We start from the raw sequence: 72089 nt of genomic DNA on the forward strand, positions 1-72089 counted from the left end.
AACACGTATTCAAATAAGATATTGAAATGGCAATGCAATTTGAATGATGCGCCGAGCCTCGGTGCATGCAAGACAAGATGAGTGGATGCAAGCATAAGGTATGCTAATTGAAACGTGCCCCTAAAATAACCATCAAAAGTGATTAAATAAAAGGGAGAAAGACGTGGGGTTGGAAAACATACACACACGCACGCACGCGCACTTATTACAACATTACACCCTCGCGAAGGAGGGTCCGAATGAATAAGAACTAACTAGCTATGCTAATTAAGCTAACTAATTATTACAAAACTCGAAACTAATTAACTATTCTAGTTAACTAATTATTACAAACTGAAATCGAATAACTAGTTAAACTAACTAATTATTTACAACTCTTAATTAGCTACAACTAATTAATTGCAACATATATTTGATCTATTGCTAACTTAAATTAATTAGCTAATCTCGGGAAGCGAGGGATGCATGCATGCTCGATTTTTCACCCGAAAAGCCACTACCTTGCTACTGAAAGCCTCTGTTTGCACATATGAACACCAACAAAGCCGCCCACTTCTAGAACACCTCTGCTTCACTTACCAATACACTGTGCAAATTTCATTGGTGGCCGACAGGAGGCCGGTCGGCTACCAATGGTCGCTGGTCGGCTACCATTGATGGCCGGTCGGCCACTGGTGATGGCTGTCGGCCACTGCTGGTTTGAACTTCCTTGCTGCAACAGAGAGCAAAACAGTGTATTTCTCAAGGGTTGTTTGCACACTTTGCCTCTCCTTTTCATGGGAAAATCAAAGGAGGGACAAGCTTTGGTTCACAAATCATCAATCAAGCAATTTCATTGCATGATGGCTTGTGAAACCAATTGTGCAATTCAATAAAAGCGCAACAAGACCAAAATGTCCATCACCCCATCATGCATGATCAAGGGCAGTGGAGACCAAGGAAAATGGCACATTTCATCACTTTTGATGAAATGTTCCATTTTTCTTGTGTTCAAATTAATGTCCGATTTGAACACATGCAATGCAACACAAAGAGATGCTTATCTTGCCTCTTTTACTTACCAATTTTATTTGCTCATTTTAATTACCAAATCATTCATTAATCCATTAAGTCCAGTGGTGAGTGTCTTCTAATGGAATAAGGGCTCAAACCACAAGTTGCTTTGGGCATGAAAGAGGCATTACACTATTGGTAATGAACCCCCTAAGGGATTAAACTATTAGGTGTATCACCTCCATTTCACACTTAGGCAAACAAGTGGTTTGAAACCACTTTCAAAGCAAAACCAAAAAGTGAAGAAATGAGAGAGATTGCAGAGATTATGAAGTGCTGGAAATGAATGATAAAAGCACTAAAACATGCAACCAACTCAAGCCAATGATAGTTAAAGCCTTAAAACACTAAGCTAGTGAAGGAATTAACACTACAACCATGCCATACGAGGCTCAAATGAAACAAATAACCAAAAATAGAGGCAAAATAACCCTAAATATAGTCTAAAACATGCTGGACTTAAGCTAAGTTAAGCTAGAAAAACATGCTAACATATGAAGCTAACTAGGCATGCAAACAAGACACAAGGAGGGAAGGTTAACCCCTCCAATTTTAGACCTCAAAACAAGTTTTTTGCCATTAAAAAACCTTTGAAATTCAGTGGTTAAAAGGCCCAAAAGAGTTGATTTGAAAGTGATGAAAAAAGGCACAAAAGCTTTACAAACTAATAAGCAAGAAGGGTGAACCACTCCCTAACCAAAAAAGAGGCCCAAACCAACACTTTTAGGTCACAAAAATAGAGTTTTTTTTCAGTTCAAAACCATACCCAAAACAGTAAGAAAAGATGGTAAACAAGGCAAGTAAACTACCTCTTGAAGCAAAGGGCAATTCTAGGCACAAAACCAAGCTAAAACCACCTTCAAGAGCTCCAAGAAGACCCCAAGTAACCTCAACTCAGAGGTAAGAGGATTTGATTTAGGATGTGTATGCAAATGTGTAGAGAAAACAAGCACTTAGGCACAAAATTGTAAGAGAGAGAGAGAGAAATCTAGAGAGAAAGAGAGATTTTTGCTCTGAATTTTCTAACCCTCAAAAATGGGGGAGGAACCCCCCTATATATAGAACAATATGCCTTGAGCTTAGAAACATCCCACCATACACAGGTAGGGAGATGCAGCTCAATGTGCTAACAGTTAGCATAGTTGTCAACAAATATCTCGAAATATGTAGAAAAAGAGACTGGTGGCCGACCGGCCACACCAATGGCCGACAAGCACAAGCCATGGCCGACAGCCTCTAGTGGTGGCCGATAGGTCACCATAAGTTCCAGGCACCAAGTTTTGTTCCAAAACAAGGCACAGAAAGAACAAGGTCCAAAGGCTCAAAGATAGGGCGTTCCGCCGAGGACTTCGAGCACTCAAAACAAACACATGCAACCACAATCATCAAATGCACAAGCGATGACGTCCACGTCTTGAGAACGGTCAAAAATAAGGTGTCTACAATTATGGAATGTATTGATTTTTTTTTAACATATAGCCCAATAGGTAAATTTTGGATTTATAATTATTTTTGGGGCTGGACTTGGGCAGATGTAGAGGCCTGATGTTAGAGCTGGGCCGAGTTTGGACAAACACAAAATCTTTTATTATGTAGTGCCGACCTAGTCTGTACTTGACCTGGTCCGACGAATGCCTGCCAGTATTTAATTATGATTTATTGTAGTGTTAGTTATGACTTGATTATACACATTGTGATCTTATTTATTATAATGTTTGTTATGATATTATTTTGATAATGATTCAAAACATCTTTAATTACACTTATGGGTTATGACTATATTTTTTAGTTACTCGAGACGATTGAGTTATGACATTTATGACTATTAACCCCACAAATGTCATAACTTGCATATGGTACATACTGGTGTACCATAGCATAAGCCCTTTAATTAGGGTATTATTATGGTACAAACCCTCAAATGTATGTACCATATGTGAGAGAATAATTTGCGAGGCCAAATTGGGCCGAGCTAGGTAGAAGTGGCTTCAAGGCTTAGGCCGTGTGATAGGCCAAGCTATGACTTGTGAGAGAGCTTATTTGAACTGTACATAGGCCAAACTGGTCAAAAAGGTTTGACTGGACTACCAAATGCCCATATTCTTGGACCTAGGTACTTCATAATGGCAGTCAACGCCTTGACCAAGCTACATGGAAGGCGGTCGAATGGAATTGATGAACAAACTTTGACCAAGCTAGGGGAGAGCCGTGCAATGTCATCATGGCGGCACGCCACGTTGACCGTGCACAGTGCTGTGCGTTGCACGGCTAAGTCAGTGGCGAACAGAGTAAAGCTAGCTCGGCTGATCGGCGGGAAGCCAAGCAAAGAGTTATGCCATTTCACTTTGCTTGTAGTGAGGAGAGTGTTAAAGGATAAGCATTATCCATTAGGAATGTGATTCCTAAGAGGACTCTATAAATGAGAGTTAGAGTCCTATTAAGATTGTGCCATGCGAAACTTACAAAACCTCAAACCAAATCCTAAATGCAATTCTTACTCTTGAATTCACAAAGCTTTTGCTTCTTTAGTCTACTTGCTAACTTAGGCATCGGAGGGGTTTCTTGCCAACCACAGAGATCATAGCTTGTTGTGATTGATTTTGGCCAACTAATCTGCTTATCAGTTCATATTTGGGTGATTCAATGCCAACAACTTTGTCATCCCCTATGAAAAGGGAAGCCAGTTAAGGGTCACGCCACATGTCGTCCTTTCTGCAGTTGCTGCTACTATGTTCTGAGTAAGTATTAGTACTGAATCCATATCGACTAGTTCCTTCCTGGATCTCACTGATTGTGGTCTTGATGTCTTGGATTTGAGAAGTTATCTCATGTCTTGACTTCAGCTTAGTGATCGTTCGAGTGACTTTACGCAAGCAACTGAATCGTGGAGATTGTTTTGGTGAGATCAAGAGAATGTGTTCACCGATAACGTCTTGCATCCGACGAGCAACTTGCCTTACTTGTTTCACCCATATTTTCACACCTTCATCTCTGGTTTCTGCTCTTGATTCTGTATCTTTTAAGAAAGGCTGTATGCGCTCCAATTCAGCTTTGATACTGACAACTTGCTTGCTGACACCACTCAACAACTCTACTTCTTCGGCTACAAATGGTCCCAAATATTGAATAACAGACCTCATTGCTATTTCTGCCATTACTTATCCCTGCATTGAACACACCATCACGACTAGTTCCAATTATGTGTAGTGTGTGATTGGGTCCACATAGAAAGGAAACTAGATGGAGTCTGGGTCCTCTAAAGTAAATGGTGAAGTCATTTATAAAGTAAAAAAATTGATTAGTCGACATTTTTATCGCCATTGATGTAGACACACCTATGATCAATGATAACATGTATATATATTTTGGTGTAAATGAGATACAAGCAAAAGAATCTGCTAATCATATTACAACATTTTCTCCTTCTTCACATGATGGTTTATTCAGGTTTTGATGATTTTATTAAGCAAATTTAGGAATCATTATTTTTTTGTGACGATGGTCGTTATGGCTAACAAGGAACAAGATTGTTTTCAAGGATCATGAGGTTTATTGGACAAGGTTTTGGAGCTGATCAAAGTAAGGACAGCTTTGTGGGTGAAATCGAAAATCAAGAGTGATTGTTTTTTCATCGACAATTTCTTATGTGACATTGAAATAGTGCAAACTCTTAAATTGAAGGATATTAGAAGCATGGATTAACCATTTTCTTGGATTGCATTCATGAGCAATTCAAAGGATATTCCAAGGTCTTTTGGTGCAGTGCAAGCTCCGTGTCGACAGTACATTACAGGGAAGAGAACAATCCTGCTTTACCTTCACATTCAACATATGTGGTGAAGAGTGTACAACAGAGACATACTAAGAAGAGGAAAAAGAAATCACAGGACTGCTAAGAGAGGACAATTTGTAGAGCTAAAGGTAGAGGGTTTAGTATGTTACTCTGCTTTTTGGGGTGTTTGAGAGCTGGTCTTTTTTTGCAGATTGCGTGTTTAGAGGTTTTAGTATTCATTTGGATTGGCAGTTTTAATTACTTTGATTTAGGAGTTCATCTTTTTTAAGTAGAAGTTTCGGTGGCATCTTGCCATTTTTTTAGTGTTTTTATGGTGTTTGGATATGCACTAGATTAGAGCATTTAGTATATGCCAACTTATATACTTTTTTGCAATGATGAATTTTTCCTTGGCCCTGTTATTGATATATATATATATATATATATATATATCTGATAAATAATCAAACTTTATTAAGAAAGTATCAAGGCGATGCAAATAATACAAATGGAAAACCAACACCCCACCCTGAGCGCAAAACTAACTAAACAAATCTTCCACAAAATCAACAAAAGTCAAAACATCAGGATCCATCATATCCTTCACCCAACTATACAAAACCAAAAGTAACCTACTTTCTAACCAAAGAGCCGAATGACTCAAATCTTGAAAAACCTGCCTATTACGCTTCAACCAGATCAACCAAAACGAACAATGAGGAGCAAGTGCCCAAGCTTTCTGACGCCTCTTACCTACCCTGGCCCCACCCCAACTTTGTAGAAAACCCAACACAGACCCCGGCTACACCCAAACCAGACCAAATAAGGCAACAATCAAATTCCAAAGCCGAAACACAACCGGGCAATGGACAAGCAAATGATCCACTGTCTCCTCATCCCTACAACACATACTACAACAATTTACCAGCACATGCCGCCGCCGAATCAAGTTATCAATAGTCAAAATGCGTCCCAAAGCAGCTGTCCACACAAAGAAGGCAAACTTGGACGGTGATCCCACCGCCCGAATGCTCTCTTTGTATTCATTTGTTATACATTATTGTATGTCCTTTTTGCCTATTAAAAAAAAAAAAACTAGGTTGGCACTTGTTCCAAAGCCTAATCACATGCTAAGCCAAAACCCAACCAAAAACAGAAGATGAAAAACAAGACACCAAAACCTTCACTAACCATCAGCACAACTTAAAAAGGCATCCACAGCAGCAAAACAAAGACAAAAAATAGAACAACAGTCTTGAAGTAAAAGCTGCATCACAGTGTCTTACCCTCGTTGATCCTTTAATGCAAGCTCATAATCCCCTCCAGCAATTAGATAGTTGACTCATATTATATTCTAATTCAATCAGTTATTCATTTCTTGTCTCTATCCTTACTTGTACTATAAATATTCTAAGGAATTCAGGGAAACCCTAATGAATTCTAAGGAATCCTAATGAATTTAGCACATACCTAGGTGAAGATTTCGGGGGATTTTTTACCCACTTCCCCTTTTACATCATAGCTCAATGCCATGGTTTGTAATTCATGTATTGTACCTCGATCCAATAGGGGTATGCCATATGTTTAAGTAGAATATTCATGTTTGTGTGTGATTGTATAGTGGATTTAAAAAAAGCTATTCAAGATGTGAGACCCTAATCATGGAATTATTGTTGTCAATATCTAGAATTCTCAATTATATTTATAGCAAAAAGTGACGACAAAAATGTGTGTTTTGTAGAAACATTACCTGATTCCTGTACAACTCCAAAAAATGATATGAAGTTCCAAATCCTTCAGAGCAGCTTTGTCCCTTTGTCAGATTCCAGCAAATGCTTGACTATGGAGAAGGCTTTTAGATTTAGAATTGGGGTTTCAACTGAAGGTAATGCATTGTTTCAATCAGTCCAAAGAGAGAGGTAAGTGTTGTCTAACAAAGAAAATAAAATTTTAAAAAATTGCTCAAACGCATGAACTGTTTTGTTGCTTTGGCAGATTTCCCATTCTTGTACTTGTGGTATTATTATTCTTTACTTAGCTTGCTTCTTAAGTTTATACTTCAATTTGTTCCTTGTTTACTTTACTGGATTGCCATTTATTCTTGTGTTGTTCCTCTTTAGATTTCTTGAAGATCAAAGTGTAAATAGAGAAACCTTCTTTTATAATTTATTCTTGGGATAATTATACGACGTATGTAAGTTACGTACTAGAAAATTTGAAGTAAACTAGTAAGAAGAATGCAGAAAAAGAAATCAAAATTTGTTAACATGTCTTTGTCTCAATGAAATAATTAGTTTCTCTATGCCATCTGGTGTTTAAAATCAAACCTCAATTTGTCTTGGAAGAAACTTTGCCCAAGTCATCCAATAGATTCCAAGTTGGACCAGAAAACAAAAAACTAAAGATTATGAGTCAGATTGAGAAGTCACAAGGGATTTAGGCCATTCCAACTGCTTGATGATGTAGATGCATACGTGCAAAACTATCTACCAAAAAAAAGTGCCAAGGCCAAAACCATCAAGCAATTAACCCCATTGGAGGAATGATGCACCATATCATGTCCAAAGCCCTCAAAGAAACTAGAGGGTTACATACGAAAATCAATCTGCCCCCACCACTAAAAAAAAAAAAAAAACAATGATAGATAAATAAATTAAGTGGCTTGAATCATACACTTCTCATCCATTTCTCCTAGAAATATAGTTTTCCATTAACAAACAACATAAAGGACAAAAATGCTTTTCTTTCTAACTGATTGATTTAAAAATGGCATTCATGACCGAATAAATGCTGGATAATCTTTGTAAATGAACACTTCCATTAATCAAGAACTTGAATAAGGAAAGATCAGACTCAACTCCAAGTTAAGTAATATTCAATCCTATTATCACTTACATACAGTTTAGATCCAATTATGCACAAGCGTGTCATATAGGAGTGCAAGAAGGGAAAGTCTCTAACAATCTATAAAATAGAGTCAAGTATTCATATGCACGCCTTAGAAAAAGCTATAGCACACATTTCATACTCAACCAAGCTATCTCAAAATAAAAGAAAGGTTTTTTTCTCCGATTCAAGTAATACCAGTAATATAACATAGCCAAAGATATTGACAATAATAAATCCTTGCTGCAGAATGGTGAGGCCTATGAGCTCTCATATCAGGAGACTAGAATTGCAATTTCAGAAGAAGAAAAAAAAAACTATCATATAGTATACAAGTTTCTTGCAGCTAAAGCACTCTGTGACTTCATCAAAACCTAACTAAGGCATGTTTTCAATATTTCAAAATTAAAACAATCGTATAGCATACAAGTTTCTTGCCGCTAAAGCACTCTGACTTCATCAAACCTAACTAAGGCACATTTTCAACATTTCAAAATTAAAACAAACAACCATATAATGATTTTAATTTATGCATATCGAGTTGGGATTTTCGTAGTAGGGGTGAAAGATTTGGAGCTGTTGTGGGCTTGATTCAGTACATGTTTGAGCACTAATTACAATGCCAATAAGTTAGGCTAGTGGCTTAGAATTTTGAGAAGCCTAAGAGACATTTTATCAAACAGTTTGAAGGCAATAAAAAAAAACAACAACAACAACAATAACAAAACAAAACAAAAAAAAAAAACAAATTCTTTGTTATAAGAATCCAAATCCAAAACAACAACAAACTATTTTGACATCATAAGAATCCATGGCACTCTCCTTCATCTTCTCTTTTTGTTCACAGATTCAAACGTTTGCACCCAAAAAAATTTTAGAGAGAGAGAGAGAGGAAGAGGAAGAGGAAAAAGAAATACCAACTGTCCGCGATGTGCGATGTGGTACTGTAGCTGGTCAGAGATGGGTGCTCGTGTGCGACAGTGGCTGGTTGAAGATGGGTGCTCCTTGCGACAGTGGCTAGCAGCTCTCCATGGAATGAGAGAAAGAGAGATGAGAGAGAAGAGTGAGAGCGTGAGATATTTTATATAGATGGTTATTGGCGACTAAAATTTTTTAGTCATTGAAAGTATTTTATAAATCCCTCCAAAATATTCGAAATGTCTCCCTCCAAAAATTTTAGTTCTTTGGCGACTAAAATTTTTTTTTGTCGCTGAAAATAAACTTTTGGCAACTAAAATTTTGGTTGCCAAAGGTAAAAAATAATTTTTTATTTTCTATTCATCGACTAAATGGTTTTAGTAGCCAAAACTCAATATACGGCGACTAAAATTCTTTTTTGTCACTGAAAATAAACTTTTGGCGACCAAAAGTAAAAAATAATTTTTTATTTTCCATTCAGTGACTAAATGGTTTTAGTAGCCAAAACTAAATATACGGCGACTAAAATTCTTTTTTGTCACCAAGTTTGGCATTTTTAGCGACTAATTTTTTTTAGTCGCCAATAACCAATATACCCCGACTAAAAAAAATTAGTAGCTAAATATTTTACTTTTGCCAACTAAAAATATTTTTGGTCGCCAATTCTACAACTTTTGGGGACTAAATTTTTTTTTTAGTTGCCAATTTTGGTCGCCGAAAATGCATTTTGTTGCAGTGGTCTGGCCCCAAAGGTATATGTTCATTACATTGTAGTCCCTAATTTTTTTTATTGTTCCAGTTTAGTCCTCAAAGCATGCAGTTTGTTATACTTTAAGACCTGATATCATCGCCATGCAAAATCAGTAATGGGATGAAGGGTATTTTTTAAATTTTACATGAAGCCATAACAAAATCACAATAACCAAATACAAATATGGTCTCAAAGTAAGCACTTTATAACATTTTGGTTCCTAAACTATGTATTTTGTTTTATTTTAGCTTCCAAATATATACTTTCTTACATTTTCGTCATTGAACTTTTATTTTTGTTGATTTTTTAAATTACAAATCTGAATACTAAAATATAAAATAATGCATATTTTAAAGACCACTTGTATAATTAACCTTTATTCTTTGTATTGTTATCCCGCTTCCTTTGTGTCTAATCATCAACAAACACAAATAGAGAAACCTTCCTTGTACTTGTGGCTAGCAAACTTCTTATATTCTTATGGGAATCCATATATTTCTTTTGCGTGTTCATGGAGAGGACATTATAACCAAGGTTCTAAATATCGGCCGGTACGTGCCGTACCGGCCGGTTCCCGAAAAATTGCAGTGTCGAGTCGGATACTCACCGGTATACCGAAGAGAATGAATTTCGCGTCCGTAACGTCCGAGTCCTGGTACGTACCGGCTTGAATCCGATACATGGGCCGATACGGGCTGATACAATCGGATACAGATTCGCTTTTGTTGTTGTGCTCTGTTTTTTGTATTGCTCTGTTTCTGTTTCTATTTCTGGTTTTTTTTTTTTTTTTTTTTTTTTTGTCGTCGATCTAAGTCTGAATTTGTTTTTTTTGTTGATCAATTTGTATTTCAAATTCAGAAGAATTTGTTGATCAAGTTGATCGAATTCAGAATTCAAAAAGTTGATCGACAACATTTATATCCATTTCTTACGCATTCCATTGTCAATCAATTTGTTGCTGTGCTCTGTTTTTTTTTTTTTTTTTCTATTTCTGGGTTTGACGGGATTCTACAACTTCCGATCAACATTTTGAGAGAGAGAGAGAGAGAGAGAGAGAGAGAGAGAGAGAGATAGAGGATTGTTTGTGGTTGTATTATGTATGCAAGTCTGAGATTGAAATGGATATACATGGAGGTGCATTACCAGTCTGAGATTGAAATGGGTAAGAAGAGAGGCACTTAGGTACATGGAGGTGCATGGGTTTATGGTGGATTTGTAGATTGTAAATGTTTAAGTTTTTTTTTTTTTTTTTTTTTTTTTTACACCTACACCTCTATTTATATTAATATATATATATATATATATTTCTCAATACAAGAAAAATAAATATTCAAATCAATTTTTTTATTAAAAGTTCAACATATGCCAAAAATAAATACATATCATTTAGTTGAAAATGAGTAAAAAATGATCCTACATATCAAAATTTTGATTAAAATGTAACAAATTAAGGTTAAAAGAGTAAAAAAAATGCATAAAATTTAGTTTTAGAGGGATTGTTAATGATTTTTAAAATTTCACGGTCGCGACACCCGATTCCTGATATGTACCGGCCGATACTACCATACCGATACTCCGCGATCGATACCGTTACATTACCCGATACTACGATTTAGAACTATGATTATAACATTCTTCTGCGAACACAAAGAAGCAAGCATTTATTCTTGTACTGTTCCTCTTCAGTGTTCTTGAAGATCAAATAGTAAAATAGAGAAAGCTTCCTTCATAATGATTTATTCTTTGTATTGTTTCTAAGTTGTTTTCTACTTCCCAGCATCGTCTTAATTTATCAACAAACGCTAATGCTTTGTTTGGTTCACTAAAATAAAATGCAATGATCATTCCATTATAATGTTTATTCTGACGTTTGATTCACAATTAAAAAAATATCACAAATGAAATCATCATTAATTACTACAACAGAATACTCATCCCACTACATTTCTATTTCATTCTAATTAACCAAACACTCATAATAGTAATAGAGAAACTTTCCTTTTGCTTGTGAGTTGTGGCTAACAAAAAACTTCTTCTTTTTTTTTTTTTTTGATAACTCAGGGTGTCTAGGCCAGCTTGCGCGCACCTCGACTAATCCCTGGGGGACCAATCCCACCGTCCACTAGCGGGGGGCCCATTTAAAGCCAGAGCAAAACTCTGTATGGACTGGCCCAACACAAGAATTGATAGCACCTAAGAGATTTTGAACTTAAGACCTAAATATGAGCAACAAAAAACCTTCTTATGTTCTTTTCTTGAAACCATGTTTTGAGTTTGATGGAGGGGACAGTAACCATTCTTCAATGGAGGGTATTATATAGGTGGATGGAGACAGAATTTTAGTTCAGCAACCAAAAGTTTAGATTGCATTGTTTTTTCCCCTTAGATTGGGTCGTTGGGTTGAGAAGTAGATTAGTTTATGATTTAAGGTCCCAAAATATTTAATTTCAACTTAGGGATTTTCCCAATATAAAATCCTTAGAGAGATGACCAATTTGGGATTGATATAGGTTTAGTTAGAAGCAAAAATCTAGTGATATTATTTGTTCTGCATTTTGTTGAGGTCCCGTCTCACCTAAATCATGATGTACCAAAAATCAAACACTAAAGAAGCCTGTTCACTTTTATTTTTAAAATATTCTTTACTGTTCTAAATTGTTGAACAAATCAGTGAGGAGAAATGAATGACGCCGAACCTACAATAGAAGTTGCTGACACCAGTTTCTGAGAGGGACAGTGGACACTGATAAACGTTGTAACAAAAATATAGAGCTTTGTTAAAGCAGAGTAGGATGTTATCTGAAGAAATGTTTTCTTTCTTTTTGATCAATAATACTAAGATCATTGCAAATTTCAAACCGAAAAAACCGTGCTTAAGATTTTTGCTCCGAAAATTAATTAAAAGTTACTAAATAATGTTCATCTATGACATTAAAAATATTCTAGGAGAAGTCTTTCATCAAGTGAGCAGTTGAGTAGCACGAAAATTAATTTTAAAGCTAGTACTTTTATGTAAATGAACTCTGAAATATACACCTTGATATTTGGTTAGAATCAACACTGAGATTCACTTTCAAATGTATTTTATTATTATCATTCCATTAAATTTGAAACTGAAATTTTTTTACTCAAATTGAATACTTTAGGAATGACATTGCCAAAATAAAATTTTTAAAGACAAAGTGATACAGAATACATACTTTAACTTCCTTTGTGTCTTATTATCAACAAACACTAATGGAGCAACCTTGCTTGTGCTTGTGGCTAACAAACTTTTTATATCCTTAAGGGAATCCATATATATCTTTTGAGTTTTCATGGAGGGGACATTATGTCATTCTTCTATGAATGCATAGAAGCAAGCATTTATTCTTTGTATTGTTTCTAAGTTGTATTCGGCTTCCTTGCGTCATTTCGATTATCAACAAATACTAATACTCTGTTTGGTTCATTAAAACATAATACAATGATTATTTCATTATAATGTTTATTTTCACATTTGATTCATTAAAAAATGATGAAAAATAAATGTATAAAAAATAGAATCATCATTCATCATTATAAGGAAGTACTCATTCCACTAAATTTCTATTTCATTCTAATTAACCTAACACTCCATAATAGTTTTTTCTTGTCTAACAAACTTCTTATATTCTTTTTATTGAAACCATGTCTTTGAGTTTGATGGAGGGGCAAGTAACCATTCTTCTGAAGGAATGGATTATATATATGGGTGGATGGAGACAGAATTTTGATGTTACCTAGAAATTTAGAACTATATATGAATGTAAAGGTACTTGAAAATTGAACGAAACAGAGTGATAATTTAAACGAAAATATAGTTCCACATAACATAAACAGAAAAACTGGAAAGAAAAAAAGAAATAATGTATAGAGGATGTAACGCCCTCAAAATAATAACATTAAACCCCTCAAATAAGACATTCATTGACATATGAGATAACCACATTCTTCTATTCATCAGAGTTTCATTACAAAAGTATTACATGTTAACAACAAAAACAAAATGCCCTATGGGCATATAGCTTTCCAAGTTAACACTTGGTTACAACAAAAGAGTACTAACTCATTTACACATTAAGCCCTTGGCTTGAATTTACATGTAATACATCAAAAATAAAACGACAAAAGTATGTCCGCCTCTAGCCTCCCAAGCTATGTCCTTGGAGGTGGCATGCTACCTGTACCTGAAAATGATATTCCCATATAGGGTGAGCCACAGCCCAGTAGAAATACACTAAACCAACCATGAACAATGACTAAAAGATTAGCAATTGATAGTTGGTCAACACTGATACACCCACATAAATCACATATTTATGTCATACGACTTATGAGTCCAAGTTACTTTCCATTTTCCCTTTTTCAACAGATAAGCATGTTAGCTCTATCATCATTTCAACAGATATGTATAAGAACTATATCCCACATTCACAGATAAGCATATAAGCTGTATCCACATTCCCAACCTGTCACGCCCTCAAAAAAAAATAATATTAAACCCAACAATATAAACATACATTTATATACAAAAGATCCACATTCCCTCAAATAATCAGAGTACTTCATTACAAAAGTATTACACGTTAACAACAAAAGAAAATGCCCTACGGGCTTACAGCTTTCCAAGTTATCACTTGGTTACAAAAAAGAGTATTAACTCGGTTACACATTAAGCCCTTGGCTTGAGTTTATATGTAATACATCAAAAGGAAAAATAAGGTAACAAAAGTATGTCTTGCCCCTAGCCTCCCAAGCTATGTCCTTAGAGGCGGCATGCTACCTGTACCTGAAAATGATGTTCCCATAAAGGGTGAGCCACAGCCCAGCAGAGATATACTAAACCAACTATGAACAATGATTAAAAGATTAGCAACTGATAGATGGTCGATACTTACACTTCCATTTACATCCTATTTCAATTCCATGACAACCTAACCTATGTTACAATTCATCTTTCATTTCTTATTCAACTTTGAGTTTGAAAACGGGGTTCAGTACTCTGGCCAAAACATTTTGATGAGATTATAGTTCATCACTAGAACATTTTCAAAATTCACGGTGGATACGCATTTTGGGTGTTGTATCAATAACACATAAACTACTTCCATACTTCGCAAACGATGATGATATACATTTTAATGCTATATCAAATCAAACAGACTTTTCAATAGATAAGCATATGAGCTATATCACTACTACAACAAATAAGCATATGAGCTATATCAACATTCCAATAGATAAGCATGTTACACATCAACAGATAAGCATATTAGCTGTATCCACACGTCACTGGACAAGCCTATGAGCTATATCTACACTTCACTAGACAAGCATATGAGCTGTATCTACACTTCACTAGACAAGCATATGAGCTGTATCTACACTTCACTAGACAAGCATATGAGCTGTATCTACACTTCACAAAGATAAGCATATGAGCTGTATCTTCACTTCTCTAGACAAGCATATGAGCTGTATCTACGGAGTTCATCCCCCATCTCCTCCCAATCCTATCTGGTTTAGAGGTACATCCCCCATCTTCCCCTAAACCGCGGAGTACATCCCCCATCTCCTCCTCTATACACAGTGCATATAAACACAAGGGTTCTATACACAATCAATCAATACATAAAATTAATGTATTCTACCAACCGTCTACACGTAATGCATATAAACACATTGGTCATATACACAATCACTCAATACATAAAATTAATGTATTCTATCAACCGTCATACTCTATGACACATCCGATTGATTAGTTTTAGTTTGCCTAATCATCATGCATTGTCTACAACAATCAACACTACCCTCCACCGGTAGCCCTAAGCAATTATTTCTAAGCAGGAAATAAATGCACAAATGGATATTCAATCAACATTTCAATTCGGTGAGTGATAAATAATTCAACTACACCCTTTTTTCCCCATACGTTCCCAATCTCAACAATTCCATTTCATTTCCTCATTTCTCACAATTAATTATCTCAATTAATCAAACAATGTAATTAGGTCATTTTCCATAATTACCATCCCAACCCTTAGGTCCCATTTTCATCAATGATTCAACATTTATTCCATTTCTCTATACCAAACATACTTCTAGGTTTATTATAAATAAAACCCCAACTTTTGTAAAATTACACAAAGGCCCAAACTTTCTCAAAATTACCCAACAACCCCCCGACATATCAAAATGCTAAAATTCAAAGACAAAGCTCATAAAGAGGAGTAGGATATCCCTACCTCGAATGATGGGGCTCAACGAAGGAGATGAAGAAACGGAAATGCTCCAAATCCCGAAATTTTCAGATTAAAAGATAACCCTCTACGATCAACACAACTTTTGTAAAGGCCCAAGGTGAGAAAACAACTCCTACTAGATCAATCCTAAGAGAGAAGTTAGGGTTTTAGAGTGAGGTGCTCTTCAATGGAGGTTTTGAAAAAAGTAAGAGAGAGAAAGGAAATCAAAAAGTGATCAAAAAAGTGATTTCACGGACTGATATAAAAACAGGTCCGCTCGAGCGTACAACACCCCGCTCGAGCGTCAGACACAGGTTCACGCTCGAGCGTCCCAAGATCCGCTCGAGCGCCGGATGCACTCTCCCAGAATTTTCTGCAGATGTCCAAAATGCTGAGAGAAGGAAATTCACGCTCGAGCGTCCAAACTGCCGCTCGAGCGGAAAGGCAGCAACAAAACCCCGCTCGAGCGTCAAATCTCCGCTCGAGCAGAGAGACCAAAACCTGGGCAAAATTTCTAAGTTTTAAAACACGACCAACTTATTCCCAACTTGCCCAACACAACCCAAAACTCTAATTAAAAGAGTAAGGGATAGAAATGAGGATAAGACAACAACGAATCTACGGAACCGAGTCCGGCTTATAGTTAAACAACAACAGGAAATACCAGGACCGCTATACAACCGATATGTATAACAACAATATCCCACATTCACAGATAAGCATATAAGCTATATCCACACTTCACAAAGATAAGCATATGAGCTCTATCTTCACTTCTCTAGACAAACATATGAGCTGTATCTACGGAGTTCATCCCCTATCTTCTCCCAACACTATCCGGTTTAGAGGTACATCCCCTATCTTCCCCTAAACCGCGGAGTACATCCCCCATCTCCTCCTTTACACATAACGTATACAAACACATTGGTTCTATATACAATCACTCAATACATACAGTTAATGTATTCTATCAACCGTCAATTTCCATGACATATTCCATTGATTAGTTTTCGTTTGCCTAATCATCATGCATTGTCTACAACAATCACGACTATCCTCCACCGATAGTCCAAAGCAATTATTTCTAAACAGAAAATAAATGCACAAATGGATATTCAATCAACATTTCATTTCGGTGTGTGATAAACATTTCAACTACACCCTTTTATCCCATATATTCCCAATCTCGACAATTCCATTTCATTTCCCCATTTCTCACAATTAATCAAATAATGTAATTAGGTCATTTTCCATAATTACCATCTCAACCCTTAGGTCCTATTTTCATCAATGATTCTACATTTATTCCATTTCTCTATACCAAACATGCATCTAGGTTTATTATAAATAAAACCCCAACTTTTGTAAAATAACACAAAAGCCCCAAACCTTCACAAAATTACCAAACCAACCCCAACATCTCAAAATACCAAAATTTAAAGACAAAATCCATAGAGAGGAGTAGGATATCCCTACCTCAAATTCGGAGCTCCAAGGGAGAAGATGACAAAACCCAATGTGCTCCAAATCCCGAAATTTTCGGATTAAAATGTAGCCCTCGACGATCAACAACTTTTTTATAAAGGCCAAAGATGAGCAAATCACTCCTACTAGATCAAAACCTAGAGAGAAGGTAGAGTTCTAGAGTGAGAGGCTCAACAATGGTGTTTTTGGAAAAGTAGGAGAGAGAAGAGAAAGTGAAAAAGTGATTTGAAAAGTCAAAACACGGAACTTAAACCCAGTCAACCCGCTCGAGCGTCAAACACCCCGCTCGAGCGTCACTCACAGACTCCCGCTCGAGCGTCAACAATCCCGCTCGAGCGGCGGATACACACTCCCAGAACTTTTACAGAACCAGGTCTCCGCTCGAGCTTCCAACTACCCGCTCGAGCGGCACTCACACAACCCCGCTCGAGCGGCCAACTCCACGCTCGAGCGTCCAACCCTGCACAGAAAATACTGGATGGGTGCAATTCCCGCTCGAGCGCCAAAACCCCCACTCGAGCGGACAGGTCAAAATTTAGGCAACTAGTTTTGGTTTCTAAACTCAACCAACCTGTAACAAACCTGCCCAACACATCCTATAACTCAAATATGAAGTAAAAAGGATGCAAACAAGATAATAATCAACTACCAACATCCACGGACACATGTCCGGATCACTGTACAACAAGGGTAAATCCGGGATCGCTATAACCTCCCCCCCTTAAAGAATTTCGTCCCCGAAATTAAGCACAAGTTTTCAAAAACAGGTTTTCCGCCATTTTAAACAATGTTACATTTTAACATTCAACAATTCGACCCATTACCGGTCACCCCCTCCCTTTAACAAGAGGCATTTCACAATATGTAAACAACATATGTACTTTCAACATGCATCAACCTTACGCATTTCCTTTCCAATTTCAACATATATAATGTTACATTCAACTTCCATATGAGGCAAGTTCCAAAACATACTTCCAATAAACCAAACATTTTCAATGTTTCACAACTTAAGACATATATAAAAGCCCTTAAGTTCAACTATAGTTCAAAATCTAAATACAAGATTACATATCAACAAACAAGTCCGGATATTTCTCGCGGACTTCTAACTCACGTTCCCAAGTGGCTTCCTCCACTCCGTGATGTTTCCACAAGACTTTCACCAAAGGAATGGTCTTGCCACGCAAGACCTGATCCCGCCTATCCAAGACCCGAACCGGTCTCTCCTCATACGAGGCATCCTCATCTACCTCTAAATCGGTCCAATCCAACACATGTGATGGATCTGGCTCATACTTCCGAAGCATACTCACATGAAACACGTCATGCACTCCGGACAACTGCGGCGGTAAGGCTAACCGATAAGCAACCTCGCCAATCCTTTCAAGAATCTCAAAAGGACCAATAAACCGAGGGGATAACTTCCCACTCTTCCCAAATCTCATCAAGCCTCGCCTAGGTGATATCTTCAGAAAGACATGATCACCTACCTCAAACGCCAAAGGCCTCCTCCTACGGTCGGCATAACTCTTTTGGCGACTCTGAGCTGTAACAAGCCTCCCACGGATAAGCTCAACTTTCTCCGTCATCTCCCTAACCAACTCCGGACCCAACAAAGGTGCATCACCCACCTCGGCCCAACAAACTGGAGACCTACACGATCGGCCATACAAGGCCTCAAACGGTGCCATACCGATGCTCGACTGAAAGCTGTTGTTGTAGGCAAACTCTACCAAGGGTAAGTGCCTCTCCCACGTCCCACTGAAGTCCAGGACACAACCCCGAAGCATATCCTCGAGGATCTGAATAGTACGCTCGGCCTGCCCGTCAGTCTGCGGATGGTAAGCCGTACTAAAGGTCAACTTAGTGCCCAAGGCACTCTGCAAACTCTGCCACAACCTGGCAGTAAAACGAGGATCTCTATCTGAGACGATCGTCACTGGGACCCCGTGCAACCTCACTATGTCCCGAATATACAAGTCGGCAAGATGATCTACCGAATCTCTCACACGCATAGGAATAAAGTGCGCCAACTTAGTCAACCGGTCTACAACCACCCAAATAGCATCACTACCCCGCTGAGTCCTCGAAAGACCTACAACAAAGTCCATAGTGACATGCTCCCACTTCCACTCGGCAATAGGCAAGGGTTGCAACAAACCCGCTGGCCTCTGATGCTCGGCCTTCACTTGCTGGCAAGTAAGGCACTTCGATACGAAAACAGCCACATCTCTCTTCATACCCCGCCACCAAAACTGGCGACCCAAATCCCGATACATCTTAGTACCTCCCGGATGCACCGCAAGGCGCGAATGATAAAACTCTCGGAGTACTTCCTCTCGGCAAGACTCCGGCACAAACAAACGGTCTCGGTATCTCACACTCAGGTCGGGATACACCATCAAACCCTTCTCAACATTCCCACTGGAGATCTTCTCTCGGAGGGATTCTACCTCAAGGTCACTTCTCTGTGCCTCTAACACTCGTGTCACAAGTGTAGGCTGCGCAACAACAGAAAACAAGGCCGCAGCCTCAACGGATTCGCCCAGTAGCAAATCAAACTCGCCAAGTGCTCCCAACATCTCCCATTCTCGGATGGCTATACTAGCTACATCACTAATGGATTTCCTACTAAGGGCATCGGCCACAACATTGGCCTTCCCCGGATGATAATACAACTCAAAATCATAATCCTCAATGAACTCCATCCACCTTCTCTGCCTCAAATTCAAGTCTCTCTATGTAAACAGATACTTCAAACACTTGTGGTCCGAGAACACCTCGCACTTCTCACCATAAAGGTAGTGCCTCCAGATTTTCAAGGCAAAGATCATAGCCGCTAACTCTAGGTTGTGTGTAGGGTAATTCTTCTCGTGTATTTTCAACTGACGTGAGCCATAAGCTACCACGCTCCCCTCTTGCATCAACACACAACCCAAACCCTCTCGTGAGGCATCACAATAAACCGCATAACCCAACCCTCTCTCCGGGATAATCAACACCGGAGCGGTGGTCAATCTAACTTTCAGCTCTTGGAATGACTTTTCACAAGTCTCACTCCACACAAATTTGACTCCCTTCCGAGTTAGTCTAGTCAACGATGACGCTAACCTGGAGAAACCTTTCACAAACCGGCGGTAATACCCAGCTAATCCCAGAAAACTGCGGATCTCAAACACACTCTTAGGCTGTGCCCAATCTTGCACTGCCTCAACCTTGGATGCATCAACAGACACCCCTTCCCCAGATACTACGTGGCCTAAGAATTTCACCTCTCTTAGCCAGAACTCACACTTCCCAAACTTGGCATACAGCCTATGGGCTCTAAGCAACTCAAGCACCACTCTCAAGTGTTCCTCGTGCTCCTCCTCCGAAGGTGAATAGATAAGAATGTCGTCCACGAAAACGACTACGAATCGATCCAAGAATTCTCGGAAGATCCGGTTCATCAAGTCCATAAAGACTGCCGGTGCATTGGTAAGCCCAAATGGCATCACCAAAAACTCATAATGGCCATACCGCGTACGGAATGCCGTCTTAGGAACATCCTCCTCCCTGACCCTCAACTGGTGGTAACCCGATCTCAAGTCAATCTTAGAGAAACAACGGGAACCCTTCAACTGGTTAAACAAATCATCTATACGGGGCATAGGGTACTTATTCTTAACCGTAGCCCGATTCAACGTCCGGTAGTCTATACACAATCTCAAGGCACCGTCTTTCTTCTTAGCAAAAAGGGCCGGTGCTCCCCACGGCGAAACACTAGGGCGAATAAAACCCTTATCTAGCAATTCCTGGAGCTGAACTTTCAACTCAACCAACTCTGCTGGAGCAAAACGGTAAGGTACCATAGAAATCGGCGCCGTGCCGGGCACCAAATCAATAGAGAACTCTATCTCTCGGTGAGGCGGCAAACTAACAAGGTCTTCGGAAAGACATCCGAATACTCACAAACCACCCTCGGCAATACAATCTGGGTCTCATCACACTCACCACTCTCAAAGCTAGCAAGTAGACCACTAAGCTCACTTCGCCCTCGCGAATCATACCCCGGTGGTAAAACACAACCAACCCGGTCTCCCAAGAAATGGAACCACTCCCCGCTCAAGGTACATAACGTGACCCTCTGGCGGTAGCAATCGATAACAGCTCGGTATGACGATAGCCAGTCCATACCCAAAATAACATCAAAACCCTTCATGGGCATGACAACAAACGGAAAAGGAAGCCTATGGTCGGCGACCTCTATATCACAACCTCTAACACCCTGTTTCAGGATCAACTCACCACCAAGAGGTGACACTACACAAATAGGAGATGCTAACTGTGCTAACTCCAATTCCAAAACAGATGCAAATGTAGCAGATACAAAAGAATGAGATGCACCCGTGTCTATCAACACATTAGCAACCGAGTTGCAAAACAGAAAAGTACCTCTCACTACCAATGGAGCTGGTACTAAATCCTGCGCGGTAACAGCATACACGCGCCCCGTAGGCCCTTGGTCTACCTGCTCACCTCTAGGAGCAAAAGACTGCTGCACAGACTGGGACGACGAAGCCCCCGGATTGGCCCTCGAGGCCTGCACAGACTGAGCTGGCTGAAAACTCTGCGTTTGCTTGGAACCAGACGCTCCCGATGTGGCACTCAACTGCGGGCAAAACCTCTTCAGGTGCCCAGGCTGTCCACACTGATAGCAAGACAAGGGCTGCCCCCTGCCCAAACTCTGACTCTGCGGTCTAGCTGAAGAAGAAGCAGCTCTCTGACCCCCACCCTTCTGCGGGCAAACTGAAACCTTGTGACCCAGCTGGCCACACTTGTAACAAGCAAACTCCCCCTGATTGCCTCTCCCCGAGCCTGCACTCGGCACTGGAAAGGTCGACCTAGAAACTGCTCCCTGAGACTGCTGAGGGTTATAACCCCTCTGCCTCCTGCCATCATCCTGGCCATCTTGGCCCCTCTTGGAGCCCCTCTGCTCTTCCTCCTCTTCCTGCATCATAATTTCCATATGAGCAGCAGCATCTACCAGGTGTCTATACTCTCGGATGTAAGACCCACCAACTCTCAACTTGAGGCCCCGCCTCAACTTCCGCTCAAACTCATAGCAACGGCGTTCCTCAGACGCCACCAGCTCAGGTGCAAACCTGGACAGACTGGTAAAAGTAGCCTCAAACTCGGCCACTGACAAGCCCTGCTGTTTAAGCCGGCTAAACTGATCCCTCAGCTTCTCCCTAGCTGCTGCAGACAAAAACCTCTCCTGAAAAGCATTCACAAACGCCTCCCATGTACCACCAACACGAGCCTTCTCGTACTTCCACCATTGACCCGCATCTCCCTTCAGTTGGAAGGATGCCAAGGTCACTTTCAGTGCTCCGTCCTCGATGCCAAGCATCTCGAACGTCTTACTCATTTGCTCTAGCCACTCATCAGCCTTCAGTGGCTCCTTTGGATCCCCGATAAACTCATCCGGATTAGACCGGAAAAACTCCCTCTTCAAAAAGGAAGGCCCTGCCTCAGCTGCCTGATTCCCAGCTCTAAGAATACCCAAAGCTCCTTCTATCTCTCTGGCCAAGGCATCCATGGCCTGATGACCCACTGGCTCAGCCACGTTGGCCTGACCAACACCCTCCTGTACTGCCGAAACCTCCTCCGGTAACGGTACTTCCTGCCTCGCAGGTCTACCACGCCTAGCACCTCTTCCTCGTCCTGACATCCTAATAAAGGTAACACAGAACGTTAGCACATTCACAAATGTGCCAAAACTAAACACTCACGTCCTAGTGCATGGACAACTGTAATTCACTCCACATAAGCACATAAACACATAAACACTTACGAATTTCATTTCCGGATAACGATAGTCCCGAGGCGTTACTAGAGTTCCAGTTAGAAATAGCATTGATCAAGTGCTTTTCCAACAAGACTCCCAGAAACCCAAGGATCCAATCAACATCCTAGAAATCAAATCCCATACCCACATAGTCACATAAGCATGTTATCAGTTAAGCACATACCATATGACACTACATCTAAGTCTCTATCAAGCGAGACAAACCCATTGTGATCCTAATCACTTCCCACGTACCCAAAGTATTCGAACCCGGTACGCTCTGATGCCAAGTTGTAACGCCCTCAAAATAATAACATTAAACCCCTCAAATAAGACATTCATTGACATATGAGAGAACCACATTCTTCTATTCATCAGAGTTTCATTACAAAAGTATTACATGTTAACAACAAAAGCAAAATGCCCTATGGGCTTACAGCTTTCCAAGTTAACACTTGGTTACAACAAAAGAGTACTAACTCATTTACACATTAAGCCCTTGGCTTGAATTTACATGTAATACATCAAAAATAAAACGACAAAAGTATGTCCGCCTCTAGCCTCCCAAGCTATGTCCTTGGAGGTGGCATGCTACCTGTACCTAAAAATGATATTCCCATCTAGGGTGAGCCACAGCCCAGTAGAAATACACTAAACCAACCATGAACAATGACTAAAAGATTAGCAATTGATAGTTGGTCAACACTGATACACCCACATAAATCACATATTTATGTCATACGACTTATGAGTCCAAGTTACTTTCTATTTTCCCTTTTTCAACAGATAAGCATGTTAGCTCTATCATCATTTCAATAGAAATGTATAAAAACTATATCCCACATTCACAGATAAGCATATAAGCTGTATCCACATTCCCAACCGATATGTATAACAACAATATCCCACATTCACAGATAAGCATATAAGCTATATCCACACTTCACAAAGATAAGCATATGAGCTCTATCTTCACTTCTCTAGACAAGCATATGAGCTGTATCTACGGAGTTCATCCCCTATCTTCTCCCAACACTATCCTGTTTAGAGGTACATCCCCTATCTTCCCCTAAACCGTGGAGTACATCCCCCATCTTCTCCTCTACACATAACATATACAAACACATTGGTTCTATATACAATCACTCAATACATACAGTTAATGTATTCTATCAACCGTCAATTTCCATGACATATTCCATTGATTAGTTTTCGTTTGCCTAATCATTATGCATTGTCTACAACAATCACGACTATCCTCCACCGATAGTCCAAAGCAATTATTTCTAAATAGAAAATAAATGCACAAATGGATATTCAATCAACATTTCATTTCGGTATGTGATAAACATTTCAACTACACCCTTTTATCCAATATATTCCCAATCTCGACAATTTCATTTCATTTCCCCATTTCTCACAATTAATTATCCCAATTAATCAAATAATGTAATTAGGTCATTTTCCATAATTACCATCTCAACCCTTAGGTCCCATTTTCATCAATGATTCTACATTTATTCCATTTCTCTATACCAAACATGCATCTAGGTTTATTATAAATAAAACCCCAACTTTTGTAAAATAACACAAAAGCCCCAAACCTTCACAAAATTACCAAACCAACCCCAACATCTCAAAATACCAAAATTTAAAGACAAAATCCATAGAGAGGAGTAGGATATCCCTACCTCAAATTCGGAGCTCCAAGGGAGAAGATGACAAAACCCAACGTGCTCCAAATCCCGAAATTTTTAGATTAAAATGTAGCCCTCGACAATCAACAACTTTTTTGTAAAGGCCAAAGATGAGCAAATCACTCCTACTAGATCAAAACCTAGAGAGAAGGTAGAGTTCTTGAGTGAGAGGCTCAACAATGGTGTTTTTGGAAAAGTAGGAGAGAGAAGAGAAAGTGAAAAAGTGATTTGAAAAGTCAAAACACGGAACTTAAACCCAGTCAACCCGCTCGAGCGTCAAACACCCCGCTCGAGCGTCACTCACAGACTCCCGCTCGAGCGTCAACAATCCCGCTCGAGCGGCGGATACACACTCCCAGAACTTTTACAGAACCAGGTCTCCGCTCGAGCTTCCAACTACCCGCTCGAGCGGCACTCACACAACCTCGCTCGAGCGGCCAACTCCACGCTCGAGCGTCCAACCCTGCACAGAAAATACTGGATGGGTGCAATTCCCGCTCGAGCGCCAAAACCCCCGCTCGAGCGGACAGGTCAAAATCTGGGCAACTAGTTTTGGTTTCTAAACTCAACCAACCTGTAACAAACCTGCCCAACACATCCTATAACTCAAATATGAAGTAAAAAGGATGCAAACAAGATAATAATCAACTACCAACATCCACGGACACATGTCCAGATCACTGTACAACAAGGGTAAATCCGGGATCGCTATAGAGGAGAACACATGAGGCAATAGGTTTCAACTTAATTGAATCAATTACACTTATAATCAGGGCATACAATAATGCTTCACACCAAAATAGATTGCTGAACTGGACACAGAATTTTATGTGGCCTAAAACATCAGAGGAGGTAGTTGCATCATTCATATGCTGGGTATAATAAAAACAGTAACCAAAATCACCAATATAAAGAAAAATGTCTGTGTCTATAGATGCTATTTAAAATTTCGGTGTCGCTCATTTCACCCCTTTCATAACAGCATGAAAATTAATTTTAAATTTTGAAGCTGGTACTTTTACGTAAATGAACTCTGAAATACACACCTTGCAATTTGGTTGGAATCAACACTGAGATTCACTTTTGGATGTATTTTAATATCATTCCAATAAATTTGAAACTGAATAAATCTGACTCAAATTGAAAACTTTAGGAACGAAATTGACAAAATAAATTTTTTGAAGACCAAGTGACACATAATACATATTTTAGAGACCATAGATATAATTTATTCAGCATCAACATAGATTTAGATATAGATATGAATAAATAGAGAGATGGAATAGGCAACGCATGAGGTGGCCAAAGTATGCCTGAACTGCCAAGTCGTATGATATCTGGGAAATAATTCTTCCCTAAAAATACAGCAGTCACTAAAAGTTCAGTGATGTTACTACATTCTTATGCAAAACATTAGCTCTATATTACATAATGAAGAATAAAAAAAAGTAGAAAGAAAACAACAAAAACAAAATTTAGATTAGAGATACAACAAGAAGGAATGTATGACCATAAGTTTGTCTAAATTAAAGTTACGTAGGTGTGGTAATCATGAAATAAGTCTTGATGACAGAAATCCAGTACATTGTCTTGGCAAACAACAACATATTAAAAATAAAAAAAAGTAAAATACCATAATAAACATGTCCATGTTGGCAGAGATGGCAATCTTTGTTTGTTTGTGGTTGCCTCTGCAATTGAATTTCCTTCCACGATAAGCGCCTGCAGCAAAAGACCTAACAATTACAAACATATACTAAATGTAAGGAGATGCAACATATCAATGAACAATATGAGTACTAAATGTACAAGTGATTTAGACTTATTTTGTTTTGATAAAAAAATTTACTTTTTGTGACTCTGACCTTAAAAATGATGGTACGTTAGTGGTTGTGATAGTGGTGTAGGAGGTGGGAAAGTGAGCGGAGGTGTAGTGGTGGCAGTGATTGTAACAGAAGTGGTGATGTTAATAGTGTAGATGGTAAGTGGTGATAAGGTTGGCCAAACTTTTAATAAGGCCTAAAATAAAATCTCAATAAAATCATTTTTATATTTTAATAATACTAATTAAATTTTGTGTAATCAAAAGAGTTTTTTATGGGTTCTTTAGTCCAAACGTTTTGTTACAAGCCTTTGATAAGAAGTATGTTTTTAGTATCTACGATTGAAGATTTTTAACAATGATCTTTTTCTTGATATCAAAGATAAGAAAGATTATTTATTTATTTATTTATTTTAACTTTTAAATGAGGAGTATAACTTTTTAGACTTTAAATAAAGATTGTTAAAACTTAGGAAATTTTTATGGTACACATCCCCTCAAGGGTATGTATCATATGCACCATGTCATGTATTTTTATGGTGTTTGTTATCTATTTTTGTGGTAAATATTATATATTGTTTTGATAGTGTTACAATAAATTTTGATTTAAAAATGAAATTATGCATCTTGTAATAATGCTACATTTGTTTATCCAAAAAAATTTAACCACAAAAATACATAATATTACCACAAGATGTGCAACTTGATTTTTGAATCACAAATTATCGTAACTCTATTAAGAAAATACGTAATATTTATTACAAAAATACGTAACAAAGGTGCATGTGATACACACCTTTTGAGAGGTGTGTACCATAACACTATCCTAAAACTTAATATTATATTTGGTTATGAGATGTGATGAAAAGAAATAATTATTCCATAGGTTCTCCTTAAGGAGCATATCTTTTTAGTGTTTTTTTTTTCCTTTATATAAATGGTCCAAATTTCAAACCCAAAAATCGTTTTTTAATGATTTTTTGAAGTATTTTTTTTAAAACTTTTTTATGAGATGAAAAAATGTTAATGAGAATGAATTTTTTTAAGTTATATTGAAAGTTGTGAGTTCTTATTTTTTTAGCAATTTATTAAGTTTTTAATTTTTTTAATGACTTTTTAACTTTTTATTGATGTTTTGACTAATAATAAAATAGTCAAAAAATAAAGTTGCAATTGGGCTCTAAATCAAATATATCTATGACATTAAGTTAAAGAAAAAAATTACAAAAAAAATTCAAAATTTGATCATTGTTAAAAAAAAAATTATTTTTAAATTTATCAAATTAAATCCTAAACTTGTTAAACCATGAGGCTATTTTCGTTAAGTAAAATTGAAGGAAAAATGATACTTTAGTTATTAAACTAGGGTAGGTGTACACAAAATATCAAAATATATATTTTTTCAGTTGATTTTAATGATTGAAAAACCATTTTTTTCTCATTTTTACTTAATTGAAATAGACAGATGATTTCTATTGAAAACAAATTAAAATTTTAATATTTAAATTGATAAAATTAAAAAAATATAATTTATTTGATTACAAGGATAAAAAGGATTTTTTTTTTCTTTTTTATAATTTTCCCTAAATTAAAATATGCTAAGAGAAAGAAACATTTCATAAAGTGAGTGATTTGGGAACTAGTTAAAATAGTTAAAAGTCGCTACACAGCAATTCAGTGGAGAGCATACCTAAAAGTTAATTGAATTAGCATTCAACTTTGAGATTCATTTTTAGCTTCCCTAACCCTTGCGTTTTCCACCTTCCGATTGAAATATTCTTCAAGACTGTCGATTTTAGTATAAGAAATTTGTTTTCCGATTCGGGACCAGAGCGAGACATCAGGGATATGCTCGACAATCCAGTGGTCTTTTCCTTGGTTGGGTTTGGGTTCCATTCTATCTATGAATTCTTCTGGCATACCAACAAACTCAAGAGTTTTGAGGTTTCTGAGATGGTGGATGCCAGATAGTACCTCCTTTAGTAGCGGGCTAGGCTCAATCGCTAGATATTCAAGAAGAGGCAACGCTCCTTCCTCTATTATCACCGAATTCAATCCCTTGCACCCTATCAGAGTTAGTAACTTGAGTTTTTGAAACCTTCCGACCTCAAAATACAACTGCTCCCCATCATATGCATCCCAAAGACCGAGACTTACTAAACTAGGCAAGACTTGAAGGGCTTTTAGATGATTGTTCTTGGTCAAACCTGAACCCGATAGAAGTAATGTCACTAAATTTTGAAGTTTCGGGATCCAGTTGGGCAACTTCTCTAAACGTCCACCCAAGTTGAGATGTTGAAGATATTGAGGTGGAGATGATGATATATACTGTAAATCCATAATCTCATCACCACTTGAGGCCATTACCCACAAATCTTGAAGGTATTTCATCTTCTCAATGGCTGCACATAGACCCCTCCCATGTTCTCTTTCCAATTTCACAATTCCCAACTTCCTTAGCTGCCTCAATTTCTCAAGCTCTTTAATTAGGCCATGATTTGTCTCCACAAAACACAAATTTTGCAGCTCCTCTAAACCCCCAATCCCTCCATGTATCTTCACTCCCGCTACATAATCCACCAAGGATTCATATTCATTCTTATGAGAATAGGTAAGAAGATGTCGCAACTTACAGAGCCTGCTGATATCAAATGGGAGCTCACTCACGGGGGAATATTTCAGATCCAAAGTCCGTAAGTTTTGCCACTTGCCTATGGACTTTGGAATTGTCTTCATTTTTGTGCTCACTATGCTTAGGTATCTCAAAAGAAATAGATTTCCCACTTCTTCATCAAGTTGATCCAAAGGAGCATCCTCAAGATCCAGCACTTTCAAAAGCTTGAAATTTGCAGCTACTGTACCCAATAAGGGCTTCTTTGGCAGCTCTCCCTTTTGAAAAAGAAAAACAGAACGAACTGGGGATTTACCAATGCTTTCCATAACCTTATCCATGTTGCAATAATGCATATGCATAGATAGCCACCGAGTTGTGTCATTGAAACTTGAATTCTCTTTTTCCAAAATTTGACACAATCTAAACTCCTCAGACATTGAGAGAATAATCTCACGCACTACATCATGTACCCGACACTTTTCAACTTTTCCATCAAATTTTGTTGTTGACACTTGAACTAAGCGTCTATGGATCAACTCATTCAAGTATTCTTCCGCAACTTCTTCCTTTGTTTTTCCCTTCTGCCTTTCAACGAAACCCTCAGCTATCCATAGCCCAATTAGTCTTCCACAATAAATGAAGTAGTCCTCTGGCATTATGCCAAAGTACAAGAAACAAGATTTGAGGTAGTGAGGCAGATCATTATAACTGAACAACAAAATTTTTCTGATGCTTGTAAGATTAGGATTCCTTTCAAACTCAGTGCCCATGCCACCATAGAATTTCTGCCATTCAGATATAACCTTGTCTTTGGTGGACAAGAGACCACCTATTGCCACAATTGCAAGTGGCAATCCTTCACACTTTCTCACAATTTCATGTGAAATTTCTTTCAACTCAAGGGGACAATGACCCCCAAAGTCCAATTGGAAGGCTTTCTTGCAAAAGAGCTCCTAAGCCTTCTCTTCAGATAAGGCTTGATGCTCGTGGACATGATCCACTGAAGTTTCTTTGCAAAAACCAGCAACCTGTCTATTGCGTGTGGTGATGATTACCCTACTGCCTTTACTATTCTTGGGTAAAGCATGTGTTATGGATCGCCAAAAATCAGTTTCCCATACATCATCAAACACAATGATGTACCTCTTTTCGGATAAATATCCTCTTAGCATGGCAATGATTGAATCAATTCCCTCATCAGGTAGAGCATGATTTCCTGATAGCTGCTTTATCATTGTTTTGAGGAGCTCCTCAGGCTTGTATGATTGAGAGACAGTAATCCATGCTTTGTAGTTGAAGTGTGCATCCACTTCTTGGCTGTCGTAAACTTTCTTGGCAAGAATGGTCTTGCCAATTCCACCCATCCCAACCACCGAGATCACTGCTCGTTGTGATTGATTTTGGTCAACCAATTTGCTTATCAGTTCATATTTGGGAGATTCAATGCCAACGACTTCGTCATCCCCTATGAAAAGGGAAGCAGTTAAGGGTCACGCCACATGTTGTCCTTGGTGATGCTGCTAGTGCTGGTGCTGCTATTTTCTGAGGAAGTACTAGTACGGAATCCATATCGAACAGCTCCTTCCTGGATCTCACAGATTGTAGTCATGATGTCTTGGATTTGAGAAGCTATCTCATGTCGTGGCTTTAGCTTAGTGCTCGTTCGAGTAACCTTACGCAAGGAACCAACTAGTCCAGGTTGTTTTGGCAAGACAAAGAGAATGTGTTCATCGATAACGTCTTCTATCTGATAAGAAACTTCCCTTACTTGTTTCACCCATGTTTTCACGCCTTTATCTCCCTTTTCTGCTCTTGATTCTGCATCTTCTAAGAAAGAGTGTACGCGCTCCAATTCAGCTTTGATACTGACAATTTCCTTGTGGACACCCTTCAACAACTTTACTTCTCCAGTTAACAATGGCGCCAAATATTGAATAACAGAGCTCACTGCTCTTTCTACCATTACTTATATCCCTGCACTAAACATACCATCACGATTAGTTCCAATTAGGCTTAGGCCTCGTTTGGGAATAGACTATTTTAGTAATTTTTTGACTTTTTACGAAAAGATGTGCAGAAAAGTAGAGAGGGTGATGTGACAACTTATAGTAACTTTTTGACTTTTTGGCTATAATAGCCACTCCCCAAACAAGGCCTTAGTGTGTGATTGTGTCCACATACAAAGGAAATTAGATGGAGTTTGGGTCCTCTAAAGTAGATGGTAAAGTCATTTATAAAGTAAAAAAAAAAAAAATGATTGGTCCACATTTTTATTATCATTGATGCCTTTTTTTTTTCCCCCAATTTTTCACCAAATTATTTTTATTTTAATTTGTTTGGAAAAAGTTCAAAAAATTAATTATGAAAACCAAATCAAACCAAACCAACCAGACAACATTCCCAGGGTCTAATATAATCATATTTAAGGAAACAAGTCAGGCCATGTGACCTTGTAATTAGATGGTCCAATCAAGCTGAAAAATTAATAATAATTACTATAAATCCCATTGATTTCGACTGAGTTTGAAAAAATTATAAACTCTATAAATTTGACATAACTATATCAACTCTTTTTAGTAAAACTAAGCTAAAGCAAAAGAAATTAATACAAATGGTATAGACACAATTACGATCAATGATAACATATATATACTAGTGGTTGGCACACACGCGATGCGTGTGTAATTCAAGTAAAAATAAAACCAAAATTTTACTATATATTGTATGTCACTTATATAATAAGTGTTTTCTTTATTTGATCGATGGTTAAGGTTTGAAACTTGCTCTTTCCGTTTATCTAATTTTTTTGTTTTAAATTAAAAAGTGAACACTTGACAGCATAAGAAGTTGAGGAGGGTGTTCATTTCATATATAGTATAGATAGATATATATTTATTTATTTCGGTGTAAAAGAAATACAAACACAACAACATCATCCTTTATGGATTTGAGTAGAGATTCGTGGATGCGTTACTTAAATCATGATCCAAACAGAAAAAGATAGCAATGGGTTGTAGAAACATACATACCATCAACCAAGCAGAGATCGATGATGAGCAACTCTGCAAAGAAGAAATGGATATGAAGATCCCTAAACCAAACCCCGGGAATTGCTTTTGTTGCTTTTGTCAGATTTCAGCAAAAGCTTCACTCTATGAATGAATTAGGCTTCGTTTTTGGAGAAGAAATACTTGACTTTGTAGACGACATGGGTATCTTAGGAGGAAAAAGATAAGAAAAGAAAACAAAGGGTAGTGGCAATAGAAAAGACATGATTTTCTCTTTTTATTATTTAGATGCTTAAAAAAAAGGAAAAAAAACAAAAACAAAGAAAAAAATGAAAGAGAAATATAAGTGAGATTTTTTTTTATTTTATATTTTAATGAATAATTTTGGTATTACAATATGGGTGATGCTATGGTACATTTTGGTGTACCATACATTTAGTTATGAACTTATATGATTTTATATCATAACCTATACCATATTAGTCATAACTATCACCATATTAACTCATAACTTAGTTATATTCAATTATTTACTTATACCATATTACTTCATAACCAGGTCATAACTAAGTTATTAAATAATTTTTCTCTTAAATTAGGCAACCAGTGTACTCGGTTACCAAACAGAGCAAAGTCAGAGTAGTCCAACAGTCCCGAAGCCAGTTGGCCTCCCTCTCTGGGTCGTGCTCTTGCTCTTGCTCTTCTCTTCTCCTCCCTCCTCTCTTCCACCATAGCTGGAGCTTCAGCCATTGCCGAAGACCACCAGCCCCGTTGGCGTCGGGACCACCACTCTCTCAGTGTAACCTCTCACTCTCTTAACGTCAAGAACTAGAGTTTCTTCCATTCAAATCGAATATTTCCAAGAGATATTTTCTGTGGCTCAGGTTTGTTTCTAACTCTAAACTTCATTTACATTAGGGCTTTTGATTTGAAAACCCTAACCCTTATTGAATATCTGATATTAAGTTTGGTTCTCAATGAAAATTAAAATCTATATCCAATAGCTGTGCCACTTTGATTTCAGAACTGAAGAATGAATATCTGATATTAATTTTTATGGATGGTTTAGATCAATGGGTGTTCCCGCCATATGGATGATTTGTTTGTGTGTATATCAGTATCTACTCTCTGTCTCCTCCATACCCTGTGTCTGCCATCTGTCTTCCTTGCTCTGTTTTTGTGTTTTTCAGTTATATGGTTTGAGTTATACGGTTTGGATTTGGATTACCCGTGTGTGCAGATTTTATTGTGTGCAGATTTTATTATGGTGTGTGCAGATTTTAGTGTGTGCAGATTTTATTTTTGAGTTATTATGGTGTGTGCAGATTTGAGTTATTATGGTGTGTGCAGATTTTATTGGATCTTGAATGCTTATTGAGTTATACGGTTTGCAGATTTTTGCAGATTTTATGGTGTTTTATGGGTTGGGGTTTTCAATTTTCCTTTCTTTTGTATTTTCCTCTGCTTTCTCGTTAGCCACACACACACACACACACAGAAGATGTGCGTGAGTGTGTTGAAATCAAAGGTATGATGGAAGAGTCTGACAATAAATAAATAAATAAATTAAAAAATATTATTGTCAATTTTAAAATTTCGACAATATTGAAGTTTTTTTGGCAGTCATGGTAATTATGCAAGTCATTAACATCCTTGCTCAACTACACTGGAGACGTATCCACATTAGTGACAAAAAGTCGTCTCTTCACAGGGTGAATCTTACATGGCCTCATATTATTCCTGGGACGCTTCGGTGTAAAAGGGGTGGGAGTACCAATTAGATCATAATCATCGTATTCCTCAAACAAATTGCTACCCACTTGTCCCGTTTTATGATCGTTTTGGGGGCAAGTTCTCCTCGTGTGGCCGACAACCCTACATTGTCAAGTAAATCACCAATCATTAAAGAGAACAAAAATGCCAAGACTACCTCACAATAAAAAAATTAAGACACAAAGCACAATATAATGTATACCTGCAACATTGGCATCGCCTTGGCTTTCGAGGTTTAGCCATGTAGGATCCCGCAGTATTCCCCTTCGTGTTCACTACTTTCGGATCCCCAACCCCAAATGGCGGTAGTGAACTTTTTCCTTCATCAACATTAGTTCCCTTGGCCATGCAAAGATCCTTCATCCGACATGTCATAGTGAAAAATGCATTCCTAGCCTCTTCAAATCCTTCAGATGTTTGTGAGGCATAGTAACACATTTCAGTAGAAAAGGAGCAAAGAACCCCAAAGCGTGTCTCCTATGTGAGAGTGCTAGAGAATTGGGCTTGGCAATGTTGTTCACCAACCTTTCTTGCTTGCTTTGTCCAACGATGCATCACACAACCTGGGGGAATTTCAGTCATGTGTTCACATTTCATCACAGAAATCATATGGCTGCAAGGAAGTCCAAAGAACTCAAACTTTTTGCAACTACATTTCATTATGCTAGTTGCAGGATGGTATGACACTTCCCATGTGGAACCAAATTCAGTGTACTTTGAAAATTTGTATATGCAATGATCGAACTCCTCTTTCCTTCCATCAAAAATCAACAATGCTTCCTCAATTATTTCATTACGGAACATTAAGAACAAACGTCTGGTAAAGATGGTTGCTGCATGTTTCTCTAGAGGCTGAAATGCTGTGGTAAGACAAGGATCACTGTTGTCAGTTTTTGCCTCGGCATCCACTTCTTTGTTCCGTAACCGATAAAGGGCCATGTCAAAACATCTAACAAATTCGAATAGTTTCAGTTTTCGTTTGAGGCGCTCATTGAAAAAAGCATGCATACCCTCACAACGCTGACTGCTCTTCATTCCAGCAAAAAAATGACCACGCAAATATGACTGAGCCCACATGCCTTTGTTGTTGTAGGTGTCTAATACCCACTTGTTATTTTGAAGGCCATATTTTCTAACCATCTTACTCCAAGCTTCCTCAAATACAACCTCATTCGCATCAAGATCCATGAGATGCTTGAAATGTCCCTCGAATCCATCAACTCGAACATTTCGCTTGGCATTTCTGTGCATATGCCAATTACATAGACGATGCTTGGCACTCAGGAAGACTTTTTGTATTGCCTCACGCATGGCCATATCCCCATCTGTCAACACTGACACCGGTCTTTTGTTATCCGTGGCCTCTAACAACTTTTGCAAAACCCATGTGTATGTTGCAATTGTCTCATCAACAAGCAAGCTGCATGCAAATATGGTGGTTTCAAAATGGTTATTGACCCCAGCGAAAATAACAAAAGGTTTGTTATATGCATTCGTTTTATAAGTTGTATCGAAGACCAACACGTCACCAAATGCAGCATAGTCTAGGCGAGACCTTGAATCTGCCCAAAACAATTTGTCAAGCCGATTCTCTTGATCCTTGTCATACTTGTAAAAGAAGTAAGGGTCAGCATCAGCTTTTGCACGTAAGTAAGCCAAAGCACACTCCGCATCACCATCCTTCATTTCTACTTTGCGCTCGGCTTGAATATAATTGTGCAAATCCTTGTGAATAAAGCCCACGTTCGCAAAAGACCCAGATTGTTGCACCAACAAATCCATTATCTGGCTTGTCTTGACACCAACATCGTGCAAAGTCTTTACTTGAGCTTTGTCGGGGATCTTTACAAACCTATGCGACCGAAGAAATGGCACACATGGTGATGTTGCCAATGGATGGTTATGTTCCATGTTAAAGTGAGTGACAATGTATTTGCCTACATCCAGATTGTACCTTATGCGGAAATGAGCATCACAACCAACTCTAGTCAATGCCCTGGCAGCTCTTTTTCGATCAATACGGGCCAAGTGTTGCTTTGCTCTTTGGCCTTGCCTTGAGCATACCCATTTTCTACTAAGAACCTTTGTTGCCTGCATTGTTCGCGTGTCTTTCCTAATGCTAAATCCCACAACTTTAGCATATTGATTATAGAAATCATTGGCATCCTCTTCTGAATTGAATTGCATTTCAAGAACATCATTCTTGGTTAAACTTTGAATAGGGTCATTTGCATGGGAACCTAATTCTTCTTTATTCCCACAAACTTCGTCATCTTCAAGCTTGCGCTCAAATTTGGTACATCCAAAAGGATCCATGATAACTACATCAAAAACAATACGAAAAGAATAACATTATCTTATAAAATGAATGAAAATTCCTAAAATCACATAAGAGAATTTTTAGGTATTTGGATTGCTCTAAAACACACCTGCAAGTATAACGTTATACACTGTCCAACTTTTATTCATACCTTAATCTATGTAAGTATCTTTTAGTAATTATATATGCAAGCAAAATTTGTATATCAAATAAAGGAAATAGTAAGAACTCATCATTTCGCTCACATTTTTATCTTTTTCTTTTTTAATTTTTTTTTTATAACAAATGCAAAGTTTTGGATATGTACAATGACACAATTATATATAAGGTACTCAGGCAATAGGTTTATTTTTGAATCTTTTGAGTCGTTATGCCCAATCTCTAATCTCTTTGGACTAAAATAATACAATTTGTTCAAAAGGACAACTATCTGTTGCAATCAACCCATTTGTCTATCTCTTGAAATCATCTCATTTCTTGAAATCATCCAACTTGCCTATCTGTTAAAATTCACCAAAGCTATTTTCTTATTTATTGAAATTCAGCAAACAATCTATTTGTTGAAATATGACACATGTCACTCCGGCGACTTTTTCAGCACCAATGACTTTTTCGACTTATCTTTACAACCAAATAAGATTTTTCCTTAGATCTAATACCTTATACACCGTTTAGGATGGACTTTCATCAAATTTTTCTTATGAAGGATTGGGTTTCTCTCAAAAATTCAAAAAAAATTTAGGACCCAGCCCTGTCTACACTTTACATTTTATATTCTTGACACTGTTTTGAATGCCTATCAAAAATTATTCAGGAAAAAGTGATATTATGTATATCCCTACCAAGCAAATTACTTTTTTTTAATATAAATGAAAATGGTAGTGAAAATAAAAACATCAATAGAAAGCAAAAGGGGGTTATACCCTCGAATGAAAAAAAAAATTATACACGTGTTCAAATGAAAAGGAGGTTATCTGTCCCAAAATTTATCTATCTGTTCAAATGTTATTTATCTGTACACATGTCACGTACTTTTCTAATTACTTGTCTAAATATCACCTAATTATACACGTGTCACCTATTTGTCCCACCTTACCGCTACCAACCATTGTTGCCAGCTACCGCCATCCGCCAACCATTGGCAACTTTTTCAACAACTTTAGGAGTGATAAACGAACCAAACAACTTGAGCTCGACTTATGTTCAGCTCATTAAAAACTCGTTCGAGCTCAGTTCGTTAAGTAAATAAGCCAAACTTGAATAGTCAATTGCTTGTTCGGCTCTGTTTGATGAATCTAAAACTACCAAACTACTTCAGGTCGGCTTGAGAAAAACTCATTTGATATCGACTCAAAAATTTAACGAACCAAAGTTGAAGAAATTTTAAAATTCGCTAAAGTTATCAAAGCAAGTTATAACAATCAACTGTTCAGCTCGTTTATTATCCCTAAAGAGGGTTTAAATAGGACTATAACTATTTGTCTTCTCAATTTACATCCCCTCCATACCTTATTCTCTCCACTACTTACAACACAATTTTGGAAGCAATTATTATATATGTAGAATCACTTGAAAATAAAATAAAATAAACACTCTAGAGGATTCATGCTTCGTCTGTGATGGGTGGCTGTAGGCAAAAATCTCAGTATAGAATTTTCAAATGTCTATCAAAATTAATGAATTTACTTGAACCAAACTCTCTTGTGATGTATTTGCCCTAGAGTTCTTTCTTTTCAAACATGTACATTTCTCTAGTCCCTCAAAATTATGTTTATTTTTGTCGTGGGTGGGAAGCAAAAGTATCAGTTCAGAATTTCCAGACATTTACATGTCATTCAACAAATTTGAGTTCAACCAAAAATGAATTCAATCTTTCTCTTGTGACATCATCTCCCTCTAAAATAAAAAAATAAATTCAATAGCACAAATAAATAAAATAGCACACCCGCCAGTGCCCTGCTATCAATTAAAATAAAAAAAGACAGCACAAATAAATAAAATAGCACACTTGCCATTGCCCTGCTATCAATTAAAATAAACAAATAAATAAAAAAAAGACAGCACAAATAAATAAAATAGCACACCCACCAGTGCCCTGCTATCAATTAAAATAAACAAATAAATAAAAAAAGACAGCACAAATAAATAACGTAGCACACCCGCCAGTGCCCTGCTATCAATTAAAAGAAACAAATAAATAAAAAAAGACAGCACAAATAAATAAAATAGCACACCCGCCAGTGCCCTGCTATCAATTAAAAGAAACAAATAAATAAAAAAAGACAGCACAAATAAATAAAATAGCACACCCGCCAGTGCCCTGCTATCAATTAAAATAAACAAATAAATAAAAAAAGAAAGCACAAATAAATAACGTAGCACACCCGCTAGTGCCCTGCTATCAATTAAAAGAAACAAATAAATAAAAAAAAACAGCACAAATAAATAAAATAGCACACCCGCCAGTGCCCTGCTATCAATTAAAATAAACAAATAAATAAAAAAAGACAGCACAAATAAATAACGTAGCACACCCGCCAGTGCCCTGCTATCAATTAAAAGAAACAAATAAATAAAAAAAGACAGCACAAATAAATAAAATAGCACACCCGCCAGTGCCCTGCTATCAATTAAAATAAACAAATAAATAAAAAAAGACAGCACAAATAAATAAAATAGCACACCCGCCAGTGCCCTGCTATTAATTAAAAGCAAATAAATTAAAAAACACACCTGCTAATGCAACCGCTAGAGACAAAGGGATGGAGGAGGTATACCTTTACTTCTACGTTAAGATGGAGAAATTGAGGACCTATAACAAACAAAAACAAAACATTGAAATAGAGTTAGTAAAGAAGACAATACGTAAGGAAATTAATGATTGTGGGGAGAAAAGAAAGAATCTATGTACGAAAAAATATTATTTTGCACATCTTTTGACATTAACAAACTGCATAAACAATAACAAAGATGAAAGTCTACTACCTTTGTTCAAAGTCACAATAACCATTACATAAATAAACACTTAAACAAATGTACCACAACCAACCGTTTGACCACTTCAACAAAAAATTAAATAAAAATATATACAAAAAAAATTAAATAAACAAATGCTCTTATAATTACATTCAACACACATTTTCCCTTTCCCTTTCCATTTCCAAATCCCTAGCTAAATCTATGATCCAAACATAACATTAAGGAAATATGATGGTTTCAACGTTATAGAAAGCAAAGCACATTCATATAATTTTCTTCTTCTTTTGTGCTAGCTTATTATTTTCCAAAAAAATTCAAAATATAATAAAAATGTGGGAGTGGATTTTCCAAATGATTTGAGCCAACATCAATCAATATGTTATAGTTACATGAAGTTATATATCATAAAGTGAGTAATTATAAATGACAATAACTATGGCTTTGGTTATTAGGACATATTGGTAGTTTACCCTTTTATTTGTTGTTGGATTCAATGTGATGATAATGAAGCATTTTATTTTATTTTACTTAAATTACTTCAATTTTGACACATGGTGGCATAGGCAACATCAGAGCTAACTCGAAGTTCTGCTAAGCCAATTCTTGAACAATATAGATCAGTTATCTTATCATCTCTCAAGTTTTAAAAGTTGACTCTTGGTACTGTGGCTGCACAATTCACAGGTTTGTTTGATTTCTGTTTGATCTTTGATGAGGAGGTCGAGAAAAAGAAAAAAAAAAAAAAAAAAAACAGACCAACCAACAACCAGACACAACACCCAGAGCAGGAATACTTATGCACAGCAGGCATCTGATATTACTGAGACAACAAAAAGTGCTATGGAAGCATGGCCTTGACATAACACTAGCAGTGGCATCCGATAAGCCAAAAAATATCCTTAAAAAGAACATTGGCACAACAGAATTTGGGCTTCAAAGAATTCCATGCATGTTTTCTTGGGAAAACTGATGAACATTCCAACTTATAACCAAACTACAAGAGCACTACAATGGCATCTAAATAACAGCCCCCAAATAACAGATCAAACAAAGAACAACCACCCACAAATCAAACAGAGAACAACACAGATAGATAAGGAAACCAGAATAAGCAGAAGTTGGATTAGCAGAACCAGAATAACATCGAAATTTCTGATGCTATTGAGGTTTCAGAAATTTTATATTTTTATTTATTTATTATTTGTTTCACACTAAAATTGGAGTTAAACAAGCAAGTAAACTTGTGTACAACACTATTGCATATGACATATAAAGAATAAAAACAAAATGTACAAGGACAATAAAAACAATGTAGATTTGATATTGAAATGAAATTTGTGTAGGACCTACTAAAAAAGCATAAAGTGGTTGGCCATTGGCTCAAAAATGGTTTGAGTTTATATATAATACAATACTAAAAATTATACATATATTTTACGAATGTATGTTGGTTGTACCCGTATCCTAATTTTTAGGTCTTTTCTCTATTTTTCATTTCTTAGTTTAGAAGAAAATCTATTTCACTAACACAAACAATTCATGAAGAAAAAATTGTTAAAAGAATGACAAAACTTCACAAGCGAAATCCATTTGCAAAAGCATGAGCTCTGAAATACAAAACCAACCTAGGCAGAGAAAATCAAATAAAAACAAAACAAAACCACAGAACCCAGAATTGCACCCTTAAGACAAAACTGACGTGAGACTCTTACGGTAGATACCCAGATACAGATGTTCCACATAATCCAGTAATCGTATTTGCACTTCTTAGCACTCGGAGCCATGAAAATTAAAAAATTGAAATGGAAAAAGAAAAAAAATGCAAATTCCAACTATATTATTGGTAGATAATAAGAAATAGGAGCCAATGATGATTACATAATCAACCTACACACCAACACACAGATAACACATTAAACCCCATCACAAATCAACAATTAAGTAAATTGGAGTGCCTATCAGACCAATTCAACTTGCATGTTCAATAATCTAAAAAAATGCATGGGTTGTAAGATCAACTTTGCATAAAAAATGCTCTAGTTGGAGCAGAAAAGAGATATGAAAACTAGACTAGGACTTTTGTATAGATGCTGACAATCAATGTCCCCAAATGGTGGATGTAAGCCACCAAGTCCCCCAACTTCTCTGATTTTCTGGCTTTGATTTCATTTCCCAAACCAAGTTGGTGATAAATTCTGAAATTTGAAGATTTAGAAGGAAAAGAAAACTAAATCAAAATGTTATTTTTAAATGGTGAGTTTCACCTTTTTTGTGTCACATCCTAAAAGGATGCTTGTGATTGGAACATTGCATTGAAGAGAAAATTAAGGAGAAAACCAAAAAGAATGAGATTGCTAAAGGTAATACATCAACCAAAAAAAAAAAAAGAAGGAAAAAAACAGAAAAGAAAAGAGAAAAAAGAGTTCAGTCATATATTGAGATATGACAATGATCTCAAAACCATTTTCCAAGACCTCCTAAGAAGCTTCATGGTGCTCCACCAAAATGGCCAACCACCCATATTGATTGTTAGCATTGATATCTTAACATAGTCGAAAATGCATACTTTCCAACATTAATGAGTATAGGCACAATAGTCATGATGTTGTGCACAATCATTCAACATACCCTATACCAATCAACCTAACATGGCATTATATTTTGCCTGCACACATCAATGGCATATAACAGTTCTTGTAGGACAAATATCAGATAAATGAAAATCGAAAAAATAATTACATACTAATAGAGCATAGATATGTATTCGGTGCAAATGAAAATTAAATTTTGAAATTTGCAATTACTTTATCTATTTCTTATTTATCTGATAGTCTCTCATTCTTGTAAGAGACATAAGGGATCTAGACCCTAAAATGAGGTTGCCTTTTCATGAAAAGCATTGGATTCCATTTTAAAGACCAAATCAGAGTCATCAATCCCCCTTTTCTATCTTTACCTGTTCCTATCAAATGCCTGACAAAAGCTGTCCTGTAGAATTCACCATCCTAGAAAAGACTTTTGTTTATCTGAAATTTTGTTAGAAATTAACCTAAACTGATATTACTATTGAAAAAGGTACCCTACATTACTTGCCATTCAATGGAAAGAACAACAAAAATTAACGTTGAATCCTAACTTCCCAATAGATTGACCTTCCAACTTGGACCTAATTTGAATAACAATGTGGTCCCAAATTCCAAAATAATGAACAATACCACATTTTCTATGCCCCATTTTATTGATCTATTAACCAATGGGTCACTATCCCAAACATTGCTAACTCTTTCACCAAAGCTAGAAACCATCCAACCAAGGCCGGTCCTGAGGCAAGGAGGGTAAGGCCGCCTCGGGCTCTGGAATTCTATCTAAAAAATAGGGACCCCAAATAATTTTAGCCCTTATGTTATGTTTGGTTCATTGCAATGAAGTGGATGAAATAATCATTCCACATAATGTCCATTCTCACGTTTGGTTCACTAAAAAAATTATAAAAAATATATTACAAATAAAATCATCTCTTATTATTATGAGAGAATAATCATTCTATAGAGAGAGGCTAAGGAATAACTATTCCTTTCTATTTAATTTCATTCCAGTGAACCAATCATTACGCTGTAGTATTAGTAGTATAAAAATAAAGTTTTACAGAAAAAATTTAAAAAACATTGAAGTGGTGAATTATTTAAAAGTACTAGATGGATGTTTACCAAATGTATGGATTGTTAATAAATAACTATACGAGTTATATTGCCTCTAGATAAATAAATTTTATGCTGAAGTTGATCAATTTTACATTCAATTGCCTATGTCAAATTTTTTTTGAATAAATTAATAATGTTACCCATCGAGTCCAAAATCTATCTCAAAAATTATGATTTGTGTGTATCTTAAGAACTATGATTTATGTCAACTATAAAAGTCATATGGAAATTACTCACAAAATACAATATTATAATTATTATGAAAAACAAATTATAATAGATTCACTCACTAATATAATATTTTCAAATTGGATTTATCACTTAATACTTTAAGTGATTTCTGTGTATGGAATGGTTAAAAAACTAGTAATTTTCGTGTTTATATATGCTAGCAAATTTGTGGAGGTAAATATATATATATATATATTGGGATGACTTTGCAGACAACCAACCTTTTCTTGTTGGTGATAGAGAGAGCTTACTAGACTAGACTAGACTAGACAAGACTAGACTAATCACATTTTGTTTTGTTTAGAACAGTCACTAAAATATCTTGAGTACATATTATTTAATATCCACTAATTGATGACAAAACATGGAAGTCTCTTATAAATTGGTAGATCCATGAACATTTGATCTTATGCACACAAACATAGATGCACCGTACACCTCATGTAAGAGCTATAGGTCACAAAATGTTAGAGAACCTTCTAATTAACAACAAAACGCCAAAAAAAATGAAAAAATGTTTGAAATCAGTCTCCTTGAATCAACTACAGCCATTATATGCAGAAAGCAAAAGGTAAATAATAATAATTGGGCCTGTGAATAGAAGTAAGAACACAAGTAAAATGATGATAGCCGAATCAATAAAACAAGCAGCCTGTTTGGAGATAAACATAACAAAGCAGAACGAGAAATGTCTCAAAAAGAAGATAATATGTAAAGAAAATATGTATTGAACATTTTTTACATCTCAAAAAGAAGATAATCACACATGACAGTGCCAGATTAATGACATAGGTGAGCTCACAAATTGCCCAACATATTTATTACTTCAATTCTTGTATAGTTCTCTACAATTCCGTCAAAAACCAAAACAAATAGATAATTCTAACCAATCCCAAAAGAGAACATGCTAAAAATTTAAAGAAGGTCGAGATTATGAACACTACACCGAAGGTCCAACAAATTTATGGCCTGGATTATGGAGGCCTAACCATTTAGATGAACTATCTTAAATGGGTTTGGTTCTTAGTCAAATCAGGGTTGAGAAGACAGAATTTAAACAATCAATCCAACAGAAAAGAGTCATAGACAACTCAAAATGCAAGGTGAGGGGGGAAGAAAGAAAAGAAAGGAAAAGTAGCCCTAAACTAAAAGGTATATATCTCATGGACCTATTTTAGTAATCTCTCAACTGATTATAGCACAAACACTTCATTTGTTTAACAAATTATTTGAATTAATAGTAATCTATGTTCCTAGTAAGGTGCCGCAAATCATGATTCTTCAGAGTTGGGTTGCAGAACAAAAGTCCAATAAGCAAATAGGGTATGTTGAATGGGTTTATACAATAACATCAAAATATCCATTCATTTCTCAGTTTATACACTTCCCAGAAAATTGCTAAAGGTAATACATCCAAACCACTTTAATTTTGTTTCTCATAGGAAAATCAAGCCACCACAAGAGTAATTGTTAGAAAAATAAACAGATTTCAATAAGCAAATAAAAAATTAGTCTCATATCAGTTACATGGTTACAAAATTCAATTACCAACACATCAGATTTCACGCAAGCCAAATTTCAAGTGTATATATATATATATGGAATCAACACAACTAACAAACATAAAAAACCTAAACCTATTCAAATCATATTTTCCTAATTTTATAAACCAACCCAGTGAGTTCACGTGAAAGGGGCAGTTTCGAAGAAGGGGATTTCGGTCTAGGGTTTCATAGAATGGAGATGGAGAAATGGACAGAAACAAGTAGCAGAGCGAGAAAGAGAGACATACATTGAGGCATGTAGCTTGCTAAAACGAGGAGGAAAAGAAAAAGGCAGAATAAACTCACTCTTCGGTGCTTGGCGAGAAGGAGCTCCGGCGAGATCCTATACAGATCTTTGTCAACAGCTTTGGGAGCTTTTCTCCGTGGTAGATGATGCGGCGGCGTAGGTCTCGGCCATGGCAAGGGCAGAGAGATAGACAGAGAGAGAGAGAGAGAGTAATTTTTGAAGACGTTTGGGATGAAGAAAGGGTCTGAGGGATTTGTCATGAGAGGAGGGAATTTTGATTTTCACAAAATTTGGAAATTTGGATGTTTGTTCCAAATTTTTGGGCGAAATTATTTGGGGGAATTATGTAATAATCATAATAAAAAAATTAAAATAATTAGAGTCTTATAATAAAATAAATTATTAATTTATAATTTTATCAATTTATACTCAAATTTTTTTTTATTTTTAATATAAATTCTTATATATTTTTATTAAGTAAAATTAATAAAAAAAAATATTTTACTCATCAATTACAAAATGTATAATCACACTATAAATTGGCGTAAACATAATAGACAAAATTTTAGAAACTATAAGGTAGTGTTTGGTAATATTTACGTTTTTAGTTTATGTTTACAAAAATTTTATAAATTGGTTTTTGTTTATTTTTAGAAAAACATAAATTACAAACGCGTTTGGTTTGAACAAATGTTTACAAAATTTTAAAAATATAAACTAAAAAATATGTTTGTTCAGGCCTAAAATATTTATATTTATTTTTATTATTTATAACAATGGGATCACACACATTATAATTGAAAAAAGTTAATTAAAAAAATAATTGAAAAAAAAAATTAATTGGGAAAAAAAATAATTAATTGAAAAAATAATTGAAAAAAAAATTATTTGAAAAAAAAAAAGTTAATTGAAAAAAAAAATAATTGAAAAATAATAATTAAAAAAATATTTATTTGAAAAAAAAATTATTTCAAAAAAAATCATTTGAAAAAAATAATTGAAAATAAAAATTGAAAACTGAAAACGTAAACTCATTTTTTTAGTTTACGTTTTTTCCTCAAATTTATAAACTGAGACAATCATTTAGGTTGTGTTTGGTAACGTTTACGTTTTCAGTTTATGTTTACAAAAATTTTATAAACTGATTTTTATTTATTTTTAGAAAAACATAAACTACAAACGTGTTTGGTAATTGACAAAATGTTTAAAAAATTTTAAAAATATAAAAAAGAGTGAGAAATGGCAAGTGGCGGCGGAAGACGGTGGTGGAAAGTGGTGACGGTGGATGGGTGGGTGACGGTGGCGGGTGATAGGTGGTAGCGAGTGGGTGGTAGTGGCAGGTGGCGGATGGTGGGTGGTAGCGGGTGGGTGATGGTAGCGGGTGGTGGGCAGTAGCGAGTGGGTGATGGTGGTAGTGGTGGTGGTGGTGGTGGTGGTGGTGGTGGGTGGTGGCAAGTGGGTGGCGGATGGCGGGTGATGGTGGGTGGTGATGATGGGTGGGTGGGTGACGGTGGCGGGTGGTAACGAGTGGGTGGTGGTGGTGGTGGCAGGTGGGTGGCGGATAGCGGGTAGGTGGCGGGTGGTGGTGGTGGTGGTGGTGGTAGGTGGGTGGGTGACGGTGGCGAGTGGTAGGTGGTAGCGAGTGGGTGGTGGTGGTGGTGGTGGTGGGTGGTGGGCAGTGGTGGCAGGTGGGTGACGGGTGGGTGGTAGTGGGGGGTGGTAATGGGTGGTGGTGGCGGGTGGGTGGGTGGGTGGCAGGTGGCTGGTAGTGGTGGGTAGTTGGTGGTGTCAGGTGGTGGATGGTGGTGGCAGGTAAGTGATGAGTGGTGGTGGCAAGTAGGTGGTGGTGGTGGTGGTGATGAGGGGTGGGTGGTGGTGGTGGTGGTGGTGAGGGGTGGGTGGTGGTGGTGGTGAGTGGGTGGCTGGTCGGTGGTGGCTGGTGGGTGATGGTGGCGGGTGGTGGGTGGTGGTGGCAGGTGGTGGTAGGGGGTGGGTGGTGGTGGCGAAAGACGGTAGTGGAAAATGGTGGCGGGTGGTGGTTAGTGTTGGGTGGTAAAAAAAAAAAAAAAAAACTCAAAACGGAAACATATTTTTTGTATTTTCATTTTTTGGCCAAATTTATAAACTGAGACCACTGATTTATAAATCAAAAATTTTACCAAACAAGTTTTTATTTGAGTTTTTTAAATTTTTATAAATATAAACAGAAATCTGAAAACGTAAGTGTTACCAAACGACACCTATAAACCAAAAAAAATTATCAAACAAGTTTTTATGACAGCTTTTAAAATTTTTATAAATATAAACTGAAAACTAAAAACGGAATAGTTACCAAACAGACCATAATATTGTAATCAAGTCACAAAGTTTTGTGATATAAAATAGAAAATACATAACTGCATCACTAATTGGCGTAACGAAATTGTTTAAAATTCTAGAAAATCACAAATGTCGTAACTAACTTCCAAAATTTCATAACATTAACCAAAAATTATGTAACTATCCAATAATTGGTGTAACAAAAACATCTAAATTTTTTAAATAATTTAATCACCAATCGAGATCTCTAATGATACAGATAAACACAGAATGTAATGACAATAATCAAATAGTTTAATCCACGACTTATAGCCATTGAACAGAAAATGAGAGTTAGAGAAAATTAACCAATAGAGCGAAAGGAAAGGGAATATGAGTAAGAGAGACTGAGCGGACTTGTCGTCTGTGAAAATAATGTCGAAGATGGTGTTGTTTCCGATAAGGAACATCGGAGATATCTACAGTGACAGTAAGGAATGAGAGAGATGTTTGATAGATGAAGAGAGCTGAGATAGCAAAACAGTACAACAAAATCGTAATATTCATTTTCAACAGTTCTATAAGATATGTATAAATTGATAAAATCACAACTACGGCCAAAGATTTGTATATGTATGAGAGTTTAGAGAGAATGAGAGTTTGAGAGACAAATTTGTTGTGAGAAATAAAATGTGAGAGGGGTGGTATTTATAGGACTTGGGAGGGAGGAGTTAATTTATATATATAAAAATAAAAAAAAATAAAATTGATTGTTGGTGGAATTAACGGTTATATGACTCTTTCAAATTGTTTTGATTTAAATTTTTGACCATTGCACTGACAATGGGGGCAAGGAGCCATTGGGGTCAGGTCGAGCTAGATGGGAAAGAAAATTTCGGGGCGATCTCACGGGATGGGTCACACTCCATAACACACCAGGGTCGGGTCGCGCTCTAGAACACATAGCTCAGGGTCTTAGGTTGGGTTTAGACTCAAGCCTAGTTAGGCCTACCCAGGGCACGAGCGGACTTGGGGTGTGCCGCGAGCTCATGGGCTAAATTTATACCCCTATATGTGGGTAGTGGTTCTGAGATATATGATTAGTAGTTATGATATATGTGATATTGATTATGAAACAAAGGGTGCTAGTTATGAGATGTGGTTATAATATATGTGGGTAAAGGTAATGAGATATATGATTAGTGATTACGAGATATGTGATTTTGGTTATGAGCAGAGTGGTATAGTTATAAGTCAAAGGGCGTTTGGTTATGAGATATGTGATTAGTAGTTATCATATATGTGATGTTGGTTATGAGATATGTGGGTAATGGTTATGAGTAAAGTGGTGTCAAAGGGTGTTTGGTTATGCTATATGTGTTAGTGGTTATGAGATATGTGGGTAATGGTTATGAGCAAAGTGGTGTCAAATGGTGTTTGGTTATGCTATATGTGTTAGTGGTTATGAGATATGTGGCTAATGGTTACGAGCAAAGTGGTGTCAAAGGGTATTTGGTTATGCTATACGTGTTAGTGGTTATGAGATATGTGGGTAATAGTTATGAGCAAAGTGGTGTCAAAAGGTGTTTGGCTATGCTATATGTGTTAGTGGTTATGAGATATGTGGGTAATGGATATGAGTGGTTATGAGATATGTGGGTAATAGTTATGAGCAAAGTGGTGTCAAAAGGTGTTTGGTTATGCTATATGTGTTAGTGGTTTTGAGATATGTGGGTAATGGTTATGAGTAAAGTGGTGCCAAAGGATGTTTGGTTATGGTATATGTGTTAGTGGTTATGAGATATGTGGATAATGGTTATGAGTGGTTATGAGATATGTGGGTAATGGTTATGAGCAAAGTGGTGTCAAAAGGTGTTTGGTTATGCTATATGTGTTAGTGGTTATGAGATATGTGGGTAATGGTTATGAGTGGTTATGAGATATGTGGGTAATGGTTATGAGTAAAGTGGTGTCAAAGGGTGTTTGGTTATACTATATGTGTTAGTGGTTATGAGATATGTGGGTAATGGTTATGAGTGGTTATGAGATATGTGGGTAATGGTTATGAGCAAAGTGGTGTCAAAGGGTATTTGGTTATGCTACATGTGTTAGTGGTTATGAGATATGTGGGTAATAGTTATGTGTGGTTATGAGATATGTGAGTAATGGTTATAAGCAAAGTGGTGTCAAAGGGTATTTGGTTATGCTATATGTGTTAGTAGTTATGAGATATGTGGGTAATGGTTATGAGCAAAGTGGTGTCAAAAGGTATTTGGTTATGCTACATGTGTTAGTGGTTATGAGATATGTGGGTAATGGTTATGAGCAAAGTGGTGTCAAAGGGTGTGGTTATGCTATATGTATTAATGGTTATGAGTTATGAGATATTGGTTATGTGACTAGTGGTTGTGAGATATGTGATGTTGGTTATTAGATATGTGACTAGTAGTTATGAGATATGTGATGTTGGTTATGATCAAAGTGATGTGGTTATGAGCAAAAAGGTGTTAATTATAAGATATGTGATTAGTGGTTATGAAATATGTGATATTGGTCATGACAAAAAGGTGTTGGTTACAAGATATGTAACTAGTGGTTATGAGATATGTGATGTCGGTTATGACTCAAAGGGATTGGTTATGAGATGTGGTTATGATGTATGTGGATAGTAGTTATGGGATGTGTGATTAGTGGTTATGAGATATGTGATATTAGTTATGACAAAAAGGTGTTGGTTATGAGATATGTGACTAGTGGTTATGAGATATGTGATGTTGGTTATGACTCAAAGGGATTGGTTATGAGATGTGGTTATGAGATATGTGATCAATAGTTATGAGATATGTGATATTTGTTATGATCAAAGTGGTGTTGGTTATGAGATATGAGATATGTGATTATGATTATGAAATATGTGATGTTAGTTATGACTAAAATGGTGTTGGTTATGAGATGTGGTTATGAAATATGTGATATTAGTTTTGAACAAAATGATGTTGGTTATGAGATATAGTTATAGCTAAGTTATGATCAATTTGATTATAGTTACGAAAAAATATGATTTTAGCTCATAACTATAAAAAGTGACCTGTTTAGCAGGTCACTTTTAATGATGTGGCTCAATCATAACTATTGATTTTGTATGTACCGTACATTTTTTATACAAAATGTACTATAGGCTTTCCCTTGTAATATATATATATACATATATACAGTCAATTGGCTATTACAATTTTTTGGACATAATCTTTTGATCATATATTAAATATGTATACAAGGCACCATATTAATTATTACTACTTTGAGTCCTAAAAAATATCAGAGTTGACTCTGTAACCTTTAGTTAATTTCTCGCCAAATCTCCTTCTTTTCTTTTCTTTTCTTTTTTTCTATTTTTTGTGAGAAATGAATATGACATTATTAGAGAGTTCTATTTTTCGCAATTTCTCACAATTTTTTTTTAAAAACAATTAATGAAACATCCATCTCTAAATTTTAATAGTAGGAGAGGTCCAATATATTTTTTCCTCTTAGTTAAGATCCCTCAATAACATTTTATAAATAAATTTCAATTCTTTGTGACGAGCTGTAATTTCTCTATAAATTTTTCGAAATTTCTCCGTGAAACTAAAATTTCTATTTGAAAAGCTAAAATATCTCTGTGAATATAAATTTCAATTTGTCGAAATTTCTTTGCGAAAATGTTGAGAAACCCCAACTATTGTGAAAAATATTACAAGTCCTTTATCTTATAAAATCTTAATATCATAATTTTTTTTTTTACCTAATTTGTAAACCAAACATGAAAAATAATTATTTTTCTCATAATTTTTTTTTATCATTTCTCATCAAATCACTCAATTCAAAAAAAAAAAATATATATATATATATATATTGAATTTGACAATTACGTTTTTAGTAAATTTTTATTTTTTTAAAGATAAAATTGATGTTAAAAAAAGTTGATATGCTCAACAAATTCTAAGAAAATGGCTTTTTTATTTGGAAATTTTTAATTTTTTTGATATTTAGTGATCTGTTTTTAGATTTTTTTTTTTCTCTTCTGTTTTTTATCCTTCTATATTAATCTAGAAATTTTATTAAAATTTTATTAAAAAAAAATATAAATTTTAAAAATTTTCATTAAACACAAATTCTACAAAAATATATATAATTGTGTTAGCAGTTGCCAAAGATAAATGAATCTTGTTAAAAATAAAAAATTTCAATTGTTAGCTAAAAAAACCATAGCCGAAAGGTTTTTTTTTACTTAAATAACCAAAAAATAATAATAATTACCCAAACAGTTATTTTTTTCAATTTTTATTTTTAAAAAAAAAGTGAAAAATATGGAGAAAATAAAGTAAAATAAAATGACTACTCAGCTCATGAACCTGCATTTAAAAGGAGTAAGGACAAAAGCATTTTTGTTTTTCTCAGAAATCTTGCTTTTAAAAGGACAAAGAAAAAATACAAGAAAAAGCAAGCAAATCATCACGCGTATGGAAAAAGTGTGTCCCCCCTTCTTATCATCAACCACAACCACTCTCACTACTTCCACTACCCACATTCCACGTAATTGCTTGCACACCACAAAAAAGGTACTAATGACTACATTCCACTAAATTGTTGGCCCTACTTACATTCAACCGTTGATACATACATGTTTTCTTGTGAAGTGAACAAAAATCATCCGGACCCCTCCAGGTGACCCCCACGACCCCTTTTGATTTGTGATTGGCTAAATTTTTTTATTTATATATTTTTTTTTTCCAATCACTCACCCCCACGTGTGTGGGGTGGTGGGGGTTGGTGATTGAGGAGGTCTCAATCACTTCTCTAAAATGAATCATAAAAAAGGTGTTTGGTGTGGATTATAAGAAATGATTATAACTTATTTTAATTTAGAAATCTGTGTCAAAATATTTGGTGTAGTTTTTGCTCACAGCTTTTTAGGTAAAAATGCCTTAAATAAACTGAGAAAAACTAATTATTTAGAAGCTTGAGAAAAGATGCTTTCAATTTCTACTTTTTGATTATTAACTTTTAGCTTACAATAAGCTGTCCCAAAGACCCCAAAATCAACCAAGTGAAGATGAGAAATTACACTCACCTGAGTCATCTTCAAATAAATATGCCAATCCAACGAGTCACACCAGATCAGCATATTTCATGTCCAAGAACTTATCTTTGGCCCCCTGTTTGGCAGACATATTTTAGTGAAACAAGAAAATAATACTCGAGATTATATATATATATATATATATATTAGTGTATACCCATAACTAAAGGCACAATGAAAACAATGTAGAGATTAAAATATAATTGAATATAAAATTATTAAGTTAAGATATAATTTATTCAATTCATTGTTAAAAAAAAAAAAAAAATTTGAAGTCGAAATATAAATAGATGGTCGGTTTGGTTTTGATTTTCAAACTTGAAATTTTATTTAAGTGTATATTTTGAAAATAATTTTTACAAATTAACATTCAAAACTTATTTAGCTTGCAAGAAAGGTGCTAGGAAACTCCTCTCTGAGTGAAGAGGCAAATCTGCTGCGAGGAAGTTGCTAGACAACTTCTTTGTATTGCAACCTGTGTATAGTGGATAGAGAGAGAGAGTAGTGGAATGATAAAAGAGAGAAGTGGTGAGAGTAGAAATAAGAGATGGGCAGAAATCATATTTGGCCCAAACAAATCGTTGTAAAAAAATTATAATTAAATATAAAATTGTTAAGTTAAAACGCAATTTATTCAATTTGTTAGGACTTCTTTGTATTGCAACCTTTGTATTGCAACCTGTGTGTAGTGGAGAGAGAGAGAGAGAGAGAGAGAGAGAGAGTAGTGGAATGATGAAAGAGGAGAGAAGTGGTGAGAGTAGAAAGAAGAGATGGCCAGAAAACATATTTGGCCCAAACAAATCGTTGCAAAAAAATTATAATTAAATATAAAATTGTTAAGTTAAAACGTAATTTATTTAATTTGTTGTAAAAAGAAAATTTGAGGTCAAAATATAAATAGATAATTCGTTTGGTTTTGATTTTCAAACTTGAAATTTTATTTGAGTGTATATTTTGAAAATAATTTTTACAATTTGAAATTCAAAACTTCTTGCAAGGAAGGTGATAAGAAACTTTGGGCAAGGGTAGCATTTTTGTGTGCAAGGAAGCTGCTAGGAAACTTCTTTGAGTTGCAACCTGTGTAGTGGATAGAAACAGAGAGTAGGAGAATGATGAAAGAGAAGAGAAGTAGTGAAAGAAGAGAGGAGAGATGGACGTAAACATATTTTCAGAGAAGAGATGGACGGGAAACATATTTTGGGCCAAACAAATCTGGTCATTAATTATATAGATAATTCTCACTAATGGTGTGAGTTGTCTCTACTAATGTCTTCCAAGGAAAACTATTCAACTTCTTAGAAACACGTATGTTAGTATTTCACCAATACAACACAACTTGTCTCATAGTGAGAGCTCGCAATAGATCTTTATCAATCTCTCTTGGATGTATTGCTTTGCTACCTGGCAAATTATTCCCTCCATGTTGCCAATAACCACCCTAAATTTGCATGCCCTGAGAACAGAACAAATCTTTTTAGCCAAAATAATGATGTAAAATATATTATCAATAAATACAGATTAAAGACAAACAACCAAATAAATTGAAAACCAAAACTAGAATTACAAATCCTTGCGTCCACATTCTTAAACTTGGCTGTCATTGACTATTGGTAAATGTGAATGGGCCAAATCTTTCAATACATAAGGTCAAGAGGATATGACTCATGGTAAGGTGTACACATGCCAGACCTCTAAAGTCTACGGAAGCCAACTCAACCCCTAATATGCATTATGTGACCAAAATATCCAAAACCACATGCCAACGAACTTCCTTTTATTCCGAAACCCATTGGGAATCCAAATGCCTAAACTGATATCCCACAAGGTCACGTAAGATATACTAGGATTGTTTGAAATGAAGAGTCGGCATTTGATTTGAAGAACTAAGAAACCATATCCACAAAATGACTCCGTGTAATACCTAGTCCCATCATCACTAGAGAAAGGGTTACCCAGCCAGCTACCCAACCAAGCGGTTGTGACCTCTCTACTCATTACTCATAAGTTCATGGTTTAAAATTTAAAATAAAAAAACAAACAGGACAAGGAATAGTAGAGAAATAGAGCAAGGAAAGGAAACAACTAAATAACAAGAGGATTCACATACTAAAAATAGAATACTAAAGAAAATTAAAATTGGACCAACACGCATAATTCCATTTTGAGGAAGAATGGATGTCGTATAACCACTACTACTGGGAAAAAAATAACTTATTCCTTTTAGCATTAGTTTCATTACAAATATTTATATAACATTATCAAAAAAATTCTCAAAATATCAACTACTTTCTCATATCAATTTCGGGCTTCGCACTTTGATGGGTCTTAAAAACCTTTCGACGAGTACTGAAGTATACATAGGAACACATTTCCTTACAGAATAACATTGTTGTATATAACTACATATACGATTTCAACCTACCTTAACTCCCAAACTTCCTAACATGAAAACCCAGGCACTTCAGAATGCGAAATCCCAACCCTGATCCAGCCTAGTTCCCACAATTCATGCTTCTGCAAGAAATACAAGAAGCTGATTCTAGGAGCTACTATTTCCACATACCACTTTCTCTCAATTCACACACCAATTTTCTTCCACAAATCAATTTCCAAACGAAACTAAATGGTTTCGAACCATGTAATTTTGTTCGGAAGTTGATATCCGAACCAAAAAAGTGTATGCACTGAGAAAAATTAGCGTGTGGAAATAGAAGCTCTCCAAATTTCATAGGCAGAAGCTTGCCCGGTTGGATACACAGGGACTTCCATGCAAATAGGTAGAGAAAGCAAATTGCCTTGAGATATTAAATTGGCCATGGATTGTCCACAGCTTGCCTGTTTATCATTTGCTGAAGGGCCTCATACCTTCTACAAATTAGGAAGCAACTAATCCATGATCTTGCCGGAAAAAAGATGGGAAAAGAATAAAAAACACATACCTTGAAACATATAGGTAATTAGACACTTTTTTACACGAGACCATTTGACGATTACTTTTTCTCTCTCCAGATTGCCAATACTTCATCAGTTCTGAACCGCTGTGTGAATGTCGATTCCTCCAGCGGAGTTGACATCCCATTAGCATAAGCTAGGAGACCAGTATACGCAATCATTGCCCCATTGTCAATACAGTACCTGTCATCAGTTGCAAACAACCTTCCACCCCTCTCGGAGCACATGATTCTCATCATCTCTTGCAAGCGCTCATTGCAGCCCACACCACCAACAATGAGAACATCTTTCTTGTCACAGTGTGCCATTGCCCGTCCTGTAATCTCCACAAGCATCGGAAACACAGTTTCCTAAAACAATTTAAATTGAATGCAGAAATTGAGCCACAACTAGATCGTGTAAATATTTAACTAATACTTGCAATTTACAAGAAACAGCCATACCAAATTACCAACTACATAACCTTTTTATCACCACAAAATATGTATTTATTTTTTTTTTAAATATTGGAAGCATTCCAAATGATTACCTGAAGGGAATAGCACAAATCTGCAGGGGTGCATTCATTATTTTTTAGCTTTTCCTCAGCAGTAGCTTCAAGATAACTCAGTATTCCACTAAACGAAACATCCATTCCTTTGACAACATGGGGAAGGTCTATAAACTTTTCTCCTTTCTTCGCGAGCTAATGAAGAAGGGAAAAAATAACAAAGGCAAATCAAGGAGAAAACATTTATTTATTGCACCATTTCAAGAACATTCTGTTTGCGAAAAAATAGCACATAACAGCATGACAGGAGCTAAAGGCTACCTAAGAAAAATTTAGAATATCTCCAGCACGAAAAATAAGCATAAAATAGTAAACCAAAGTCCCAGAGAGAACCTTCATAAATGAGAGGTGCAATGAATCTCAAAGACATAATCTCAACTTACCCAAAAAATCTAAAACTACACATCAATCATGTAATATCAACGCAGTGCTTTGCTAAAATATAGAAAAACAAAAACAAAGAGATGAAGATATAATAAAAGACCATAGTTAAACACATTTTTAAAATATGATAATAAGAACTAATCAAATAAGATGAAGGTAGACTAAATATATAGGAGAAACATCAACAACAACAAAAAAAAAAAAAAAAAAAAAAAGACAGATAAAGCTTCTATTGCCTTTATCAAACAAGAACTAACAATTAATTGAACCTTGCACTAAATTCACCAATATCTACTGCTCACTGACCAAACTCACAATAGAACAAGAAGCACAAAAGTTGAATTGTATATAAAATCTATATAAAGGAAGCTCTGTTTTTTATTTTTTATGGGACTTTTGTCTATTTGTCAAAATATGCACTACCATCAAATTGATTCAATCCAATGGTTGAGTTTGAAAACAAGGCAGAGTTTGAAAATATTGTACAAGAACATTTCAATGGTTGAGATCAATGTTTTATTCACTTTGGATGGTGCAAATTTAGCCCTTTCATCTGCCACTAACTCTCTCACATCTCAAACACGCCTGAGATTAAAAATAAACACCTCAGAGAAATCCTCCCTCTTTCATATGCTCTTCTCTCTCTCCCTCTCCTCTCACGATGACACCGCCACTCACTGACTACCGACCACCTCTCTTCGCCTCTTGCTGTCCTCTCTTCTCTCGACCACCGACAACTGACTCTCTTCTCTCGCCCTCCTGTGTCGCCTCTCTCCTCTTGCGACGTATCGCAACCATTCAAAGGTAAACTATAACTTACAAATTTGCAATCCATAATACTTTTGTGGGTTTCTCTCCTCTTGGATTTGGTTACAGTACTGTTCATGGGTTTTGGTTGATTTTTTGAGAATTTTTATTGGGTTTTAGAGATTTTGGATTGTATGTGTATTTTTGGTTCTTGTTTGAGTTCGGTGATGGATTTTGATATGTTCTTTTTGAAATGGGTCTCAGAATTTTAGTTTTTTTTTAAATTAAAAAATTGCTAAAATTTTTGGGAAATTTTGGGAAATTGTTTAGCTTAAATTGTTCAAAATTTGAATTATTTTTCATATGGGTTACAGTACTAGTAATGGATTTTAAACATTGGTTTTGAGGATTTTTCCATATCTGAGCATTTAAGAGGCCATTGTAGCTAATCATATTTTAAGAACAGAGCATGTATCTTTCCCTAATTAGCGGTTAATTATACCCATTATGACATGGATGAGTTTTGTAAAATGGTGCTAACATTTACACACAAACAAGGCATGTATCTTTCCTTGGTGTGATGTCTTCCTTTATATCTTTCACTAGGATTGTGTTTTGTAAATGAGTTTTGTTTCACTAGGATTGTGTTATACAAGAATTGTTGAATGGTGAAGTCTGACCACATTCTTTTCCATGTCTTTTATTCTTTTTCCCTGGCCAATATTTAGTGTTTAGGGCCTTAAGCAAAAGAACCTAAAGATTTTAATAGGCCTCTGTAGAATACCTGCAATTAGCATTGATGTGTCCTTATTATCGGGGGCTAATTAGAAATATTGTTTTTATGTTTATTATCTCAGTAACACAAAAATTGCTATACTATTTTGTTTAATTTGACTATCAATGGCGCTGTTTGGGAAGAAAGGGTTAAGGCTATTATAGCCTCAAATTACAAATAAGCCAAAAAGCCCCACTATTCAAAGTTTCTCAAAAAAAAAAAAAAAAAAAAAAAAAAAAAGGTGTCGGCAGTGTAGGCTGCCTACACTGTCAATTGACAAATTGTTACATCAACTGGTAAATTACGATTTTGCCCTTTTATATCAATTTAAAAAATTGTAATCTTAAGGACAAATTTGTCATTTTAACTTCAAACATCATTTCAACACATTTTTCAATACAAGTCAAATAAAAATCCATCTCCTCTTCCCAAACACAAAAACTAAAATAGCCTACTAAAATAGCCACTTCCCAAACGAGGCCAATATCATTCTTACATGGATCTTTCCCTGATTAATGGTTAATTATACCCATTATGACATGGATGAGTTTTGTAAATTGGTGATAACATTTACCCACAAACAAGTTATGTACAGTACAATTGTGTTATGCATGGATTTTTGAATTGGTGCTAACATTCTCTTTCCCTAGGATTTTTGCATTGGTGTTAATTATACTCTAGGATTGTGTTATGAAATTTACCCACAAACAGGTTATGTAAATTGGTGCTAACATTTACCCATAAACAGGTTATCTTTCCCTGATGTCTTCCTTTATATCTTTAGTCATGTTATGTTTCACTAAGATTGTGTTATGCATAGATTTTTGAATGGTGAAGTCTGAGCACATTCTCTTTCATGTCTTTTATTCTTTTTCCCTAGCCAAGGAAGCTCTGTTTTTTATTCTTGATGGGACTTTTTATTTTTATTTAAATCTACAATATTTATTATTCTCTAATCAGGTTATGTATAATATATTTATTCCATAGTGGCAATCCGTCACCTGATTTTATGGCAGACCAAACTAACTTACCAGCTTGAAGTGTAAGGAATAACGATTTCATTTCATTTCATCTCATCTCATTCCAATGAACCAAATAAAGCATAAATGAGATTGAAGTCACCTGATTAATGTTCTGATAAATGATTTGGGTGATTTTGATAAATGCGTGAATTGGGTTTCCTTTTTTAACATGAAAAGTAATGTTCTGTGATCTTTTCTTTTTATATGATTGTTAAAAATTAGAATTATAGTGAGAAAGAAATAGCCCATTGCACTTAACTTATGGCACAATTAAGTAATCAAATAGTCATTGTACAGCCCATTATTATTTAAACCCAATCTATTTATAGCACTATTAAATGAGTTATTTCTTCACTACAGGTCTGTGGTGTTTCAACCTCTTCCACAACCTTGGAGTTCATTTTAATTCAAATCATGGACAACAATCATATTTTTGGTTATGTATGTTTAGTTTGTAGTTGATGAATCGAGACTTAATTTCGTACTTATTATTTATAATTTTTCTCATAATCAAATGCTTCTGTAATATTCTTTACAGGTGGATGATACGTTAGAGGAAACAGTAATATAAGCTCTCTATACTCAATTTTTTTTTTTAATCTACATTCCTTAATATAATTTTTCTTTTACCTTTCAAATGCATTTCTATATATACACAGATTCAGTTTCTCCAAAACACAAACGTCAATGTTGTGATCCATAATTAACGGGACTTCAATGTCCTTTGTGTTCATGGGGTAAGCCCACTAATCAAACTTATTTGCTTCTCATATTTTTCCTTAATAATTTTTGCTTATTTTTTGAAAGGCGAAGGCGAAGGCAAAGGCAAAGGTAAGGGCAAAGGAAAATGATAAGCTTAAAGGAAAAGGAAAGGAAAACTACTCAAGAAAGGGAATAAAAAATACACAAGTGGTATGGTTATTTTCAAGTTTGTTTTAGAGCATGTGTGTAGACACCCCATTTTTGACCGACCTTAAGACTCAGACGTCACCGATTGAGCACTCGGTGATATTGCATGTTGTGCTTGTTCAGAAGTCTCAGAGTCGCGGCCGTGAGCCCTGCCTCCGGACTTCCGAACCCTCTTCTGTGCCTTGTCTCGGTTTGCAAACCAGACTCGGTTTTCTCTGTTTCTTTTCCTGAGGGAAGGGAGAGGTCCCGTAGACCATCTCTCAATGTCCGTAGGCTACATTTGGTGACCGTAGGCCTTTTTTCCCATTTCGGAGTCCGGTTCCCGGTTTTCGGAGCCGTCAGGCCGTGTGCCTCGGTTTGGGACCGCCTAACCGTCTCCGTTTGTTCCGGTTTTTGGCATACTTCCTATTTTCTCCCTTTTGAGGGACACTGGGGGCTGAGAAACCCACTTCGAGGTCGAATACCATTTTCGGTGCTTAACAGCCCATTTTCGGGACCCCGAACTGCGTGTTTTGGCCCCGGAACTTTCATTTTGCAACGGTTTTCGTTCATTTTTGGCAGGTACCTCTGTTTTATCACTAGGAAGGTCACTGAAGGGTGGGAGGCCAGCAATTGTTGCAGCAACCAGTTATCCCTCCTCCGGAGCCTCCCGGCGCCCGTTTTTCCAACTTCCGGGCTAATGTTGAATACCTTGGAGCTAATGTTGTCAACTTTCAACCACATATCTGTGATCTACACATCTGGGAGGCCCCTAAAAGTTGGTGGCCGGCCATTAAGGTCACCTGACCCTTTTGACCCCTTTCTTCCGGGCTAATGTTGAACCCCTTGGACCTTTTTTCTTGAACTTTCAACCACATATCTGTGATCTACACATCTGGGAGGCCCCTAAAAGTTCATGGCCGGCCAGTAATCCAACTTGACCCTTTTGACCCCCTCTTTCCGAGCCAATGTTGAACCCTTTGGACCCACTTTCTTGGAATTTTAACCACATGGTTGTGTTGTACACACATAGGAGTACCTCCCCAGTATCTGGCCGGCCAGAAAAGCTCACTGACCCTTTTGACCCCTAGCCGGCCGGCTAGGTGGTGTGGCCGGCCGGCCACCTCCAGCAAAAGTGAGAGGCCGGCCTGCTTCCTTGCACTGTGCCCTTTCCAGCTGTTGGGCAATATCCCCCAGATATTTTCTGTATCTGGGGGATATTTTGTGGGGGAGTTTTCCTCTCCATTTCCCCCACCTTTACACCTCCTTTTTGATCCATATAACCAGCTGGGGGCCTTCTCTTCAAGGGTTAGAAAAACTCTTCTCCAAAGCTCCATAGCTATCTCCATCTTCTTCTTCTTCAATTCTTCAAAAAACCCTAACTCCCTAACCTTCATTCCTTCTACACCACCAAGCTCTACCACCACCATCTCATTTCCAGCAGCAAGGAGGGATTCTTGAAGGCTAAAGAAGCTGCAAATCCATCCAAGAAGCAACAAAAATTCGAATCTTCAAGGGTAAGTTACACTTTTACCCTTTTGACCCTTTTCCTTGATTCATTTCTAAGCCTCACTTGCTTTTTGTTTCAAGCTCCGGCCCTAACTGAAAAGGGCCATATTTTGAGCTCATCTTCACTTCTCATCAAGGGCTCAACCCTGTTTGAGCCCTCCATCACACACTTGCTTCATTGATCATCTTGTATGTCATAGTTTTGTATGCTATTTTTGACCCATGAGCAATTTAATTTCGAGCATGTTGTAAACTGATTTGAGGCTTATTTTGAGCCCCTCTTCAACATTGGAGGAGGGCTCAACACCATTTGGGATTTCCATGTTATACCTCCCTTTATATCTCTCTTTTCTTCCCTATTCTTGCATGCAATGGAAGCCTACCATGCTTATGTTTTCGACCATTTTACAGTTCTGGAAAAGTTCTTATTTTGGTCTATACTTCATGTTTCATTTAGGTCCTTTCATGTTTTGGGGCTTCCATAAGTCACTTCATGTTTTATCTCATTTTTGATTCGTTTTCTTGCATGTTTAGTTAGTCTACCATGCTTTTGTTTTTGGCCATTTTACAGGCCTAGAGATAGTCTTATTTCGGCCTATACTTCATGTTTTATCAAGGGTCCTTGGCTGTTTGGTGATTATTTTGCATACCTCATGTTATAGCCATTTTTGAGCCCCATTTTGCATCACATTTCTACCATGTTTGCATACTGTTTTGGCCATTTTACAGTTCTGAAAATATTCATATTTTTGGTTCCTCTTCAATGTTGTAGAAGGAAATTTTTCAGTTTGGATTTTTCTTATGCCACTTGCTTCATTATCTCTCAAAGATACCGTATTCTTGCATGCCATTTTTACCATATCTATACTTGCTGTTTGGCCATGCTATAAACTGGAAAAGTGCTTATTGTGGGACTGTCTAGCTTCTGTCTTTGCATTGCATGTCCATGTTGTGCACGTTTGGCATACCTATAGGCCATTTCGGGTGCCTAGATTCGCATCTCGGGGCATTTCCTCGCATTTCATGTCATTTTGCTTCATTTCGGGACTGTTTTCCCCCATATTTTGTTGCTGAAATTCCATTAGCATGCTTGCATATCATTTTTGTCATTCCATTGCATTTTGTCATTGCCTCGGTTTGCGTGCCCGCGTGCACGCATTTCGAGGCACCCTATTTTTATCCGCCGGCATCCGATGTGAGTGTGGCTGAGGCTCACTCATGTTGGTGTAAGCCCATTTGTCATTTCCATGTCATTCCATTGCATTTTGTCATTGCCTCGGTCTGCGTGCCCGTGTGCACGCATTTCGAGGCACCCTTTTTTATCCGCCGGCATCCGATGTGAGTGTGGCTGAGGCTCACTCATGTTGGTATAAGTCCATTTGTCATTTCCATGTCATTTCATCACATTTTATCATTGCCTCGGTTTCCGTGCCCGTGTGCACGCATTTCGAGGCACTTCATTTTTATCCGACGGCATCCTATGTGAGTGTGGCTGAGGCTCACTCATGTTGGTATAAGCCCATATCATGTTTCCATGCCATTGCATCATATTCTGTCATCGCCTCGGTTTGCGTGCCCGTGTGCACGCACTTCGAGGCGCCTCATTTGTATTGCATTTTATCATTGCCTCGGTTTCCGTGCCCGTGTGCACGCATTTCGAGGCACTTCATTTTTATCCGACGGCATCCTATGTGAGTGTGGCTGAGGCTCACTCATGTTGGTATAAGCCCATATCATGTTTCCATGCCATTGCATCATTTCCATCTCCATTTTCATTGCGTTTATCATTGCCTCGGTTTGCGTGCCCGTGTGCACGCACTTCGAGGCACTCCATTTTCATTGCATTTATCATCGTATCGGTTTGCGTGCCCGTGTGCACGCACTTCGAGGCACTCCATTTTCATTGCATTTATCATCGCCTCGGTTTGCGTGCCCGTGTGCACGTACTTCGAGGCATCTCATTTTCATTCGCATTGTTTCTGCTATCGCCTCGGTTTGCGTGCCCGTGTGCACGCACTTCGAGGCACCTCATTTTCATTGCATTTTGGTCATTTTCTCGGTTCGCGTGCCCGTGTGCACGCATTTCGAGGCATGTCATCCCATAGCATTGTGCATGTTAGGATTGTATCTTAGTTGCATTTCATGCATATCATGCATATTGCATCGTGTCCGGAATAGGAGTTAGACCCGGGCACGGGAAACGAGGTACATTTCGTACTCCGAGTGACGGAATGTGTCTCAATTCCCCAGTCACCGACACTCCGGATTATCCATGATGGAGTTAGGTTTTAGCTGTAGTTTCATGTGCATTCATCCTATATTGAGTTGTGCATTTCGACTCCTCGGCCATCATGCCTCGGTATGCGTGATTGGTGGCACGAGGTTCGAGACATGCATATATCTGTGCAGATACATTGCTATGCCCCTTTTCTGCTCTCTGTTGTAGCAAAATCAGGAATCAGCAACTTTTTGGGGCTTTGGCACGCATTTCAAGAAAAGGTGTAAACAGAGGCTAATTGGGGCATTCCGGTGGATTTCCGCGCAAGACAACCCGGGCATGCATCATCCATCAGAAGCGAGGCAGTCCCTGGCTTGCACGCCAGTTTTATTTGCTTTCTTAGTTAATTCTTTAATTAATTAGGATTTTGTAATATTTTGGACTGTAATATTCTTTTATTCGGGACTGTAATATTTGGACTGTATATTTATTCGGACCCTCTGCGCGAGGGCCACAACTGTAATAAGTGTGCGTGTGTGTGTTGTATGTCTTCCAACCCCACGTCTTTCTCCCTTTTATTTACCTGGTTATGATGGTTAGATTAGGGCATGTTTAAATTAGCATACAGTATGACAGCATGTTTGCATCATTCATCTGTATTGCATGCACCGGGCTCGGCGCATCATACTAACTGCATTGTACTTTCAATTCCAAATTGAATACATGTTAGCTGTAGCATTTCATATGCCATCTTAGAATAGCCGAGCCTACTATAATTGCATTTTGCATGTGTTGCATTAGGCATTTCTGTATACTTAGGATCATGCATGATTTCTAATGAGTTTCTGTTTTGGCTTGGAGTACTCGGTAAGTTTTTATGCTTTAGCATCCTTGCATGCGTGTGAGTGTTGCCATGATAGCATGCTTACCATGAGGCTATGTGCTTATCTGACATATCTGCCTGAATGCCTGTGGGTGAAGGTTGAGTTATCTGAATTGGAATAAATCATCAAACGTTTCGAGCCTACCTGCGGGTAGCAAACCATTTTCAAAAACAAACAAGAAGTGTTTTGTTCCAATTCAGGCGATCCGGTCTATACTTGTATGCTGTGCGCATCACGTAGTAACCTAGGCTAATAACCGGTTTAAGAACTCGCAATGTTTTCAAAAATTGATATCATGGTTAGTAGAGGCCGGTCTATGACCGGGCGAGCGGGGGTGCTCACGAAGTGACCTTCCCCAATCGTACCCAAGTTCCCGAGCCGAGGCAACTTTGGTGATGACGGACACGTGGCCTTTTGGCACCGAGTCAGGGTTTCCTAAATTTCCCAAAATAAAATATTTAGGTGGCGACTCTGTATCTGGCAAAGCAGTCCATGTTTGGCACTACTTTTTCAAAAAAATCTGTTTCTCAAAATGATTTTGCCGGATTTGGACTCTTTGGTTCAGATTTAGAACCGTGACAACCTGAGAGTCCGAGCTGTAGCGAGGTCCCCCGCGGGCTTGTTACAGTTTCTGGCGACTCTGCTGGGGATTTAGAGAGCTTGACTCGAACTCATGATATCTATTTTTGACTACACTTGTGTGTTTCTTTGCATTGCATTTGCATTGGTGCGCCTAGGACACCGTGTTTGCCATCTGCTATTCCTGAACGGTTTGCCGGAGGCTTGTCTTGTCAAGGCATGACCATAAGGCTGACCGGTTGTGGGCTCTGCCAGTATGGGAACACAAACCCTGGTTTTACCGGGGCACCCTCTTTGACCATTCGACCTAGTGCATATTCGGATCCATAGTGACCATTCCAAACTAGGACAGGTTGCTTACCCGTTTGTAGGTTGTTTGAAACCGCTACGTGCGTAGTGAAACCCTAGCTCCTGACAAAATAGGACAGGGAAACCCTACCCCAACATAGGGGTGTTTTGGCTCTCACTTATCTGTTATGTGCTTTAGAGTGCGTCTCTACAGGAATGCATGTATCAGTATATGAGTTTGGGCATCAGGCCTGCGGGCTTCAGTTCAGGATCATCAGTATCAGGCCCGCGGGCATCAGTTCAGTATATGAGTTTAAGTTTCAAGCCTGCGGGCATCAGTTCAGTATTGACAGCATCAGGCCTGCGGACATCAGCCAGTATTTGGGAATTAGTTATCTGCGGATATCAGATTTTTTTTGGGAACAGTGATACAGGGATAATAATCAGTGTTTGAGGGCAGTATGTATTTCAGCTTATTGACTATGTGTTGATTATGCCAGACTGTGTATCGTGCATTTTATTTTAAGCTGTTGTGCTGTCCGTTTATCTGTTTATTTATTTCCTTTTCGCTTTATTTATCTTTGCTAGGTCAGTTTTAGCACGATTGCTTCCAACCCAGCAGGCATTCCCCAAGCACCTTGGACACGAGGTCGTCGACTCCATCGATCTGAGGATCTAATCGACGGACAGCCAGTGTTCCACTCTCTACCCCCTGTTACCAGAAGGAAGCAGAAAAAGCGCAGTGCATCTGAACCGAGATCACCAGAACAGTGGTTTCCCCCATCAGTGGACAGTTGGACTGAGATCCCCATCGAGACAGATTTGCCAGCAGTTCAGACAAATCGAAACAGTATGACAACGCCAACAGGAATTGAGGAAATGGTGCGCCAAATGCAGGAAACTATGCGCGCCATGCAACAAGATGCAGTTCGCCGGGATGAACTCGCTAAGCAACAAGCCGAGATTATGACCCAACAGGCTGAGCTGATCACCAGACTGCAACAGCAGAATGATGCATCTGCTTCACACCAAATTCCTCCTCCGGCAAGGGCCCCATTACCTGAGCCGGCACCCATTGTTCAGAACGCCCCACCGAACACCCAGAATACCGTACCGACTATCCAGAACCCGCAGGAGGACACAAATCTTCCAACGGGGCCAGCTCCGCCCCCGATTCCACCGCAACTGTCCAAGGTCCATACACCCAATCACCCGGACTCTCCATCCGAGGTCGAGGTTGATCAAACAGCTCTGAAATTGAGCAAATTGGAGAAGCTATTCAAGAGATCCCAAGGGGCCAAGGCTATGCCGGATATCGGAGATGGATATACCGAGGAGGCCGTAACGCTCCCTGATAGGTTCAAAATGCCACAAATCGACCGTTTTGACGGGACTGGTGACCCCATGGTCCATATCCGATTGTTTGCAGATGTCTTGCGGCCAATGGGCCTAACACGACCACAGAAGCTCTCATTATTCGGCCGAACCCTGTCGGGTGTGGCCTCCCATTGGTACGCAAGATTACAAGATGAAGTGAAGAAGAATTGGGATGAGATGGCTGAGGCCTTTGTCACACAATATTCCTATAATACTCAGATCGAGATCACAACCCGTGATCTTGAGACGACAAGGCAAGAGCCTAAAGAATCTTTCTCGGACTTTGTGATCCGATGGAGAGCAAAGGCGTCGACGATGACTCTAAGGCCCACTGACAAAGATCAGATTCGGATGATTGTGCGCAATCTCCACCCCAAGTTAATGCAGAGGATGATCGTAGTCCCCTTCCCCACCTTTGCAGATTTACATGATATGGGGGTCCAAATAGAAGATGCCATGAAACAAGGTCTGTTTGACCAAGACAGAGAACAACCGAGGAGGAACTTCAACCGTAGCAACAATGCGGGCCCAAGTGGCGCTGCAAATACGAGAGCCTCGGAAGTTGGTATGGTCACCACCACTCCCCCTCCCCCTCCAAGGCCTGTGACCGCCACACCCTTCTCCGGCGCGTCCGGAAGCAATTCACAAAACAACCGATTCCAACCTCGGGGCCAAAGAACCTTTACCCCACTATATATGCCTTTGACCAAGGTTCTAGGAATATTGATCAGAAAAAATCATTTAAAACCCCTGGAGCCAAAGCCATTACCGAATCCACTCCCTCCCTCTTATGACTCATCGAAGTACTGCGCTTACCACCAACAACACGGTCACGACACCGACCGTTGTTACAGATTGCGTCATGAGGTCCAAGATCTTATTGACAAACAGGTGATCGCGCCTCCTGATAAACCCAATGTCACAACCAACCCTCTCCCACCACATAACCAACCTCCCCCTCCCAAAAGAATTAAATTTATCCAGACTGGGGTCGCATCTTACGATCCTAGCATCTATATTACTCCCACCCACTTACCCAAGCCGGAGGTGTTCCTCCCCGACTGCACTGATTTCTTGTGCATGGTGGACATCTCTAAAACCCAACCAGAACCGATGGTGGTGACCGTCGAAGACAGGGCAGGGCAGATTTTGGGAGAGACTGAGTCCGCTGAATCTGAGACTGGGCAGTGTTTTGTTAGGGGAGCCTATGATCCAAGCAAGTACATCCTATCAACGAGCCGAATTGGGCTAAGTGTAGAATTTCCCGAGACAGGAGAACTGTGCATGATCCGGGGGGATGGATCTGGGCTATGGGCAGATGATCAGACAGCCGTAGAGGAAGACTTTGCTAATCTGCAATTTCTTGATGACCAGGAACTGGGGGATACGTCGATCAACTGGAATGATTATGAGGGATCAGAGGAGGCCACTGGATGGCTCGAAGATCAACCAGATGCAGTGGGGGAAACCCAACCAGAACAGAGCCCGGTAGGGGCGGAAGTATCAGCTGTGGCCGGAATGGCCGAAAATCAAGTGGTACCGCCGGAGAGCGCCGGTGTTAAGAATTCCGCTCAAGATATGGGCATTGTAGATACAGGAACTGTTGAGCAACCAGCTGTACTGACGCAGCTGGAACGAGAAAAGTTTGAGGCTGCTGAGAGAGCCAGGAAGGCAAAGGGCCCTGAGGGGACGGAAAGTGCTGTGTGCACGAAGACAAGCAATGCTGCGAGCATATGGACAGAGAGCACTGAGAGTGCGAGTAGACCGGAGCCAGACAGGTGTCTGTTGGCTGCCAATGGAATGTGGTGGGAAGATGACGACTTGTGTCTTGCCCACACCGATGAAGACTGGGGAAGTGGCCAGCCGGATGATACTTGGTATCTAGATGAAGTGGATCACATGACAAGAAGTGGGCGGTACTTCAAACCCCCACACTTGGACCAACCCGAGGCGTCCGGGAAAGACAGAGAAACGGAGAGACAGAAGGAGAAACAGATTGAGGAGGAAGCTGTGCTGAAACAATTAAAGAAAATACAAGCAGACATCTCCATCTGGGGACTGCTAATGGCCTCACGAGTACACAGAGAGGCTGTCCTATCTGCTATGGACAAATCTAAACTTTCTATAGACACCACGCCTGAACAGCTGGTTGGGCTGGTTTTTCCGGAAGGAGGTTCCCCGGCATTAACCTTTTCGGACAAGGAGCTACCGCCTGAGGGCACAAGTCATAACAAACCTCTCTACATCTCTGTGGAATGTAGAGATAAGTGGATACCGGTGGTACTTGTTGATACCGGGTCTGCGATTAATGTCTGCCCGACCAGAACGGCATATGCAATCGGGTTAAAACCCGTGGACTTCATCCCAACCACCCAAGTGATCAGAGCATACGACAATACCAGCAGAGAAGTGATGGGGACTGTTAAAGTTCAAACCAAGGTTGGTCCAGGACAACACAGCATTGAATTTCATATCTTGGACGTTCCCGCAACCTTCAACTTGCTTTTGGGGCGACCATGGTTGCACCAGGTCAAAGCAGTCTCTTCCACTCTACATCAGATGCTGAAGTACCCTCACGGGAAGGGGGTAGCAATCGTTTTTGGAAATTCATCAATCCATCCGCCGCCAGAAGTGTCTACACCTGTCTTGGAGATCGAGCACGGCACGGAGGATGTGTTTTTGTCGGGATTTACTTTGGCCGAGGCTCAAGTTGTGCAGAATGTCATGGCTGTGAATGAGGGTATGTACGTAAGTGTTCAATCTATTTACCTCATGAACAAGCTAAAACATACCCCTGGGATGGGATTAGGGAGAAGCGGCCGGAAAGGCGTCTCAATATTGGCCGAAGTGCCACACAACCCCCACGCCTTTGGATTGGGTTATCTACCCACCAAAGAAGACTGGGTAAGGAAAGGAAAAGAAATGGCCGGAAGGGCCAGAGCAAAGAAGGCCGGGAAGCCATTTGAGTTAATGCACAGGCCCATCTGGGGTACCCTAAACGGACGTTTCGTCCGGGAGGGGGAAGATTTTCCATTCTGCGGTTTCCCGGAGCCATGGCAAAACGCGGAGGGGACGCGCGTGCCTGGTTTTGAAATCTTTTTCGACATACAATTATCTGGGGATGACGTTGCCGAAGCGCAGACAGACCCACCAACTGAGGTTGAACAGTGTGAAGCAGTGGATCCTGAGGGCACAGAGCTTGAAATGGGGGTAGCACTGGCGAGTCTACTATCAGATCCTCCGATCGGCCAAGAGTGCTTGGGGGATAACTCTTCGGTTTCTGTGATTGGAGATGAAATAGCTGCGGGCTTTCCAGCGCCGATCTTGGATGCATCTATCGCACCTTCTCTCATCTGGCAATATGAAGAAGGCTTTTTATCTAGCAGTTCCGGGTCAGGTAGTGAGCCGGAATCTGATTCTGCCGAATCTTCTGCGTCGGAATCAGATTCCAGCTCGACTGAGTCTGAGTCCGGTATTCTTGGGAGTGATAACCCAGATGCCACAGTCCTGTCTAGGTCGTCTTTTTCATTTTCTTTTGAGTCTGTTATAACAGAGGAATCTGACGGCTTGGAAGTATTTAATGAGAATGATGTGGATGTGGTTTCCGAGTATTTTTCTGTGCCTTTGGCTTATTGCTTAAATCAGGATTTTCAAAATTTTGATGAAAACAGCGAGGAAGAAATTCCCCCAGTTTTGCAACGATTAATTGATCAAGAGCAGGAAAGATTTGTTAAACCTTTAATGGATGAAATCACTACTGTGAATGTTGGTACTGAGAAGGACCCGCGGCTGATCCAGATCGGGTCCACGTTGTCTTCAGAGGAGCGCGAGCGCTTAGTCGCTTTATTAAAAGATTTCAAAGAAGTTTTCGCGTGGTCCTATGAAGACATGCCTGGAATCGATCCTGAGATTGTACAGCACCGGATCCCTCTTGACCCCGAGGCCCGACCTGTCAAACAGAAGCTCAGAAGGATTCGCCCGGACTGGGCCCTCAAAATCAAGGAAGAGGTCACCAAGCAAATTGACGCGGGGTTCCTGCTGGTATCTGAATATCCAACTTGGTTGGCCAACATTGTTCCGGTGCCAAAGAAGGACGGCAGAATTCGGGTCTGTGTAGACTTCAGAGATTTGAACAGGGCCAGTCCGAAGGATGACTTTCCCCTGCCACACATTGACGAATTGGTGGATTTCACGGCAGGACACGCCTTGCTTTCGTTTATGGATGGTTTCTCAGGCTATAATCAGATAGTGATGGCACCCGAAGACCGGGAGAAGACTGCGTTCACTACCCCGTGGGGTACATACTGTTATAGAGTGATGCCATTCGGGTTGAAAAATGCTGGAGCTACATATCAACGGGCAGCAACTACAATATTGCATGATATGATCCATAAGGAGGTCGAGGTGTACGTGGACGACATGATTGTCAAGTCTAAAGATAGAAAGGGCCACTACACCGCCTTACAAAAATTCTTTCAAAGGATCAAAGAGTTTCGGCTGCGGCTGAATCCCCAGAAATGCACGTTTGGTGTTACAGCAGGGAAGATGCTAGGGTTTCTGATCACACAAAGGGGCATCGAAGTCGACCCTTCCAAAATCAAGGCCATCTTAGAAATGCCACCACCAAGGACTGAAAAGGAGGTGCGAGGCTTTCTGGGTAAAGTGCAATTCATAAGACGGTTTATTTCTAAATTAACCTTGACTTGTGAACCACTTTTTGGTCTCTTGAAGAAAGGAAAGAAATTCCAGTGGGACGGCCGATGTCAAGCAGCTTTTGAGCAGATCAAAGAGTATCTACAGAATCCCCCCGTGCTATCACCGCCAGAACCAGGGAGACCGTTGATACTGTACCTTTCGGTAACTGAGACCACCATGGGCTGCATGCTCGCGCAGGAGTCAGAAGACAAAGTGGAAAGAGCCATCTATTATCTGAGCAAAAAGATGCTGGATTACGAGACCCGCTATACACCGCTGGAGAAGGCTTGTTTGGCCTTGGTATGGGCAACCAGGAAGCTGCGGCACTACCTGTTAGCCCACTCAGTAATGTTGGTTTCGCGTTTAGATCCCATTAAATATCTTTTCGAGAAACCAGCACTTACGGGTAGGCTAGCTCGCTGGCTGCTGTTGCTCTCCGAATTTGATTTAAAGTATATAACGCGCAAGTCGGTAAAAGGCAGAGCGGTAGCGGAGTTCCTTGCCGACCACCCGGTTGAGGGGGATGAAACGGTTGAGTATCTATTCCCAGATGAAGCCATTCTGCACGTCGAAGATGAAACCTGGACGATGTACTTTGACGGAGCGTCAAACCAGTATGGGTATGGGATAGGGGTGTTGCTGATAGCGCCTGATGATTCCCGTATTCCTTTAGCATTCAAGCTTCGGTTCAAAGTTTCCAACAATGAAGCAGAGTATGAGGCGTGTATCGCTGGCCTGGAAGCAGCCCTGGAACTAGGGGCAAAACGACTGGACGTCATTGGGGACTCAAACCTCGTTGTGTCTCAAGCAAAAGGAGATTGGAAAGTCAAGGAGGAAAGGATGATAATCTATCACCAAACCTTGGATCTGTTAATTCCTCGGTTTGAGAAGCTAAATTTCA

The 72089-nt window shown here is 38.0% G+C and overlaps 1 protein-coding gene and 1 pseudogene across 3 annotated transcripts; both read right to left on the reverse strand.

Moving 5' to 3' along the window:
- Positions 1-26177: 26177 nt before the first annotated feature.
- LOC145792960 (disease resistance protein RPM1-like) lies at positions 26178-32363 on the reverse strand (annotated as a pseudogene). Its single transcript, XR_014333290.1, has 3 exons — positions 32127-32363; positions 28174-31076; positions 26178-26383 (listed from the first exon to the last, which is right to left on the reverse strand). The product of XR_014333290.1 is annotated as a disease resistance protein RPM1-like (transcript).
- Positions 32364-33045: 682 nt separating this feature from the next.
- LOC114319944 (uncharacterized) lies at positions 33046-55958 on the reverse strand. 2 transcript variants are annotated; one of them, XM_082875078.1, is made up of 6 exons: positions 55802-55958; positions 55260-55622; positions 52312-53773; positions 38932-39010; positions 34081-36199; positions 33046-33980 (listed from the first exon to the last, which is right to left on the reverse strand). In XM_082875078.1, exon 5 carries the CDS (start codon positions 36192-36194, stop codon positions 34356-34358), a length of 1839 nt encoding a protein of 612 aa, XP_082731204.1. In that variant the 5' UTR covers positions 36195-36199; positions 38932-39010; positions 52312-53773; positions 55260-55622; positions 55802-55958; the 3' UTR covers positions 33046-33980; positions 34081-34355. The 2 variants fall into 2 exon arrangements, with proteins under 2 accessions (XP_082731204.1, XP_082731205.1); XM_082875079.1 differs by lacking the exons at positions 33046-33980; positions 34081-36199; positions 38932-39010 and having other exon boundaries at positions 53544-53773.
- Positions 55959-72089: the final 16131 nt, after the last annotated feature.

This window comes from Camellia sinensis, chromosome 6 (genome assembly GCF_055761805.1).
Source record: "Camellia sinensis isolate YWXY chromosome 6, ASM5576180v1, whole genome shotgun sequence".
Taxonomy (NCBI): domain Eukaryota; kingdom Viridiplantae; phylum Streptophyta; class Magnoliopsida; order Ericales; family Theaceae; genus Camellia; species Camellia sinensis.

Bases quoted from the DNA above. Each gene is read 5' to 3' on its own strand.
- LOC114319944 (XM_082875078.1), bottom strand. From the start codon at position 36,194: ATGGATCCTTTTGGATGTACCAAATTTGAGCGCAAGCTTGAAGATGAC.